General features: G+C 34.3%; 1 protein-coding gene across 2 annotated transcripts; it reads right to left on the bottom strand.

Moving 5' to 3' along the window:
• Nucleotides 1–12,458: 12,458 nt before the first annotated feature.
• On the bottom strand, nt 12,459–53,839 carry LOC106058518 (interleukin-12 receptor subunit beta-2-like). 2 transcript variants are annotated; one of them, XM_056029156.1, is made up of 19 exons: nt 53,558–53,839; nt 48,652–48,792; nt 47,614–47,769; nt 43,079–43,237; nt 41,649–41,778; nt 41,339–41,362; nt 37,626–37,798; nt 36,896–36,946; nt 35,696–35,838; nt 34,695–34,869; nt 32,169–32,507; nt 30,416–30,582; nt 28,634–28,796; nt 28,048–28,212; nt 26,657–26,818; nt 25,726–25,810; nt 25,549–25,609; nt 14,717–14,798; nt 12,459–12,605 (listed from the first exon to the last, which is right to left on the bottom strand). In XM_056029156.1, exons 2-19 carry the CDS (start codon nt 48,749–48,751, stop codon nt 12,589–12,591), a joined length of 2,352 nt encoding a protein of 783 aa, XP_055885131.1. In that variant the 5' UTR covers nt 48,752–48,792; nt 53,558–53,839; the 3' UTR covers nt 12,459–12,588. The 2 variants fall into 2 exon arrangements, with proteins under 2 accessions (XP_055885131.1, XP_055885132.1); XM_056029157.1 differs by lacking the exons at nt 12,459–12,605; nt 14,717–14,798 and adding an exon at nt 18,734–20,812.
• Nucleotides 53,840–69,354: the final 15,515 nt, after the last annotated feature.

Raw genomic sequence — 69,354 nt, 5'->3', positions numbered from 1 at the left:
GTCACGTGATCTTATCGATAAAACAACGAAAAAAAAACGGTCACGTGACAACCATCATGAATTAAACATTAGATCGTAAATTATATAGAAGAGATAGAGAACCACGTGGCTAAATGTTGTATGTTTACGATTGATGAATGAGGTCCATTATCTTTCCCAGATAAAATACACTGATCTTGAATATCACGCTGTTCAGATAGATTTAAGTTGTCATTATTTGGAGCAGCCATTTTTGGCGTCAATTGCAACGTCAATTAAGAAGAAAAAAACAAAATTACAAAGAGAGTTTTTGTTATCACATAGACTCTGAGGCGGCTCCCGTAGAATTTACCAATGGACCAGGAATATTCAAGCCATAGTCTTGTTTTGATCAATTAAAATAATAAAATTTTAAAAATCATTAGGAGTTATTTTTCACATAAAAGAAAACGTCTTTGATATGACTTTTCTAACTCTTTTGGAATAAGTAGAATAGCGTTAACTGATTACCTAAAAACAGTATGGGAGCCTCTCGATACAGTGTCTGTGGCACCTAGTGCGGTATCTCAGGGTGTCACCCTCCCCCATCAAAATATTCTCAAATATATTCCAATAAACACTATTGGTATTTAGTTCTTTTTGTTTAACAAATACAGTGAGCTGATAACCTACTTTTAATGATTTTTACTCAAATGTAAAATCCCACTGTTTATGACATTTATGCAAATGTTATTGAGAATTTTACAATGATATTTTATTAAAATTAGAAATAGACTTAACATCACCTGAACAGGTTTCCTTTCTTATACTTTAAGACAGAAACGTTGTGCTGTGTCATTTACACTTAAACTAACATCTAGATGTGTCTAGGCATATTTGAGCATATATCAAGAGATTTTATTATTATCTTTTCCGATGTGTCTGCGTTTGCCAAGATATAATTTTTTCAACTTGGTTGTCACCCCCAAAATGGTGTCGACTGGTGCGGACCACTGTACAATTGGCAACTCTATACACTGACTGTACAAATGCTTTACCGTAGATAGTCTGTACTGCTGTACCAAACTCTAATTGCCTCTACATCATATCGGGACTCCTACAAGACTCTACTGTTCCAGGCCGACTTCACACTGGAATCACCTAACTGAATTTTGAACCGAAGAGACTCCGACAACTCCGGTCTTTATACAAGGTCCACTACGATCTTCTTGAAACCGATAGAACATCATCAGTCGCTTCTAGATAATTACATGACCATTTCCGACGTGAATGACCTGAGTAGTGTTCGCGGCCCAGATCTTTCCTGAAGTATCGCCGCGTCACCACTCGTCAAGCTTGCCTAACGCTGACCTGTGCAATCTGTCACCTGATTACACAGACACGGTTTTTCCAACCCAATTCGTCACCACAATTATGTTTCCCAGATAAAATAAACTGATCTTGAAAATCAGGCTGTCCAGACAGATGTAAGTGAAGCGATGTCATTTTTTGGAGCAGTCCGATGCAAAGTCAATTCAGAAAATAAAAAAAAAGAATTTATTTTTATCGCCCCCCGACACACACACACACACATATATTATTTACTGTAAATTTCACTTCCCCGTCCTTCACGTGATAATTGAATCGAGCGCTTGAGAGGTCACGTGATGTCTAGCCTCTTTTATTTTGACTACCTTTTAGTTAATATAATCTAATTTTTTGTTTACCCCAACTCACTTTCACACTTTTCGACCCTTTATTAATACAATGACAAGCCCTTATTTTTTTTCTATCCTTCTCCAATGAATCAACCCCTTATAACACTTCTTATGACTAAGACGGTTTTACTTTTTTTATCCTTAAATCTTAAGGAAGTTAATATGAGGTATCTAGCAGACACCGCATACATTTTTTAAACAATCACTTTCAGACCTAAAGAAAAAATGTATTAATCGAAGGCGTCGTTCAAATACACGGTTTCCCCACTCCTTTATTTTAAAAAAATATATTATAATCGCTTATTTGACCCCTTTTGATTGCCCCTTCCCCGCTACATTTTGAACAGTCTGTGAATTTGAGAACACATGAATATATAAAATAACATCAACTACCATCTCCAAAAACACATCCAAATAGTCTGTGAATAATGGACCTCATTCACCAATCGTAAAGAAACAATATTTAGCTACGTGATTCTCTATCTCTTCTATACAAATTACGTAATCTTTAAAGGCTGTCACGTGATACGTTTTTTCCATTGTTTTATCAATATTATCACGTGGCTAAATGTTGTTTACGATTGGTTGGTGAATGAGGTCCATTCCTTACATTCATCAATTCTAATGTCTTGGTGAAAAGACATTGCCAGTATTACCTACACACACACACGCGTGAAATCATAACAGCCTTTGCTGCCCAGAAAATAGAAAAATATGTATCTTTTTGAGGCTTAGTAGTGTGCTATACATTGCTTCGAAGAAGGAAGTGGAAATGTGTTAATATACTATTAAATATGAGTAGAAATAGATGAACGACAATGTCGATTTACAAAACAAACACACAAGCCAACCATTTAAATAACGAACAGCAACACACACCGCCTAATCCGCTAAGGGAACTAACTCTTACATAACATAATAATACAGAAGGAATATTTTTAAAAATATCCTTTAAAAATACGGAAGTCTTGATTTTTGTGGTATTTCTATCTACACTCACAAAGGTCGCGGGATACACATTTGAGACCAAAAGAAAATCCGCTGGACTTCTTATGGTCCGACCGTTACGCTGGGCAGGGCACGTGTCACGTATGGGAGACGAACGTATGCCAAAGGCTGTCTTTTTGGTGAGCAAAAGGTGGTCGACGTAACAGAGGCGCCCCACGGAACTTGCCTTAGCTGACATAGAAGAGAGCACCTAGTTGCATGCGGCCTCAGAACGAGACAGCTGGTGCCTGGTGGTCACTCACAAAAGCCGCTGGATACACATTTGAGACCAAAACAGAAAATCCGCTGCCGAGGACAGACGCAGACGGCGAAAAGAAAATCTAAATCGACCACCGGCGGACAATGGATGTGAAAAAAATATGTAGGTCAAAGCTGGGACTGCGCATCCACGAGAAATACTGCATTCCTCACTGATCTTCGGACTCGAAGATTATTATTATAATTTATTGTTATTTGTATTCTTATTATTAAATACATCTAATTATATAAAACACACAGTAGGGAGTATGTATTGCAATAAACCTGGCGGTGACACAGATGGGGTATTGGCTGAGATTAATTGGACATTAAATTATTACGTTATTTTGGAGCCCTGAGTTGTCAATTTCTTTGAGCTCGTGTCGTGTGGAGTAATTTACCTGGATAGTGAGAAACGTTACAGTATGTGTGTATGTACCGAATAAAAATCAAAACCGCTTCGGAAAAGGGGGGTGGGTGAGAGTAGACCGGGTGGGTGAGAGTAGACCGGGTGGGTGAGCCGGGTGGGTGAGCCGGGTGGGTGAGAGTAGACCGGGTGGGTGAGAGTAGACCGGGTGGGTGAGCCGGGTGGGTGAGAGTAGACCGGGTGGGTGAGCCGGGTGGGTGAGAGTAGACCGGGTGGGTGAGAGTAGTGTCTCATGGTTCAATGTTGCCGTGATCGCTTTTTAAATACATTACAAAGGTTCCCGGTCACTTTATCCCCGGTTGTTTCATCCCCTGATCATTTCATCCCCTGGTCACTTCATCCCCCGGTCACTTTCTTTTTGACATTTTATGACATATTACTAATGCGTTTATGGTGTTTCCTCTTCCACTTTGTATTCTTAATGAGAAATATAATATTATATGGTAAATCTGGATGTGTACTTATCTATAGCGTAATGATCAAAGGCCAAGGTGTGGTGCAAGTAGTGGAAATCTTTTGAGAGATAGAAGTGCGATTACAATAATTATGACCGTGCCGCTGATAACTTATCATCAAAGGCCAAGGTGTGGTGGAAGTAGTGGAAATCCTTTGAGAGATAGAAGTGCGATTACAATAATTATGACCGTGCCGCTGATAACTTATTATCAAAGGCCAAGCTATGGTGAAAGTACGACCATGTTTCACTTTATTTTATTTTTCAATCGCTCTTTCTTGAAAATGGGTGAGTCATTTTTAGCCTTGAAAAAAGGTTTTATTTTTTTCTAATAAAGGAGGACTTCCTATTAAACATTAAAGTTACAAATTGTGTTATAGGACTTTATGTATATGTAAGTATGTATTTTGTTAATTGATATTCATTTTAGATATCGAAACTGGTGGGCCTATAGTTATGTGAACATAAATACCCGTCAGAATGAGGTTCCTATATCATTAAAATTAATTGTTTGAGTGCTTATTGGAAATAATCTTGCATGTATATTTAGGGTGTCACTCTCTCTCTCTCTATCTCTTTCTCTCTCTCTGCCAGTAGGCCTTCGATCTGATTTATTTTTCCCCACTCCACAGCATCGTTTTTTGGGTTTTATAAGTGATCAGCAGTTCTCTATTTCAAATAGCCAACATTGCCTGGCTACCCGAACTGTTAAAGAAATGCCTCTGGAGTTCACATTAAGTTGTAAAGGCAGATCTATCCTAATTTATGAAGGATATGAATTCTGGCTCAAGAAGAAGGCGCTGAACGTAAACATGAACTGGAGATGTAGCAAATATCAAACACACAAATGCCCGGTAACATTAGTTACTGCCCAAGATGATGTAATCAATCAATCATCTACTCACAACCATGAATGTAACAAAGAACGCAGTAGAAAAAAATGAAGGAGAAGACGTCGGAAACCACAACAACACCGGGGCGTTGTCAGGCTAATGTAATCGTCGACTTACCTCCTTCTGTTCTGATGGCTTTGTCCAGAAAAAGTGTTATAAGCAGGACACTCAGACGACATCGTGAACGACTCAGAAACAAAGACATTGGTAGAGCTTTGCCATCTCTTCCGGCTGAGGCTAACTTTGAGGTACCAGCAGTGTACAAAGAGTTTCTATTGTACGACTCCTTGGAGAAAAGCGAAAATAATCGATTTCTAGTTTTCGGTGATCGACAGTTACTAGAATGGCTCGGCGTAGCAAATGTTGGTTTGCCGATGTTTTTTTTTTAAGGTTGTCCCCTGTTTATTTTATCAACTCTACACAATTCACTTTCAATACGCTCAGGGTGTGATTCCACCAGTGTTGTACTTCTTGCTTCAGGACAAAACCAGAGATACGTATGATAGATTGCTGGAAGCAATTAAAGAACTTGTACCAAATGTAACACCAGAAATTATTGTTACAGACTTTGAGAAAGCCGCCATGACAGCTTTACAAGAGAAGTTTCAGACATGCAGAGTAACGGGATGTTATTTTCACCTCTGTCAAGCTGTATTACGTAAAGTAAATGAATTGGGCATGAAAGGTGACTATGACGGTTGTAACGAGTTACGTGGCATGGTAAGATGTCTTTCGGCTTTGGCCTATGTACGTAAAGAACACATTAGTGATTCCTTTGAATTACTCGCTGATTCCATGCCACAACACGATCGGATGCCGGAACTGTTATCCTATATCGAGCATACCTATGTACGTGGTCGCAGACAGCGTGGCAGAGGAGATAACTATGCTTCAGCTTTATTCCCTCCAAGTACATGGAATAAATACCTGGACGTAATCGGTGGTGTTGCGCGAACAAATAACGCTGTGGAGGGTTGGCATCACGCCCTCCAATCTCTATTTTCATGCCACCATCCAACTATGTGGACATTTCTAGATGGTCTACGAAAGGATAGTCAGTTGCACAATGCATCAGTTTAACAGGCTAGCGCCGGCACTGAAGAACGCCCAAGGAAGAAATATGCAACACTGGCTAAGAGAATAACAAACATTGTTCATCAATACGAATCGATGGATCGTCTTCTGTACTTACAATCGATAGCTTATCTATCTTACTGATGTAGATGAACACAAAAACACTTTTCTACATTACCTCTTTATTTTTACAATTTGTTAGATAAAATGATCAGATGATGAAAATATCAGGGGATGAAATGACCGGGGGATGAACTGACCAGGAGATGAAATGACCGGGGGATGAAGTGACCGGGGATGAAGTGACCGGTCACCATTAAAAAAAACTTGTTCACTTAGGGCTTAAAGACCAACTGAAGAGGTTTTTTTCGAAATTGAGATAGCGATTGATTCAAATAGTAGATAGCATCAAAGTTAGTTCCTAAAATTTTGAGATTTTAGAAAAGCGTATTTATATTAGAAAAAGTAATTTGAAAGTGTAAAAAATCATCAAGGGGACTAATTCAACCATATCTGTCAAGTATGACTTTTTTCCCTTGTTCGATACCAAACAAAATAATAAATTACCTATAGTTAATTAACTAATTGAGTACTTTTTTCAAATTGATTATTATTTTGTCAGGTACAAAAAATAATTGTTCGAAATTTCTACTTCATTCGAAATTGGGTGTGGGAGAAATAACGTGTAAAAACTTTTTACGAGACAGAGTTGATAAAAGCTTGGTAAAGTCCTCATGACTTGACAAAAAATAGCATTTATTTTAAAAAAAACATTTTCACAACCAAACAAGAATAAACAAGAATTTTAGTAATTCATCAGCATGTCAAACAGTAAAAAAAAGTTTATGTTAAGCATAATTATTGTATTACATTGTCATTGAATTAGTGAACACTTTGATAAATTGTTAGACACAATGAACTTTGAATCATATTGTCCTCAATCTTAATTATTATTCAAATATTTTAGGGTACATTTAAATAGATTTTAACCATCAAATGAGCACAAAATGGGGAAGGGGCGGGGTAGCTGAGTGGTAAAGCGTTTGGCTTCTGAACCTGGGGTCCTGGGTTTGAATCTCGGTGAAGACTGGTAGTTTGAATTTTTTGGGGCGCCCCTGAGTCCACCCAACTCTAATGGGCATCTGACTTAAGTTGTTGAAAGTAAAGGTGGTTGGTCGTTGTGCTGGTCACATGACACCCTGCTCTTTAACCGTTGGCCAAAGAAACAGATAAACTTTACTAGGAGCATGAAATGAACACGAAATCTAATGCATTTGTTTTAAAATCATGATTTCATAAAAAAATTGAGTGGTCAATAATTTAAAATGACACATTAATTTTCTTGAAAACTTTGGAATGAAAACCACTGCTGAATTGAAGTTTTACCGTACATTCATAATAAGTGAAAAGCATTACATTTAATTAATAAAGTTAGAAACACAATTTTCATTGCCAAACTCTTTGTTGGCAGGGAGACGCCATGTATACAGTTCACAAGTCTAGTCAATATTTCAAAATATGAGAACAGTGAGTACGTGTTGTTTCTGGACAAGCTAAATGTTAGATGACCAAAGTCCTAAGAAGTTCATTTAAAGACCATAATTACTTGAGTTCCGGTCCCAAGCTCGTTCAAAGGAAAAGTGTTGGGCGTGAGGTTAGCGTGAGGTTAGCAACCTCACCTTTTGAAAAACACAGCGCTACACAACAGCACTAAGCCGAAAAGACCTTGGTCACGGCGATTTTTCTCAAGAAGCACATCAGTGAAAGCCCATGGGAAGCTGGCGGGCTGACAAAATCTATTGATGACCAAAGCAAAAACCAGAATAGGGACTTGGAATATTAGAACCCTACTTGAATGTGGTAAAGTCTGAGTCTCAAAGGAGAAGATTGGATATATTAAGTTCCTTGGACCATCAGAGACAAGATGGAATGGTAACTGACATACCAGACTGGCAACAGAAGACACCATCATCTACTCTGGTCATGAGGGACATGATTCTACACAAGGAATTGCTTTCAGGATGAGATCAGAGAGTGGCAACCAGTCTCACAATGCCTCACGCCAGATTTCATGGAAATGTATGAAAAGTACTATCACTCAATGCAAGACATGATTCTACACAAGGAATTGCTTTCAGGATGAGATCAGAGAGTGGCAACCAGTCTCACAATGCCTCACGCCAGATTTCATGGAAATGTATGAAAAGTACTATCACTCAATGCAAGACATGATTCTACACAAGAAATTGCTTTAAGGATGAGATCAGAGAGTGGCAACCAGTCTCACAATGCCTCACGCCAGATTTCATGGAAATGTATGAAAAGTACTATCACTCAATGCAAGACATGATTCTACACAAGGAATTGCTTTCAGGATGAGATCAGAGAGTGGCAACCAGTCTCACAATGCCTCACGCCAGATTTCATGGAAATGTATGAAAAGTACTATCACTCAATGCAAGACATGATTCTACACAAGAAATTGCTTTAAGGATGAGATCAGAGAGTGGCAACCAGTCTCACAATGCCTAACGCCAGATTTCATGGAAATGTATGAAAAGTACTATCACTCAATGCAAGACATGATTCTACACAAGGAATTGCTTTAAGAATGAGATCAGAGAGTGGCAACCAGTCTCACAATGCCTAACGCCAGATTTCATGGAAATGTATGAAAAGTACTATCACTCAATGCAAGACATGATTCTACACAAGGAATTGCTTTAAGAATGAGATCAGAGAGTGGCAACCAGTCTCACAATGCCTCACGCCAGATTTCATGGAAATGTATGAAAAGTACTATCACTCAATGCAAGACATGATTCTACACAAGGAATTGCTTTAAGAATGAGATCAGAGAGTGGCAACCAGTCTCACAATGCCTCACGCCAGATTTCATGGAAATGTATGAAAAGTACTATCACTCAATGCAAGACATTATAGTCTGTTATCTTGTGAAACTGACAAAGATAAAAAAAACTTCTCTCCATTTCTAGCTAAATCCTCACTCGCACTATCGTGGATAGGTAAAAACAAATACTATAGAAAACAAAAACGCAAAGAAGATAGGATTAACAGGATAGCTCATACACAGATCATATAGCATTACTCCGCATCATGACAATACTAGGTCTATTTAACTCTTGAGATCTTCGAAAAAAAGAATTTGTCAGAGAGGTCATTTGCAAAATTATAAGAATCTATAGCATACTAGATAGATTCATCAGTATTATTTAACATCTTTATGAGAACTCACATTGCCCAAATAATCAGCAATGGAAAGCAGACTAACTCTTTTAAATGAAGACAAAAGTGAGGTAAAGCTGCATGTAGATCAAAAGTCGACAACACAGGCATTCAATGGTCTCTGATCAAGCAACTGGAGGATCTGAATTATGAAGTCTCCTTTCACATACAACAACACGCTCAATACAAAATGAAGTAGAAGCAAAGAAAACTGGTTTTAAAATTAAAAAGAAAATGAAATGATGAGAATCAATTACACTGCCTCTAGGAGAAAACCTTGTAGAAACAGGCAACTTTATCTATCTTGGAAGCAAAATAAAGAAAAAAAATGACGCGGATGCTAAAAACAGATCAACAAGGTTAGGCTCGCTTTTGAATACTCTGCGGTCGATTTGGCGGTCAAGAGCATAATACATTAAAACCGTATCTTCAATACAAACGTGAAATGAGTTATTTTATAAATCTCAGAAAAGCTCCAGATATTCACCAACAAATCCTTGCGATATATAAAAGGTGTTAGAAGGCTGGACTCTAACTACAGTTTGTGGGGAAACAAACGGGCAAATATAAAGAAAGCCAGAAATGAAAAGACGCAAATGGGGCTGGTCTGGGCATAGAATGCGAAGAACAAAAAAATAAATTGCAAAACAAGCTCTGGACTGGAACCCAAAGGGGAAGAGAAAGGCTGAGTAAACATAGGGGAGAACAGTAGACCAAGAAGCAAGAAGTATGAACATGTAACTAACTGAAGGGAATGGCATGCGGGCAAAGTCCGATTACGAGTACTGTTGCGTACATATGCTCCACTGAGAGTCAAAATAGAGTCAAAATCAAGTCGATTTGCTTGACGGGTTATTTATACACTTCATAAGGTATTACTTGGCAATGAGCAAGACCCTCAAAAACACATAGCCAGTACAAGAATGTTTTGATGAAAAAGCAATGTAGAACCAATATATTGCCTCAGTGTTCACTGTAACTCAAACAATAGCCCAACTTAAGTAAAAATATTACAATGAAAATTAGTAAAAGAATCTAACAATTACGTAATTTGAATAAATTAGGAAGTTTTATCAGGCTTTTCAAGTTTTTATAAAATTTACACCAAATAAATTATTTAAATAATTCAATTAAAAATATTTTTAATTTAATTTTTACAGATTACTGACAAAAGTAAAGAATCCGATTAAGCATCACACATCAAACAACATTTTAACTAATACACACAAAGTTAAAATAGTTTGAAGCAATTATTTTTAATAACAACTTAACAACTTTACAACTATACGTGTATTGGCCTATAACGTATATAATTTTGTTAGCATTACTGATTACTTTAAAACATAAGTTATTTAAAAAGAGATTTAAAAAATGTCCTTAATAAGCTTTTCGAAAATATACATATTTACAGAGAAGAGTCTATCATTCATTTTTTTTCTTTCGATTTGTACTGGCACAACTTAGCTCAGATTAGAGCAAGCTAAGCTTATTTCTAACTAAAGCATCTATGAAACATGACTAGTAGATTAATAAAATAAAAGAAATAACATATCAAAATGAATGATGATTATGACACTACTTTTACCAACGGCTATGCTAGACGATTTGTTCATAGATTTCGCACGATATAATCTTGTTTGAATATTTCAAAAGGTGTCCCAAAACCCATACGTGATAAGTTAAAATATAGATCAATCTATCATGTCTTAACAAAATATAAACCAAAAAGGTTAGCATAATTTATGTGCATTTTATACACTTAGGCCAACTCTAAGCTCGTGAATTCTAGTATCCTTGCTAAGCGTGCTTTGGAGCGTTAAAATTGTTGATAGGCGATATATTGTTCATTTTGGTCGGAAATTCTTTTTTTTTGGCACTTCCAACCGAATGACCCCAATATAATTCTCCCCCACCCCATAATTTAACCTGCTAATTCTAGTATCCATTACGTCAAAATATTTGATAGGCTTTTTTTGGGAGGAGGGGCTAGATTTAGTTTATTTTTGGCCCAACCCCAACCTTTTATTTTGTACTGTAGTCTGTAGAACTTTTTCTAAAAGGTGAGTCGAAAAAAAGGCTAGCCTAATTAAAGATTGCCTTTTAACAATTTCCGACACACTTTTGGCCTATAAATTCTAGTATCCTTTATTCTCGTGATTTGTTACATTGAAATAATTGATAGGCTACTTTGTTTATTTTTGTTTATTTATTATTTTTTTAAAGAAAATATCTTTTTAAAAAAAACTAAGGACTGTGATCATTCGAGGAAATGGTCAATACAAAAAGCTCGTTTTTTTCGCGACCATTTCTTAGCCGAGGTAAAACAAACCTGTACAAAATTTCATGTCCATCCGTTTGTAAGTTTCAGAGGTCACGTGGTAGATGATGGATTATTAATATTTAGCTTAAATTCTATTATGGCCCAATAGTTGACCAGCTAGACATATTGAGATTTAAAGTTCAGTTAAAAGGTCACTGGATGAATAGGCAGGTGGCATGTAAAACTCTGGTGGTAGTCCAAGGAGATAACCACTTAAAGGTCGAGTTGATGGTTGGCTAGTTTTCGAAGAAATATTTGTATAATTGTGTTCCTGAGAATTGTGTACTATTGCTGAATGATTCTGTCTACTAGAACAGTTTGTTGAATCATTTTGTTGAACTAAGCAATTAGATGAATGATTGTGCATAATTGGACTTGGACATGCTTGAGTATCAGAGACATTTATATAATGATTATTGAAATAACTAGTTCCACATGAATTTGAACCAATTTTCGTGCATACTCTCTTTTTGTCTTTTTCAAAAGTCATTGAACTCATCGGACAGGAGAAACCACTAGATAAAATGATCTGTACACTATTATTTTCTGGCTTGATTTTATCTTGTGCTAGATGACTTATGAGAGAGCAAGTCTTTGTTTCAGAGGATGAAACAGTCCTTGTCATTGGTGGATCTGTAGAAATAATGCTGCTAACTCTAGGAGTCTTTGCCATTGATGATTTTGTAGAATCATGGCTAGTAACTCTAACGGACTCTGTCAATGATGAATCTCCAGAAATAGGACAATGAACTCCAGAAATATGGCTAATTATTTCTGCTCTGCAGTTACTCAAATTTAATGATACGTAATCACAAAGTATATATGTTCTTTTAATGACATCTGACTCTGAAGTACTGGATGAAGTGTTAGTTATTTCATTAGTTTTATTGGTCGACTCTGGAGAAACAGTAACTGGCAAGAGTAGAATGCAATGTGATGAAATATTGCCTGTATAATTAAGCGTTTTGCTTTGCCAATTAGGTTTTTGTAAATAAAGAGTATTATCTTCATAGTCGAGCCGTTCTTTGCTCACATTCTTTTTTGGATCAACAGTGTTACTATCTGTCTTCTCATTTATCTCATTGTCATCAGACGTACAAACTAAAACATAATCCATATTCTTCTTTGAAACATTCTGGAAATTATTATTATTTGCTGAAAAATCGTCTGAACTATCTTCACATTCTTCTGGAGCAGATGTTCTTTCATTGACTGTCTCAATAGTTAAAATGCTAGAATCTGTTGGTAATGATTCACACCCATGGTTGGTCTGTAAAAAAAAAGAAAATATGGTAATTATTATTATTTAAAAAGGAACAGCTGAGGAATACGATGTTTCCCTCTTAAAAATATTTTTCTTTAATCAATTGAAACTTTCATTAATAAAACAACCATTTTATATTTACATACATATAGACCTATAAAGTATTACTACATTTCATTATAAGATAATTTTCATTTTAATTCCATAGAGAGGTGCAATAGGGGTCCTTCTTAAAATCAACCAAAACACATTCCTAGTTTTGAGGTTAGGGTTAGGATGCTAATGGAAAAGATAATTTTATCCAGATAAATAAAGCATCAGTTCAATCCATTTTAATCAGAGATTCCTAGGTATTTGGCTTCATTCATGATGTTCACTTGGATCTTGAAAAAGAGACACAGAATAATAAATAGAATGCACATCAAAATACAAGAACAGAATTACATGAACATTTATTTTCACATGTAAAAGAACTATGCCTAAAAAAGGTAAAAAAAAGATTTATAGTGAATCCTTTATTTCCTCCCTTTATTCCTTCTGTCAGGTGGATCTAATTTACTTTTAGGTTCATGTAAGTTTACCACAGGGTTTAAACAATTGTTATAGACTGGGTTGTGGATGGAGTAAAATTCCTATGCATCTCATGCAGCTTCTGGAAACAAAGATCAGCAGTTGGGCTGGTTGTGTGGCCAAAATAGTAAGCCCAACAAACTGACAGGTGAAGGTAGGTACCTAGGAGACTTCAATTCCTGGAGCTGCTGGCAGATGAAACTTGTCAGCCAAGTAAGAGAGAACCCACAATTTCTTAACCTAAGGTCTAGAAATGTAATTTTAAATCTAGGGACATCAAATGCCACATACGGTCATCTTATTAATTTTGTTATTCTAACGCCCTCAAAACATGAGAAAAATTGTTTCTGATTACTTAATAAACAACAGTTGGGAATTCAAAAGTAAATCTGGTGGATAAATGGTTTTTTTTTTGTTGTGCATGTTTTGAATGTTACATTATAATTGAGGATAATTATGGTGGAGACTAGCTATGAATGGTGTTCAATCCCATTCAACATTTGTAAAAAAAAACGTAGTCAATTTGAAAATACTTTTGACTACAACTCTATACAATGTCTAGTCAAAGTATCCATGAAAACACATTTTCTAGAATACCTGTAGTTGCTATTTGATGGTTGCATGTTTTTTTTTCAATCAACCTAATGAGAAGACAACTTCACATGAACAACAGTTGCAAATATTCAGTTGTTTCCCCATACATATTGAAATAAATAAAAAAGCAAAATACAATATACAACAGTAACATTCGTTAATAAATAGATAGAACATTTAAAGCTGCTTAATGTTTTTTTTTTAAATGAACAATTGAAAAACAACATAATAACAAAAAGGCATGCATTAATAGTGAATTTTATCAACTGAAATTACACAAACACAAAATATATAATAAAAACTTCTAAAATCTAATTTTGGAACACTTAAACTTAACAGGAGAGGGTGGTGTGAAAGTAAATTTAAAAAATTAACTTCATAAATATTACAGTAAAAAAGACACTATTTTATTTTCAATGTCAAGTGCAATGAAATAAATTTCTTGGCATTCGCTTAAAATTATTATTTTGTATAAATATTTTTCAAAGATATTGTCAGAAACAGATGTCCTTTACATCTACTGCCTTATTGATCGCAAGGTCTGAAAAGAGTACTTTACTTTACTATATCAGGATCAAATTATTAAAAAATACAGATATTTTAATTGCTAGAGTGAGACTTGCAGGTCATTTTGTGGGCTCAAAAGTTTTTCATAAGATGCAGGTTACTTTGCACACCAGTGCATAAATGTGCACTCAGAACTCTTTAAAACATGTTATAATTAAGTAACTACAAATTTAATCATGACCTTTTCAAAGCATCTATCAATTAATATATACAAAAAGCTTTTTAAACCAACACCATTAAAAAATATGAAGTGCATACAATGTAAGTGATAAAAACAGTGCGTCTCAGTTAATTAAACAACAAAACTATAACAACAAGTTACCAAATATGCAAAATATAAAGTAATTCAATGACCATCATAACAACAATGAAACAGTTAGACCAACCATATAAGTGTTGTCCTTCAGATGGAGGTTTAGGTAAAGGTCGATTTATATAATCTGCTAGTATTTTGTTGCTTTTTTTCTGCTGTTTCAGTAAAAATTGAATACAAAAATATTTGTAATATGCAAAAGTAAGTAATAGAAGTCTGTCCCATTAATTTTTTCTCAAGAGATAAAAGTGATAAGAGTCTTTGAAGAAAAATAAGGAAATAAGTCTATATGAATTATTAGATGCAAATTGAGAAAAAAGAGAAAGCTGGAGAGAATCAACAGGAAAAAAAAGAGAAAAAAAAAACGAATGAAGTTGGTTTTACTGCTATTTTGAATACAACATTCCTGTACACAATTTAAATATTTAGATCCAGAATCTTCAAAGCTGTTAACACACAAACCTTTTATTCATGATCAGTGGCGTCACTAGGGTCGGTGTCACCCGATACGGGAAGCTCGGGGTGTCACCTCCACCGAGGAAAAAAATAATCTCCCCCTAAGAAAACAAATAACTATTGTTTTTTTTTTCTTTATGTTGAACAATAAACCTGTAAGCTAATTCATTGATTGGTTACACCAGAAAATGGTTTTTGATTCTATTTTACAATGTTTTTTTTAAATAGTTTATCAATAGTTATATAAATTAAAAATCTACAATTATTGAATTGAGAAAAATTGAGTTGAACCTATTTTTAGCGGCCCCCAAAAGGGGAAAAGACGCTATTAGTTTTGTGTGAAATGTCTGTCAGTCTGTCCAGTTTAGATCTCGTAAACTAGAAAAGATATTGAAAATCCGACATCACAATATTTTAGATCAGTGATGCCAAAAATACGGCCCGCGGGCCAGATCCGGCCCGCGACGTGGTTCCGTCCGGCCCGCCGAAATGTTGAACAAAGTGTAGAAAATCCCCCATCCAAAAAGAAAATGTTGACAAATATATCTTTACCTTTCTTAGGGCCCTCAATTTTTCTTTAATTAATTGGTACAATGACCTTTAATATTTTGACGGTAAGTGAATGGAACTCTGAATGTAGAATCTACCAGAAAAAATGAACGGATCTTTACTTTTTGTGGAACATGATAATAAGTCAACAAATTTTATTTGTCAAGAAAATGAGTCTGTTTTAAGAAGAAAATCACTTGAACGGCATTATAAAACAAATATGGCGACTTTCTTGATTTAAGCCGCGAAAAAAAAAATAGTTTAACTACGCCTACTGATTGGAGGATCTATGGGAATATTTACTAAAAAGAAAAAATGAGTCTTTGTAAAGCTAGCTACAAAGTTGCTCATATTTTAAGGACGTTATCATCTTCTTTTTTGAAGTAACGTCTGTATTATATAAGATATGAAAAAAAAAAAAAGAAAAGTTCAAATATCCAATTCATTAATGTAAGGGTTTCAAATCAAATGTGGCCCGCGACACGAATGTCGGAAATTAAAATGGCCCGCAGGTCGAATTAGGTTGAGCATCACTGTTTTAGATCATTCAAAGTTCTGATGCAACGGCTACTTTTTTCCTGAAAGCGAAAAATCTAATTTTTAAAATCAGTTATGCAAGCAGTTTTTTAAAGAGAAAAAGCTAATTCGTATGCATTATAAGATAGATCTAATTTAAAACGAATAGTAATCTTATAAACTTCATTTTCTTGAACTATTTTTATCTGTAGCGGAAATGTTTTTTTTTTTTGAGGATTCGAATAAGAGATTGAGTCTTTTCAAAACAATTACATCAGGCATGTCAAACTCATTAAGGTGTATAGGCCACATAACAAACTTACTATGACCTGAGTGGCTAATTAAAAAATACTTTGATTACGCATTATTTTCTTTATCCTAATGCTTGACATCTTTTCTGGGTTATCATTTTATTAATGTCAGGTTGAAATTTGTTTGCCACTGACGCTTTCATCACAGATGACAAATTTCGATCAGATAATCTCGAACGGTAAGGTATTTTTGTAGCTTTTATTCTGGAAAAGAACTGCTCACAGAGATATGTGCTTGCAAACATAGCTAGAATTCTGGCTGCAAATTTCCGCAATTCAACATACCGTTCAGGGTAAATAACTGTACAATTTTGGCACAGCCATTTCAATGTACTTCGATTTCAACTAAGAATCTGACTGCTATTCTATCAGCTCTAGTTGCACATTTCCAGCAGCATTTTCAGAATCAAATGAGAATGGAGATACAAAACACGAAAATTCTTGCTCTTATGTAACGAAGTCACGAAAACGGTCATTGAAAGCATCTACTAACGATTCTAGGTGTAAGACATTCACCAAATGTCGCAACCGTATTTAATCTTTTTAGTTCCTGACACGTTGAGAAGTGAAAAAGATTTTTACTTCATATTTGGTCTATCCACAGTCCTAATTTTGCTTGAAAGCATTTCACATGATTACACGCAGTTGTGACAATTTTGTCTTTACTTTGAAGTTTCAAATTCAAGTCTTGCAGGTGACCAGTGGGATCAACTGCTAATGCCAAATCCCGAACCCATTAGTCAGTATGGAAATGTTTAACAGGTTCAACTTTCATGTTCAGAAGCAATACGATTTCCACACGCAGTGCAAACAATCTCTTCAATATTATGTCATGAGAGCCAGCGGACTTCTGTGTAGTAGGGAACACAATCAAATTCATGTCCAATGTCATCCAGAAACATTAAAAATTGACGAGCATTAAAACCACGGGCACGAATAAAATTGAGAAGCGACTGAAAACGGTCTTATGACATGTTGAAATTGTAATTGCTGTGCGCAGAATGTTTCTTGGTGAATGATTCACTGAAAATGAACAAATTTAAAATTATCATCAGCCTCTCTTATTTTTGCAAGTAACTTTGCATCAAAACCATTTCATTTCATGGTTAGTGCACCATACCTTGTTAGACTAGATAGCTTTACCAAAGATAAATTGTACTGCATTATCACCTCCTGTTATTTCTCAAAAACATCCTCGTTTGTTGTGGTTTTATGCATAGTACAGAACTCAAGTAATTCCTCGTGTATGTCAAAATTCCTGTCACAGGTCCTTATGAATATAACCAACTGTGCTACACCCTTTACACCAGTTGACTCATAGAGAGCCAATGAAAATAATTCAAAATCAGCTATTTTGTTCTTTAATTGTTCACGCAACCTGACTGACATGTCATTTATTCTATCTGCCACAGTGTCACTAGTTAACGCTATTTCTTTGAATGCTTTCACTTTTTCTGGACAAATTACTTCAGCTCTAACGTCACACCCCTTCATAAAATCACATTTATTAAATGATTAGCAATGGCTTACAATGAAGTTTGACAAAATGTAGCTGGCTTTCACTGCAGACCCTCGTTGTTCAGTTTAACAAATACTATTTTTCAATTCAAGTAGCGTGTCATCTCTTGTTTTCCAGCGTAATAATTTAACATTATTTTTATAATTTTTTAGGTGGCCAAGGGGCCGCATGCAAGGTGATCGATGAACACCCAGTTTGACATGCCTGAATTACATTATTTATAAGACATCAGTTAGGCCAGGAGAGGCGCGGTAGCTGAGAGGTAAAGCGCTTGGCTTCCGAACCGAGGGTCCCGGATTCGAATCCTGGTGAAGACTGGGATTTTCAACTTTGGAATGCTTGGGCGCCTCTGAGTCTACCCAGCTCTAATGGGTACCTGACATTAGTTGGGGAAAAGTAAAGGCGGTTGGTCGTTGTGCTGGCTACATGACACCCTCGTTAACCGTAGGCCACAAAAACAGATGAACTTTACATCATCTGCCCTATAGACCACAAGGTCTGAAAGGGGAACTAGTTAGGTCAGGTTCACATCTAACTTTGCATTCACTTGCACTTATCCTTTGATCTGCTGCACCGTTGGGGCACTACACAAGATCTGTCAACCTTCTTTCTCCATTCTTATCTCTCATTTGTCTTTGATATAATTTCATTTGGATGTTCTTTCTGAAAATATTGAAGCATGCCTGGGTGGACCACTTCGGGGGCCGATTTTGAGTTTGTGTTTCCATACAAACTGTCTTTGTTTTTTTATTAGAGATTATTTAAGAGTTCCTTGCGGAAAAGGTTTTAAAGTATACTAGTGTTTCCCGGCTGCTTCTGAAAAGACAAATCAGTACTGAACAGGTTTAGGACGAGCAAAAGATGTTGATCTGTTTTCTAGATTTAAAAAAAGGTTGATAGCGTCCATCGGAATCACTCTGAAAATGGCAAGAGAATAAGACATCTCACAACAATTAATCAAAAGTCAGCGATATGTCTAAAGCAAATCAAGCTGTTGTGTCACAACAGACGGTGGAATTCTTCAACATCGAGAAGTTTCTGAGATTAAGGTGCATGTTATTCCAATTTCTCTTTATTGAAACCATCGACGATGTTATAGAAATACAGTAAACAGGCTGCATTCGGGTTCCCATTGCGTAAACCAAAACCGAGTTGGATTTTTTCAGAAGACATAGCATTACTTTGAAATACAATTGAATGTATACACGAGATAACGGATAAAGACGGTCTTTGCCATCTAAAGAAAGTGGCGACGGACTTCGATTGACATTTGTGCGACATATCATTAGGACAAGACGAAACACGTTTGACAAAGTCAGCCTAAACATGAAAGCTGAAAAAAGGTATGCAAAAACATGGCCGTCCACGTTTAACATGGCTTCACACATTTTTTAGTAGTTCTGAATTTCGTGGGCACCAGCTGAGAAGTGGCTGTGAAAGTCGCCTTAGACTGATTTCTGTGGAGGAAGCCTGTAGCCATATGCGTCGAATAGCGTGCGAGGGGCTTAATTGTATGTGGTTTTGAATATATTACAATAAAAAATGTTACGTTCGCCACTCAACTGGTCAGAAAAGATGTTTATAAAGCTCACTTAGAGTTGTCCGGGGCGAAGCCCTGGCCGCCAAGCATTTTTCTACATTTCTGATCTTCAGAAACTCTTTCTCCTGGCGTCTACAAGGTATTAATTTTCTAATAATAGGAAGATTACAAGTCAACTGGAATCAAATCAAAAAGGTTTGGGACATGTTGATACTAAACTGTGAAAGACATTCGAGGTAGTAATTTTTTCTTTAAAGTTGCTTTTCTGAAAAGTGCATTTTTCCCACTTAGGTGTCATCCCCTGGTGGGTGTCAACCGGCGCGGACCGCACCCCCCCCCCGCAGCTGTCTAGTGACGCCACTGTTCATGATGATCGGTAATAATCCATAATTATACAAGGTTGGTCAAAATTTGTTCAGACCTAAGATTTAAACATCGTGTAACAGGCCACATATGGTCTGTTGGGAATTGTTTGGGCACCACTGCACTGCTCTATATAATTTCCATTTAGATCTACGAACCTCTCCAGCCCATCTAAATAGTAGCCTTATTTCACATCTTTCTTCAAATTAAATTCAGCTTAGAGGATAGAGTTTTTACTTAGAAGCATGAAGAAAGAAAGAAAAAAGGTTACTATAAAGACTGAAGGCTCCCCGACAAAATAGCGCGAACGAAATGGCGCCGACAAAATAGCGCAGAAAAAGTTTTTTCAATCGTTTTGCAAGAAATACGTTATCTTAAAATATGAAAAGAGCCAATATTTTTAAAAAATTTAATGATATAAATATTTTTCAGTCATTTTGCAAGAAACATTTAAAATATCTTAAAATAGAAATATGCAAACATTATGCAAGAATTATAATAAGCTTAAATGAATAATTTCAAAATATAGCATTTATTTATAATCCAAAATGCACTTGAAAACACCCAAATATACTCCCATACTAGCCAGATTTATACACACACAACTTTCACAAAGTTAAATTGTATGCAATGTCACATAGAAACTCCATCAGTGGCTTGTTTCCGTACATCGGCAATATAGTTGCAAGACGTCTGTTAAATTGGAGGTACTTTGTCTTGCTTGCACTTCGTTCTCCTGCATTGTACCTCAGAATCTTGTTCTCATGTAGTCTTAGGAAGCGAGAGATTAACTTGTAGACATTAGGGTGATGACCGTCAATAGACAGCTGAAACGCATAGTGCCATCCCTCCACTTAATTGCTTGTTCTTGGTACATTGTCTATAATGCTATCGGAAATCTTGCGGCAGGAGACTCTGGTTTAATCAAAGAGAGATGCCGCAGATAAAAAAATAAGATTTCTAATTATACTATATCACACATGTGTAACACACACATCATCATACCGTCACGACTCCTTTCTGACCTCACTTGTCATGACCTTTTTTTTTTTCCTTTATATAAGTATCAGTATAATTTTGTGGGTCATTTCCGTCTAGCGATGATTCTCACTTTCGGTGCGTGTAATTACTTTGCATAATGATTACAGTACTTGAAATGTATATGAAATAGACTGATGACAGCAAGGTCACAACAATTAAAAGTAATATTTAAAATTTGATGGCCACATTAAAATCATACTATAAATGTAATGATTGATTGATGAAAGAATTGATAACTGCAAACATGACTTATTAATAACATAATAACATAAGACAAGTGGCTTCAATACAATCTAATAAGACTATTGTATCTGTTACGGTAATAGAGATAAACAATAAAGACATCAACAATTAGTCACCCTGCCAATTAGACCACCACGGCTACTCTCCATGCACTGAACCCAGCGCCACAGACTGCATTAGAGTTCAGTACCACTGTCTATGTCATCTGATGACAATCACTGTATGTCGTTCATCGTCTTGCTAAATGTCGATAATGTCTATTTTGACTATCATTCTGTGACTCAAGACTGTCACTGTTATCTACCGACTCAGAATGTCACTGACTCGGACTCCACTGACTGTAACACTAAATAAACAAATAACCAAAAAATCGCTAACAACTAACTCAGGCGCAATTCTAGTTATCGTATTTTAGCGGCCCCCGAAAGGGAAAAAGACGCTATTAGTTTTGTGTGAAATGTCTGTCCGTCCCGTTTAGATCGCGTAAACTAGAAAAAATAGTGAAAATCTGACATCATAATATTTTAGTCCATTCAAAGTTCTGACGCAACGGCTACTTTTTTCTTTTCTAAAAGCGAAAAATCTAATTTAAAATCACTTATGCAAGCAGTTTTTTTCATAAAAACACACCACTTTTACAACTATTCACTATTAATAGTAACAAATACGCGAGGCTCTTTAGTAGGGGAGATAGCCATTTACCATATTTTTAACCAGGGGCGTAGCTAGGAATTTTTCATCGTTTGGGGGCCAGGGGGGTTGACCTCTTTGGGGCCCCTGCATTTTTGCGAAGTATTTAATTTTTAATGTAAAAAAACTCTCATTTGGGGGCCCCCTCAAGTGGTGCCCGGGGGGATTTTCGAATTCTCCCCCCTTCCACCTTAGCTACGCCACTGTTTTTAGCATATTTATGCAAATAGTTTTAGACTTTTTGTTAAAACAATTATTTATTTTTACATTTGTATTGCTACGCTATGTAAGTTCTGTCCTACTAACTACTAAGTTTACCCAAAAATAATGTTTACTTTTTTTTAAGAGAAAAAAAGCAATTTAGTGTGCATATAAGTTGGACATAATTTAAAATAACAATTAATAAGTAGGTTTTCATATTATCTCGTGAACTGCAGTGCCATGCAACAACGAAAGGACACTTAACTAAAGGAATTTTTTTATTTTATTTTACGAACATGTTTTTTTTTTCTTTTTGTTTTGAAGATTTGAATAACGGATTGACCCTTTACAAAACAATTAGATCAATTAGATATTTATTATAAGACATCATTTAGGCCAGGTTCGCATTTAATTTCACATTCACTTTCCATATCCTTTGGTCTGCTGGACCGCTGGGGCACCACACAAGATCTGTCAACCTTCCTTCTCCATTCTTCTCTGTCATTTGTCTTTGATAGAATTTAATTCTGATGTTCTTTTTGAAAATATTGATACCGGCCTTTTTACCTGCCTGGGCGGACCACTTCGAGGCCGATTTTGAGTTTGTGTTTCCACACAAACTGTCTTTGTAACCTTGTTTTTTTAAAACTCTAAAGTAGAAAGTAAGGCGTATGTTTGTATGTTTCGAATAAGAATCAAAACCATTTGACCAATCTTGATAAAACTTGGCAGAAATGTTCCTTGGGTACTAACTGGAACCGTGACGTATGTATAGTAGTCCTAAAACATACGTAAGACCCTAAAAAAAAAATTGCCCAACTCCATGAAAGTATTGCTATTTTATGGATCTAGGCCATGTTTATCATGTTTACATAAGAAAAGATCGAAATGATCTAGTTCTAAATCTAATTTTAAGAACTACACTTTGCACAGAAACTTTTTTACTTTGACACATGAACATTACAAAATATAGGCCTAGTCTTTTAATTTCATTATTTAATAAAATTAAGCTTCAAATGTGTCTTTCAAAAGCATTTCTACAATAAATTCGTTCTTTATATCTGCGATGTTAGAAGTCCTGACGTACTTTATAATCCCATTCATTTAACGAAATCGGGTAGGCCTAAACCCGTTTTGATTGTACTTTATATCCCATTCATCTCGCGCTTCTATCATTTTTAATCGATGTGAATGTATCGGCTTAACGGGTAAACCCATTTTCGCAAAACTACTTTTATTTTCGTGGCGAAAGAGAAAAACTTGAAAAGAACATTAGCTAAGTTTAACATACATCTAAATCCAATCCACTACATTAGTAATACACAAACTAAGGCCCGCAGGCCGCGGGTAGCCTAATGTCCGACTAGTTTATAATAAACTAACATCTACTGCTAGATCTATAGCTAATAAAAGCATTTCTTCTTACCCTGGTCCCTTAGAATTAATTCCTACATGTTTTCTCTGGCAAACAACTCACACCTCTTGGTGTGACTTGCTCCCAATGTTTGTATTTGTCGTTCACCAGAAAACGTTACACGACACACACCCCTGCTAACACTAGGCTTACATGGCGCTGTGTCCCAGATGCCCCAAAACACTACTCTATATAGGCTGAGACCTTAACCCACGCCTAAACTAAATCTTCTGTGTCTGCCCCGACCTACGGGTATCGAGTCGCCCTACAAGGTAAATATCTAAGTGTCACACTATTTCTACCCTTTGTCTTTACTCTGTCAAGTCTGTCGGTGAACCGCGAAAACTCGGCTCAAAATAATTAAACTTGCTCTCACACACACACATATCTGTGACAATACCTAAACCTTGAACAGGGTCACTTCATTTCAAAATAATTTTTTTTTAGCAAGTCGTGCATTTAAAATATTGGTGAAAAAGGATAATGAGATAGCCTACAATTTTAAAGTACTCCCTTTCTCTGCAAATATGCATACCTTTAGCCTACATCTATAGAGACCTCAACTAAAAAATGCTGCCCAGGAACTTACTTTTATATACATCATTTATAAGTCCGCGCTATTTTGTCAGCGCTATTTTGTCGGGTCACCAAGATAGATGCATTATACCCTATCAGAGATCCGTGATAAACATGCTGAGAATTACTCTCTTTGAGCGAGTGACAAAAATCGAGCTGTGAGTCTTAGGGTCGCTTTGTTCCCGTACAAGGTTGCCGAACAATCACTTTCATCTCGTTGTCCCCTTCGTCCTTCATACAGAACATGACATTCATCAAGAATGTTATCTACTGTCTTATTGTCCTCTATGCAGTGGTGACACAATGTGTCATAGTGTTTCTTAAACTGACCGAAGTAAGCCGACACGAAACTGGGCTAGGACGGCCTGTTCATCACGCTTAAGTTGCCACCATGCATTCTTTCTCATCCATCTTTAAAACTCGTGCCCCTTGTCCGAAGCATCACAGCCTTCTTACCAAAGTGACAACAATCGGTTGTCGACCTGAGTTGGCATACTTTCGTTCGTATATGGCACACCAGTTAGGCTATCAGGATACAGAAGTGCCTGTTTGAACCGGAGGTAAACAAAGTGACCCAACGGAATAAAACTGAACACTATGTTGACGAACGCGTTCCACGACTAATAGAGACTCTTCAAGCTTACCGAGCCATGCCTTCTGCCCTTTGAGGGCTTCTAGTGCGGAGATTTGCGCAGTTCCATTACAGATTCTTTTTTTGCACACGCTCCAACACTTTACACATCAATTCGAACTCTGCTTCAAGACTGTTCTTACCACAGCAAGGGCCCATGGGCTCGTCACTTACAGGATGTCTGAAAATTGTACCACCACTCAATACCCAGTCCTCATAGTTTCATCAAGTAACTGCACAGAGCCATGTATAGCTGCATTGTATAGCCCTTCTGCATTATTATGAATTTTACCTGCATGCAATCCTACATCACTTATAGGCCTACAGAGTAAAAAAGTATTGAAACTATTGTCTACATCTTTAATTATGAATAACTAAAAAAACCCACAAATCTTTTAGACAAAAATTTAATTGTAGAATATTGTAATGGAATTAAAACTAGGGCTACATTAATATACTTTAAAAAAAAAAAAACTCTCTTTTCTATATATACACTTTTAAAAATCTATGATGTGATTTAAGAATTAGACAATATAGTTGTTAGAAAAGCAAGATTGGATTTTGGGTCTAGTTAAGATGCAATGAATTTCTAAAGTAATTGAGAACATTTTTTATTTAATGCATCAGGCTTGACCACTGAATTCATTTCTATTTACATTTAGCTTGTAGTTGAGCTTGCAGATTAATCAAACACTATGTACCTACATATCATAGCAATATTAAATTGATTATTAAGCCTAACAAAAAAAAATGGATTTAGTGCCACAAACCATGAGGTACATTAACATTTGTTTTCATTGGTAATTTGCTATATACAAAATATTTCTGCAAAATTATTTATGCTAACTATCTTACCTGGTTATTCAGTTCTGGTATAAATGTAAAATTCTTAAATATTTTTCTTCTTTTCCAGCAACTAGAAATAAATAAAAAAAATTTCTCCCTTTTATCAATATTACTAAGACTAAAGAGTATTTTAAAAAATATTGTAAATTTAAGTCAAATAAATGAAGCAAGTAATTTTTAACTCACCTCCAAAAGAAAAAAAGTAGTAATAGAATCAATACAGTTACTAATATAGAACCAATTATGAATGACACAGGAATAGTTTCAAGGTCTGAAAGAAAAAATAATTTCGAAATAACAACTGGATTTAATAACAGAAAACTTGAAGTTGTGGTTATGAAATTCTGAAAATAAATTAAATGCTGGTCTCAATAGGCCTATACATATCTATCTACTTATATATGTATAAAGAATTCAGATATATTCAGTGAGACCAATAGTGATCTTGTTTGTAATCAAGGGTCTAGATAGCTCTAGTTGGGGTGTAGACTGCACTCTGATAAGTAATTCATGCTGTACCTATGTTTTCTCTGGCAGATACATGAGCCTAACTATTAAATGACCTGTATGTCCTTAGGTCATGTAATGTGCATTGTATGTTTCAGAGTCTGCATAAAAAGACTATTTTACCATTTCTCCATATTACCAAATGAACAATTTTGCAATTCCATCAAAATACCCAGCTTACCTATACTTTGAAGATATTAAAATACAATTTATCACTTTTAATGTTCTATAGAACATGTGAGCAGCGATGGAATTGATGTGAATATTTTGAATGAAATGATAAGATTGAATACTATATGAAGAAGAATGTCAATCTCTTGACAATTTTAAGAAAATCAAAACTTAGTTAATGCAAAAAAAAAAAAACAACAACTTTAAAAAGGTTCAACATTACACTAAATAAATGATTGTCTAAGTCATATGATTGTTGAGATTTGACAGTATGAGGCTAACTAAATCTCAGTATAAAAAAGAAAAGTTTTACTTTTGTCCCAATAATAAGATGGATGTGTTCGATAAGCTTAGCATTAGAAGAACTAGATTTATTTCATGTTACATTTGTCCTTACAATAAAAGAAATCACTTATTTTAAATATTGACTACACTTTACCTGGAGGAGCTTCTTTAATGTCCACAATAAATGTTTCACTTGATGGTCCTGGTCCTGTAGCAGATACTGCCAGTATGTTTAACTTGTACTTAGTGTTACCTTTTAAATTCTCTAAGATGACTTCATTTTTGTCATGCCTCACATGTGAGGTGTTTTCTGGTCCTAAACATTGTTATTTTATTAATACAAAAATATTATCTTGATGGAAATTTGTTTTAAAGAACAACTTCACACAAATTTAGTAACTGAAATGACATTTTAAATCTACAAATGCATACAATACAATGTACAATTCTTCAATCACAATTATATCTTTTATTATATTTAATACATTTTTCTTTTATAAAGTTTATATTGAGTGAAAAAGGTTGTATGTGTGTCCAATTGTTTGTTAAAATTGGTGTTTGTATTAACTTTGTGCTGATAAAAAGATATAATTGGTATTTTTGTTTTTGAATGCTTAATTAAAGTTATGTGTTTTTGTTTTTTATTTCTCTTTCTCTGGGAGAAGTTGTCCTGAATTGAAAGGCAGATCGTCATTTTATAATGTTAAAAATTATTTTTAGTTTTCAACACATCCTCTTCAAACAAGAGGAACCAAGTTCTTTAGCTGGATATTTATATAATGACAAATGTCCATATTTCTGACTGTTCATGGTTTCATAGAATTAAACAAAGGTGATATAACAACAAAACACAACTATTAAATAGTAGCTTAAAAATATATCAGTCTGGAACAATATATATATATATATATATATATATATATATATGTATGTATATATGTATGTATATACCTTGGGATTGCTTTAAGAAGTATTAGGAGGCAGAGGTCAGAGAGAGGTCTTCTATGTTTGTCTCAGTCAAAAATTGCCAGGGTAACCATAATTATTGATGTGTACTCACATAGGGGTACAACATATTAATTGATTTTAGTCTAGGAAACTCTGTAACAATCAAGTAGCTTTCTTTGGCCTTTTAAAAAATTTTAAGTAGAATTATATACTTTCAATGTTTTTTTTTGTTTTGTTTTTTATTTATGCTACATTAAGGGGCTCCATTAAAAAGCATATGTTACAAATGAAAATAAAAGTCATTTTGTATAAAAAGTTACTGAGTTGAGCTTCGACTAAAATTGGTACTTCAACTAAAAAGGCTGTAACTTCAGTTGCAATGAATATCTAACTTTGCTTTAGTGAAAATCAGACTGTGTTGTTTGTTTGTTTGTTTTTTTGTGATGGCTGATATTTTAAGAATTTTTTAGAATTTTTGATGATACCTTATATTATATAGATGTTGAAAATGTAGATTTTATGCAAAAAAATGTAGATTAAATGTATGTAATTAAGTAATAAAGTATTCTATTGAAGAAAAAAAAAAGCATAAATTACCATTGCACATTATGCCTTCATTAGTAGGACAATACTGAACTAAATATTCTATTATAAAACTTGGCTCTTCAGCACAGAGAAAAGGTTGCCATATGATATGTAGACTGTTCTTCAGGTAGCTATGTGCCGATGACATTTGTACATTTTTTGGTGGATGCAGAGGAACTTATACAGGAAAAAAAAAATTAATTTGAAATGAACAGAAGGTAAAAAATATTTTTGTATAGAAATATACATAAGAATGTGACATGAAAGCGTGAAATAAAATGGTAAAGCACTAAAACTCAAGTTGGAATCCTGGTGAAACTGCATTGTTCATAAGAAAAAAAGAAATAAGCTAACAAGAAAAGTGAAAATAGCTTTCTATGGATTATAGCAGTCCCTAAATGTGCTTGGCCTCTTTTCTCACTTTGGTGTGGGTAATTGAGTAAGGATTATTTTAAAAGTATACCAAAATTAATGCAATTAAAATTAATGCAAGTTAAATAGTTATATTCCTTTTCACTGACAGAAAAAAATACTTAAACTACTATTTAAATCTAATACAATGCCTTTATACATAAACAAACACATAGACTTCAAATACCTTTATTTCTCTGGTATATGCAATTGGCCCAAGTGATGCCAGAACTAATCATGTGAAGCCCATCAAAAATTTCTGCACTGATACCTATCATTATATTGAAGACTCCCAGTGTTAGCTCATAGGTAACAACATCTGCACCCAGAGTGATCCAGTTGACATTTCCCTAATGTAGTTTATCAAAGACATGATCACTAATAATTTGTAAAATAACCAGCAATGCTAAAAAAATATGTAATGTGGAACAAAATATTATTTGGTGTAAAACAGGTTAGCTACTTTGATTTTTAAAAATTCATTTATTAGTCAAAATTGGGAATAGAACTTTGAAATAAATGGCATTTTAATACTGTTCTAATAAATGATATTATAATAATGCAAAAACTCAGCCCCTGCACTGGCATTTATGGTGCACACCAGTTTACCATTTAGAACCAGGCCAAGAAATTATTTTTTCCAGAGAGAAAGCTTCCTTACACTCAAGTAACAAGAAGGGAAAAAAATAGGTTCTGTTATCCTGGAATAAGAAAATAAGATGCCCTATTTCCTGTTTGATGGGTGGCTTTTGCCAAGGGCTTGGAGCAACATTGGAAGTTGGTGCTGTGTGATGGGGATGTCTGAAACATTGACTGGCAGAAAGAACAGATTAATCCATAAATAGAACTAGACTTTGTGTGTTGGTCTATCAACTGTGTGGTAGATGCAAACCCAAGACCAGAAAATCAGCTGTAAATGAACATCCTTCATCATACCTGATGCCCTTCATTGAGTTGCTTCCCTTGACACACAATTAAATGTTCTACCTAGAGTGATCCCTTGGCTTCACCTCTCTTTTAACTCAATTTCCTTTCCTGTAACCCATCTTGCCCTGATCCTGGCCATCTTACTGCAATCATCTTTGTCAAGCACATTTAAATTCTTTAAAATGCAAACTAAAGAAACTAAAAGTAATTGCTGACTTCCTATCTAGACTAACAGAACACATCAACATGATAATCAATAAACTGAACTGGAATTAAATATTTATTCCCTTCAATTTTATTTGCTTAGTATTTGTTTCCCTTTGTCAGATGAGGATAAGGAATTAACTGCCTATGTAGAAAATGTGGTAGTACTAAGACTACTTTTTTTTTTTTTTTTTTTACAAGTTGATAAATGTACCTATGTAAAATTTAAAATAATCTCTTAACTTTGGAGGAAAAGAGGGGAAGGACAAATTAGGTTGTTCAGTCCAAGGTTATTTTTGTTTTGGTTTGTTTTGCTTTCTGAGAGTGGTTTAAATAGAATGTATCTAATAGTTAGGCAAGGTTAGGGTTTTGTTTGGTTGTGAAATGAAAAGTATTTGTAAAATGTTTGTAAAATGTTTTACATGTTTCGGATGTTCCTTCAGCGTTGAAGATAGTTTACTTCCTAGTCCAAACCTCCCGCAGGATGATGGGGGATGGGAGCGGGCAGGATTTGAACCCTCGACCATTGATAAATCCGAACAACAGTCCAGCGAGCAAACCGCATGACCAGGCAGCCATCCTAAATCCTATTTTGCATAAAAGTAACAGGTTTTTCTTATATTGGATATACATAGTAGATGTAGTATTGCTAATCAGTTGTTAGCATTGTGGGATGTTATCATGGTCCAGATGTCATAGTCATTCCCATTCACTCTTCATCATTATTGTTCACAAATAAATTGTAGATGTCAATAAACAGGAGTTATCAAGTCTTTGTCTGCAAGTGAGAATGATAGTTACATTTATATTACAATAATAAAATAATCTAGAAACTCACCTTACAAACATTGTCAGTTAATCGCTGACACCATACTATTGTCACATTCTGATATTTGAGTCCTGACTTAGGATTAGACTCAAGTGCTGCCCAGCTGATGTAGTAGTGACTCATATTAGATTTGTCATTATCAATTTCAACCAAAAAATGTTTTGGAGGTATTGGCACTATAAATAAAATGTGTGAATAAATTTTAAAAAAAAATGTAATTTAATAATTTTAAAAAAATAAAAATAGTTTTTCATTCCCATTTCGATAATGTTAAAGAAGTAATGGAATACAATTAATCTCTTTTACATCTTGTTGCTAAACATTTTTCTCCATTAGCTCTTATAAGAAAAAAAAAATTTAAACAATGCCAGAGATTTTTGCTATTTTTGTTTCTCAGGCTTAAATTTGAATATGTTAATATAAGTCAGTATAGATCAAGAATATGGAGATAATTAAAGATTCTTATATCAGATGTACTTAGGATTAAATTCAAAATCAATGATTAATTTTATAATTTACAAAAATCAAATGAATGTTTTTTTGAAGTTGAAGTAAAAAAAAGTTATCTTTTTGAAATCCAATAGTCCTTGAAGAGAGAATGTAAAGCTTATCATCTTATTTAGTTTATGAAGTATCATTTTGCAAATGCAATAAACAATATTTTTATCTTCTAAAATTTGACAGAACTTAGTATGTATAACTTGCTTTCTTTTGGGGCATCCATTCCTAATTTTACCCATTGATTAGTTCAATGTATCATCCGATTCAGTTTCTTTGTGTATCTTATCTAATAAATGGTCAGAAATATCCATAACTTTTGTCTGGCAAACATAAAACTTCATTTTAATCTTCTTCATATCAGACCTTATATTCTGAGTGTCCTGTCACATGAAGCTATTTTCATAAAATGTGACAAGGCCTAGACTATGACATGTTTTCTATCTCAATAAACAATGGTTTTCCACAACTGTGAATTTTATTAAATAGTTTTTTTTTTTTGTTTAAATGATTTGTCATTATTAGATTGGCTGTACTTTGAAATTTTAATTTAAACTTATTCCACATTTTCATTATTTGACATGTCTTCTTTATCTCTCTCTATTCAACATATTCCTACATAGGCCTACTATGTTAACATCAGCTCCATTGTCCAGCTGAAATGTTATTGTTTTCTGGAACAATGTTGACATTTTGTCTCTGTTGACACTTTTACTAAATTGAAGAATTCTTCATCCTGATCTTCACTCTCTTCCCATTAATTCTGCATACTTTTTCTTAAATTCTGTATTCAGCTGCTGTATGTCTCCTAAAAATGGGTAGCCAGCCAAGATTAATGAGCCCCGCCTGTCTGAAGCTTACTAGTTTAGACACCAGTTGCTTGTCTTTACACCTTCTTCTCTCAGTGATAACAGTTTCATCAGACCCAATATCTTAACTATAAGTGAAGGCCAAGAGTTGGACTCTTTGTCAGAGGTTATTTGTTAACCATGCCATTCGAAGCAATGCAGGCCCATAGGTAGTGGAATGCTTACATCCTTTACCTATTCTGGCAATAACAACTTAAGTATTAATTAGTTGTGTCTTTTCCAAAATATACTTCTTTGAAGTTTGTTCAATTAGATAGATTTTATATATAATATGATATTTAAATATAGGAACCAACTAACAATTCATATAAATTCGCTTGTAATAAATGGTTATAGTAATACATTTAATATGAAACTAGAAACATTGCATGCAAATAAATGAAATAAAAACTTACTTTTAGATTTAGCTGGTAGAACTAATTGAGAAGACTGCTTGGCATAACCTTTCTTTGTAGCAGGAGTTATTAATATTTCTGTGAGAAAGTTTTCTGATTCTTGTAATGGAATGTCAACAGTGGTCAGGTTTCTATGTTCCACGTTGAAAAGGAAAGACTTGTTTGAGGCTAACTCCTCAGATAAAGCTGTGACCTTGTAGTGAGTAAGTTCTCCACGCTTTTCTTTTGCACTTAAATCTTTCCAGATAATTCTAAGGCAGCGATGATTTCTTGGTGTTTTATTTGAACAGGAGATATTGTAAAAACAACCACTACATATCTCTGGTGATGATGCAGGTACTATTTACACATTCAACCAAAAAAATAAAAATAAAATAATTAATCTAATAGATTTAATAAAAAAGTTTATTTAGAAATAAAGTAATTTGTATTTAAACTAAATGCTTTATTCAAAACAAGATATAGCATGCCATCAATGCTTCTTCACCAAGATTTTAATTTTATAAACCAAAGACATAGCTGAGTCATAATTAATAATTTAAATTCTTTTATATATAAATCTTTTAAAATTAGTTTTAAGTCCATTATTAAATCAATGAAAGTAAAAAAAATTAGTAATTATAAGTCAAGGGACAGATGATGATGTTCCTTTATATAAAAATAATAAGAAGAAGAAGAATTGTATTTATAAAGCGGTGTTAACAAACAAAATGTAGGCTCAAGGCACTGTGATAACATTACAAACACAAACATGAGAGCTAAATTGACAAACTAATCTAAAAAAGGTTTTAAACAGGTAGGTCTTAATGTTCTTCTTGAAAGTAGTGTAGCATGTTGTCTGTCTGAGATCAATGGGGAGTGAGTTCCAAATCATTGGTCCATGCACTGAAAAAGCCAGCAGACCATAGCTTTTGAGGGAGAAATGTGGCACCACTAAGAGCCTTGAGTCCATTGAACGCAGGCTTCTGAGGGACATACTAGTACCTGGTGACCGAGCCTTGCTTGATTTAATATTTTTTCAAGGACTTAGTTAATATTTACCCAAGCTCATATTTGCAACATTTTTGTAATGACAAAAATGAGCTTTCAATCCATTGCAGCTTTTGTGTAAAACAATTGGCCTATTATTGGCTTGGAAGAAAGTCTTAGCAGTGTAACTTCTCAGATGGTTTCATTCAGACATTTAATACTGCAGCAGTGGAGAACTTTTGTTATGCTTCATATTAATTCTGACTTTTTGCAAAACTTTTAGCTTCACTCATGCAAATAAATATGAGAATTGTAGATTGATTCTATCAAATGAGCACCATTATAAAAGCACATATGTGGATTGATTTATTACTGAAGATTGAATAAGAAAAATTTAAATAGAATTTGCTGAGATCTTCTTCTTCTTCTTCTTCATCGTTATCATTGTTATGTTGGAGTGTTCATATGACTAGACCAATACATGAGATGAACTGCGCAGTGGTTTCCAAATCAGGGAGCTCTCCATATAGTTTTCTTTCTATTGAGGTGATTTGGGGCCAATGTCTTATATGGGCCTCTTGGTAGAGAGAGCAGTTTTGGAGGACGTGGTTGGCATTTTCTGGTGATACTCCACATGGGCAGATTTCACTGGTTCCAATTTTGAGCTTCCGGAACATGTGTTGTCGCATTCTGTTGTGTCCGGTCCTGAGTCGAAAGATTAGACGTTGGTCTTGTCAGGATAGCTTATAGTAAGCGTCATCTTTCTTGTGATTTGGATGACAGCTCGTCCATTTCTCATTTATTTTATGTACAATTAATTTCTTCATTTCTTCTGGATAGAGTGCAGAGTTTACTTGTGAGTTTGTTCTCCCACTCTTGGCGAGTGTGTCAGCCTTCTCATTTCCTGCTAGTTGTATGTGAGCTGGTATCCATTGAATAACAGTTTTTTTGCTGTTGTTGTTGAGCTTTATAAGTGCTGTTCTGAGGTTTTTAATATAAGGGGAATCAGAGTTTTGCAAGCTTTGGAGGGTTGTTTTCGCGTTTGTTAGAAAGACAATCTGACTGTGAGGGGAACTTGGATGATTTGCTAGCATGGTAGCAGCTAGTGCTTCCCTTTCTGCTCTGTGACTGTCAGAGAGCTCTCCAGTTGCAGAGATCTGTTTATTTTATGTTTATTACATGTTTTAGACTAGTGCTGTAAGCCTGTGATGTCAGTGAAAAGATGAGGTGTCAATTTTTTTCTTTGACTTCATTCAAAATTTTCATTCATAAAAGATGTGTAGCCAAAATTGATTTTATGATAATTAAACATTTTTAAACCAATCCAACTGTCTACCTCAAGTTTTCTCGATGCACCAATGTGCTGAGAATTTTTTTCTCATAGAAACACATAGACCTTGAATTTTAAAGAAAATTGTTAGAGGCATTTTTGAAAAAAAAAATTATATATAAATTTATATACATACATACATTCATACATACAAGGATTGCTTGTTTATGAATATAGGATTTACATTTTTTTTTTCACCAAAATATTGTACAAAAATTTACAATTACCATCTTCACGGGTTGTTGCTTCCACATATTTCCATTCACTTAAGTAACCCTGAGTTGGAGATTGTGTCTCTATTGGTTTAGGTAACACTGCAATTTTAAACTTGTAAGATGTAAAGGCAGAGAGACTACACACTAAGGCATAGTAGTTGTCAACTTCTTCATCATGGAGCAGTATCTGAAGTTCATTTGAATTGGTATACAAAATAGTTAAACTATCAATTCTCTTCAAAATACAAAGAAATGAACATTTTTAAAAAATCTACAAAAAAAAATATTTTTTGATGGGAAATTGATTTTAGCCTTTTATGTTTTTCAGCATAATCTCCCCCATAGCTTATAGTACAATTTCTTTATAAAACAGAATTAACTAATTAATCACAACTAATTGAACTGTTTTTATTGTTTTAACTTGATCTGAAAATGGAAAGATTTCAACCAGACAAACAGAGTGAGTTGTACAATAACACTTAAATTAAGCTTCTAAATTTATGATAATTTCCAAGTGTTCTTGTATTATTGGTAATCTAATAGCATACATTAGATTCTAACAAAAAAATACATATCTATATAATAATATTTATGTGTCATTTTCATCCTTGAATAAGGTGTTCCAAAAGTAAAGACAGATTTTATAATTAGATAATCCGACTAAGTTAGGTTGAAAACCACTGAAATACTTGAAAATCACTGGAATATCAAACGTTTTCTAAATATAGGCCTACAGATTACATATTTTCTAAGCAAATTTTATAAAGATATAGATCTGAAGACTTCTTCTGCAAAATGTATATACAAATCTTATTAACATTAACAAAACCTGCTGAAATAAAGTTAAAAGTTGAACTAGAAGATATAGCTTTTGTGTTTATTCTCTGTCTTCTTTGTTTGAAGCTGCGATAAAACAAAAAGTCTTGGCTAAAATATTCTTTCTTTTACTTTTTGGTCCAGAAGGATTTTAGCTTTTATTGTACATTCCATGCATATCAACAACATTATTGTACCTCTCTCCATCTGTTATGTAGGACTATTCTATAGTAAGCTTTGTACATTTTCTCTTGACCCAAGGCTGTATGACTCCAGGTTAGATTTACACAGCTGCTATTTATTACAATTGCTTTTAGTCTGTCCACAGCAGCAGGCTGAACTGAAAGCATTACAAAATTAAAGTGTTACTTTGGAGAACAGAATTGAAACTTGATATAGAAAAGACATCCATTAGGATTACAGTTTGGCATAATGAAACTTTTAATAACTAATGCCAATCAACGAAAGATAGCTATTAAAAAAATGTATATTCAGTGATAAGAACTCAGGTTTAATTTTCTATATGATATGTAATCTGCTTTATTCAAGTAGTCTTTATTCTATTAAAAATTGTATGGGTGAAATTATGAACAAAGAATATGGCTGACATATAATAGGTTTCTTAGCGCAATTTAATTTTTGATTTAGAGAAAAAAATAAAAGTAAAAAAATAATGTAATTTCTAAAACAAGTCATCTACAGATTAATAAAAGAACTACTCTACTTATCAAATTTCTAAGGAATACAAAATTTTGACTGAAAAAACAACATCACAGTAAATGACTAAGCTAAAATAATAACATGTCCTCAAATCAAAGTTTAAAACTTTCTTGATATTTTATGTTTATAAAACTAAATGATATCAACTGAGGTCACTTTACTATAATTACTGAAGCTTTTGAAAAGAAAAAAAAAGTATAAAAAAAATTTTTTTTTCTAAAAATAGTTCTAAAAAAATTAAACTATGTAAATGAAGCATTCTTTCTATATATAAAAAAAAAAATAAGACAAAGCAGACTAACTTGTTTTCTATTAGTACTTACCATTTGCATCTTAGACATTAAAAACGTGATTTAGTTTTGATGAAAAGTTTTTAAAAAATACAAAGCATTAAATTTTAAGGACAATATGATTTTTTAAAAATATATCATAGGTAATTACTATTAAGGATAGATTTCTTCTTATGTAAAGGAATGGCTGTAATTTGGATGATAGAACACAAGATGTATTTTTTTCAAATTTTGAAAAGATTTATTAGAAAAGATTTTTGTGTTAGTATAAAACTATTTATTGAATAAAATAAAAATTTATTTTAAATATTTTAAACAGCAGGAAATTATTAGTGAGATAAAAATGAAAAATTCTACAATGTTGTCAATATTGTACACATGACTTACTCAGAGCAACTATTTGATAGGAATTATCTTCTTCAGCTAATGCTGACTCTTCTGGAACACAAAAGACTTTCCAGATCTTTGTGTGTGTGTATTTTTGGATGAGTTTAAACAAAGAACCTTTAACATCTATGCTAATGCTAATCCTCCCTCCCCCTTCCAACACAAAGACAAAATTAGGTCATTATGGGTCTACAGGGTGGGCCAAAAGTAGGTTTTAAGCCATGTTTGGAAGTTATCTGTGACCCAGTAGGCCTACTTACCCTGCATAATAAATGAACTTATTTAAGAATAATAAAGTTTGTATCTTGCTTTCAAATGTATATTAAAATTATAATATCAAGCCCAGTTTAACATTCTTTTTATTTATTAACTTGTATCTAAATCTGAATGCTAATAGATCTTATGAATAATTAAAAATAAGTATCAGAGAGGTAAACATTTAATCCCTATATTTTGATTTAACCAGTTTTATAACTAACAAATGTTAAATATTAAATGATGTAGTTCTACTTAAACCATTGCACAAGATAACATATTCCATTTATTTAAATGGTAGATGAAAATAGAATTACTGAATATAACATTTGTAAGATTGATTTTTAGTTCTACTTTTTGTTATTAAATTATATTTAAAATAATAAAATAAATTAAATTTATCCTAAAATTGTTGGTCTATAATTTCAAAAACTAGTGCCTTTCTTGCAAATGTTTTTCTTAACAAATTACTCACCATATAATCTGGTCTCCACTCTATATTGATCTGATTCATTAGAAGCAAGGATCACATTTTTATTGACTGTTGACACCACTATTTTAACATAATAAATATGCCCATGATGATAGCTTTCAGGTGGCCACATACAAGAGGTGAGACCCAGGTTTGGACAATCTTCTTGAGTTCCACTGAAATCAGAGTGTGCATTAGTTTATATCATACTATATAAATACTATATAAATACATACTATATAAATGTAAAATGTATTCAGCATTCAGAACTTTCAAAATGTCTAGTAATGTATAAAGTGATAGTTTGGAATGTATAAAAGGAGTTGAACGACATTAAGCTCTGGTTTATTTAAAACACCTGTTACTAACAATCAAAATATTATTGACTTCTTAACTAAGAATTGCTCATATTAAAGAGCAATGGTGTTTTTAAGGGTCTTGAGAGAGTGTGTACACTGCACCCAGTAACATACTAAGCCACACATTTTTTATTTACCAAATCAACCTACTTTTTTCGAGAATGGCTGTAGCTAGATTATCTCAGGTATACTCATACATGAAAAAATGACTAAATTTCCAGACCAAGACATCATACTTTAAATAAGGTCCAATATGTTCATTCAAATTAAATTTATAAAAGTATTCAAAACTATTCTTATGAAGGCTCGACCTGATCACCTTGTGAACAATTTTAGGAATACTTATCAAACTTTGAAAAGTGGAAAACATATGTATTTGAACTTCAATGCAATAAGCAATTGACAGTGAAATCTTTGTAATGAGTGACATATAAAAGAAAAAATGATGGGACATCTTGCACAGATTACATAATATCACAATATTTCTAGCAAATAAAAATGTGAAACTAATTGCTGAAAAAAAAAGAATAATGCATATATCCAATAGATAGACCCTTTTCTCAAGATGGTGTAGATGCTATACAAATATCACCCAGAAAACTGAACTTGATAAAATATACACAGCTTTCAACTTCAATGTAGATGTATGTAAAAACACATATTAAATAATGATAATTTTAAAGATATAACTCACTCTAAACAATACACGTTTTACTGTCACTCATGTCTCATGCTTCAACTTTCATGCTCCTATTTATTAACTACAACAGACCACCTCATGGTTTTATCAGAATCTATTCAAGCTGGACAACAAACCATCCACCCACCTTTAATGCAGAAAAAAAAAAAGCTATCTTAAAGGGTCTTGGAAAGGATGAGCCTGACTATTTGATGTGACAAGCTCAGTAATAGGATTATGCAGATACAATGTATGAGAATTCATATGGAAATACAAACAATTTTAAAAGAAAAGTTAAAAAGAGGGTGTAGAGAATTCACTTTAATTATTATCAGTGTTTCTCAACCTGTGGGTCAAGCTAAAAAATCTGGTTTATTTGATCTGTAGTTATACATTTACTTTTTAAAATTGATTGAAAAAAAACAAACAAATGAATTATTCAACATTATTGCATTCTTTCTAACTGTTTTTGTAAAAGGTATCTGCAAGAACAAAAATATAATTAGGCTGCTATAGAGGCTATCTTTCCATCTCATGTCTGAATGGTCAATTGGTACCATTATACAGTTCAATTGATGTCTTGTGCATAAACTAAGCGTGCCTGCAAACACAAGGATAGCTTTAATATTATTAAGCCCATTTGAAAAGTAAATGTCTTTAATACTTCAGTAAGACAAATTTGAAACCTAAACCCTTTCTTTCACAATTAACCTACAAAATATAATTTTAGTGGTTTTTTTTTGTTAGACTTAACAATGAAAAACAAAACAGAATTATTACCCCAACATAACTGTAGCTAATTGTGACAATTGTATGTGTTATGCAATAAACAGAAATCCTTAAAAATGTCTTTCCTCACAAACTTGTGGTATTGAACAGTGAAAATTTGTTTTACCTAGACTTTTTCTATTTTTATGTTGTCTTTTTTTAGCTTCCTAAAGTTTCTGTTTCTGTTTTCTGTAAAGATCTATTATCAATACATATAATCAATATAACCAATTAATTATGTATGACAATGAGTAATGATTGTAAGTACTCATCACTTATCACTCATTAAACAATTAGAAATCATAGCAGACATAACCTAACAGGATAGAATTTTATGGCCCTGATTACCTACATATTGGAATCTTGGAATAGAGATTTATTATCAATGTCAAAGTTATTTAAATATTAAGTATAATGGTATGGTTTAATTGTTTTAAATCTTGATCATTAAAATTCACATTTGAAGACAGAAACATTATAATTATTGTAGATTATCTGGAAGAAAGAGCCTATAAGATTAACAGGTCAGGCTACTTGTGCAGTTGAGTGTGGTCAAATGTTACTTTATGTGCAAAATATAGATGCAATAAGGCCTATAAATGTGCTCAAAGTCGCCTATAATATATATATATATTGTTGATTTAAGTATGGGTTAGGATTAGGGTGGACTGAATGGCATCCTAAAAATCAAGAAGTTCAAGATATCAGTAAGTGAGCAAGATTCACGAAGTTGTATTGTTAATAAAGGTTTTCATGGACAGGGAAAAACCATGTATGCATTTTTTAATTTTTGAAGCAAATGCATATGCCTTAGATATCCTCCTTGCATTCGAAACAATAATGCCACTATGGTTTAAGCCTGTCTGGGAACAAGCCAGAGTTGCCTGATCCCTTCTCTACAACTGCCCCCTGCATCTGACCTTTTTGTTAGCCAGAGATGTCTCCATACTTTCCAGCCTATATTGCACTAGTCCAAGTATTTCTAGATTTATCCTTTTATAGAACATTGCAGCGATTCCTCCAAAGAGTGCATCTCCACCAGTAATTTCTAATTGGCCAGCTTTTATTCTACAATATTACAGTTGGAAGGTGCTCACTGATGGACTGTGCTGAACCAATGCTTTCTTCTTAGGTGCTCCACGCAAGCAATTGTATTTTCCAGTGGAGTTGACCAAAGCTCTGAATCCCTAGAAGGCCATAGGACTGTTCATTTTTTCGTATAGCTAAAGAACCAAGCATTTTGTGATATCATAGGATTTTCATTGTCATCTCACTTCACAAGTGTATTGTATGATGTTTCCTTACATTAAATGATTAGCAAGGAGGCTCACATGAAAAATAAAAGGCCAATCTAGTAGACTCTAACTAATCTTAGTCTTAAAATCATGCATGCTGTTGCATTTTGTTTTGTCAAGTCTTTAGGCTAGAAACTAGCAAGTCAGTGTTATGGTCACGCTTAACTTTACAAGGTTGTCCATTGTTTCTGTGCATGGTATTGAAATCATGCTCACTTGATATCAACAAATAAATTCCCAATGAGAATTACTTTTTATCAAACAGTGCGTAAATGCACCTTTCATGCAGGCCTAACTATATATATAAGAAAACTAAATAATTAATACAATGAAACAATAATGGTTATAAGCAGCAGCTACATGTATATACAATTAAAATATTTTGGTAATATATATTATATTGTAGTGTGTATTTTGTTTATTATAGGCCCCTATTATCATTTTCTGCATATTTTCTAAATAAATTGTTTGTTAATGATTCCAAATACCAAGTGGGTTAGTTGTAGGCCTATAGGCCTATGTATAAAGATGTTAAGTAACTGGATTAGATTCCAACATCCCAAGATAAGCTTACACTTGACTAGTAAGCTAAGGAAAAAAAAGATAAAAACCTACTGGTATCTATGACTTGGTGAAAATCTGATCAAAAAGATTTGCATTTTTGTATAAAAATATAAAAAATATTATATTGGAATTCAATAAAATATCCTTTAATGTTTCCTTCCAGATGGAACATCTTAAGAGAATGTTTCAAATGGCAATTTCCTTCTTTTGAAAGTTGGTCTATTACTCTATTGAGCATTAAAACATATTATTCATTTTATTACTAGATCTTTTATACATTATTTAATAATACATAAGACTTAATATATTTATAAACATTTTTATTTTAAAAAGATTTGATTGTCTATAAATAAATACTTACTCATACGTGTAGACTAAGGAGACATTGATATGTTCCAAATGTTTGTAATTAACACTAAGGTCCCAAGTGCAATTCATAGACTCCCAGTTTATTACTCGGCAATGGAAATCTGTGATCTTGCCTGGTCGTACTAAAAAAAAGTTTAATTTCACTTGATAAAAAACTACACTTAGTAAAGACAACATTTATGTCGTATAAATATGGTTCTGTATAATATATAAAAGTAAAAATATATAGTTGTGTATATAATATTGATAAGATACATGTTTATTTTAGAGGAAGATAATTTTTTTTAAATTCTAATTTTAAGCCTAAGAAATTATTGAAAACCATGTTAATTTCTTTTTATCTCTTTATGATTTGTATTGGGAGCTGGAGTCAACAATCATTCAATACGTAGTAATCATAGATTCTTAAATAGGGACTATAATGCATTTATTTTTTATATCAAAGTTTCATACAAATGTTAGCTAGAATAAGATATTGAATGCAATAAGTTTTGAATAAGACAAAGAGTATTAATTTAGCATATTCCACTTCCACTAATATATATATATATAGCCATTAATAATATTTCTTCCAATAGATACAAATGAAGAGACAAAAATTAAATAAGGCTAGTTAAATTCTAAAATAACAACAAAAGTACTTTTTAAATATTTTTTTGAAGGCCATATGTGCTATTTTAAGCTTTATTTATGCAATGAAACCTACTAAATGTAGATTCAATTTATTAATTATATAATAATGGCAAAGCCTTCAATTCTAAAGATTTAGGATGCATGCAGTGGTTCACATTACTATGCAGACCCAGTTGTAGTTATATGCATTTATGTAGATTTTTCACTTAGGAGTTGGTGGGAAAAGGAATTCTGGGGTCAAAAAAATCTGAGAAACTCTTTGTCATTTAATTTTTATTTAGATCTACGACTTCCTAAAAAATAATGAAATACATGTATATGTATACATGTGTGCATACAGTCTATTTTTCAACATTGCTTCTACATTTCATTATTTGAATGTTGGAACTATATTGAGTCTAAAATCTATAGGAAAATCATCTGTTACAGCAAAGTGTACATAAAAAATTGTTATTATGTATTATGTAAATATGCAGCATTTGATGTTTTTTGTAGCGGTTTTGACAGAGTTATGAGAAAATATTAAATACCAACTGGTTTGAATGTAGGCCCATGCTTATTTAGTTTAGTCTTGCATGTAGAAATATATAGTTTTAGACATGGGCGTATTGTTTTTTGTTAGTTTTTTTGTCCTATTTTCTTTGCAAACACACATCACACATCTATAGGCCTATATATACATACAGATTAAAAAAAAAGGATAATCGAAATAAAGAATCAATGAAAGAAACAGCGGATAACTACCCAAAAAGAATTATTGTAGAAAAAGAAAACGAAACAATTGCTTACAATCTACTTTGACTATCTGGTTGCCAATAAACTGGTCTGTTTGGTAAGTCTTGAGTTTACAAATGTATTTTCCGCCATCACTCAGTTGCACATTGTCTAGTCTCAGACGGATAGTTTTTGTTGTAAGACTTTCAACATATTTAGAAGGAATCACGGTGGCTAAAAGATGGACATAATATAAGCTTAATAGATTATTTGTTAAAACAAAACAAAAACACAAAAAAAGAAGAAATATCTAATTAAAATGATCGTTGGGACTCACGCACTAGCAGGGGATCCAGAACTTTTGAAAAGGGAAGAGGGCGATTTTTTTCAAACCCTTATCCTAACGCCATGTTAAACTCTATCCCGATGTATAAATGCACACAAAGCATATTGTTGTAATTCCGCTACCGCACCGACACTGATGGGGTGCATCAGAGCATCGTTCAACACGAGTAGGAGAAGACATGTTGATTCTACAGGAAGGACTGTTGTAGACCCAGTTGGAGGGATCTGCAGGTTATGGGAGTCTGAACTGTCTGGGGCTAAGTGCCGTCCTGCCGTGATGCCAGTGAACTGTTTGGAGGACCTGACGGAGAGATACTGGAAAGTGTATCGGTAGTCCGTTCTGATGTAAAACAAAACCACCAAACATAACCGTTACGATGGTGGCCTGACAGCTAGGGGGTTCTGCAAGCTCCCCCCTGCATTCTTCAATGCAGAAATGCACTATCCTTATCTAAAGCTCATCATTCATGGGGGCAAGGGTCGATACATAAGTGAGACTGACATTTGAGGTTCAAGTAGCGTAAATATTAGGAGTATTTATCGTTATGCTATTATCATGTTAAGCTAGACCGTTTGCAGTCGGCCTGTTTGTGTCAGCATGTATTATAGGACGTCAACAGAACGATGGTTAAACGCTAGTTAGATATCCAACCGTTTTGACGCGCCCAGAATGTCTCATTTTTAAAAAACCTTTTCAACAATGTTTACTTGAAAAATATTCATAATATTTATAGACCCTAACTACATTGCAAATACAGCCGATTTGGTCTTTGAAAATATAGCCTACCCCAAATTGATCGAAGCGATTTAGACTAAGGCTTTGAGGGTCGCCGCCGAAATAAAAAAATGTCTTCGAAAAATAATAGGCCTATTTGATTTGAAAAAGACGTTCATTTATAAGTGATTAACTTTGTAACTTTGCTTTGTTACAGAACTATATTTCAAAGCTCTGAAAAAAAATCGGAAAAGGTAGGAGACATTAAAGTGTAAATAGTTCCATGGCAGATTGGTTTGCGCGCTGGACTATCGTTTGGACTTAACGATGGTACCGGGTTCAAACACTGCCCGCTTCCATCCCCCGTCGTCCTGCGATAGGTTTGGACTAGGAAAAAAATTATCTTCAACTCTAAAGGAACATCCGAAACATGTAAAACATTTTTTTTATTTATACAATAGAAAAAATTTCTGAGTAAAGGTTGGGAAAAGGTGACTAAGAAAAAATATTTGGGTTCCAAATTCATCTCAGTTGGTACTTAAAAATCATCCTGACTTACACAGACTCTGTTGCAATATTCGACTATTCTGTTAATGATTATGTTTTTGTCGGATGGGGTGGTAGAATGAAAGTGAATAATCATGTAAGAGTCCTTTCTCCATTTTATAATTTTTCTTAATGATTGCATTTTACATTACATAATAGGGGATGGGCTGGCTCGATATAAACATTTAATATATAGCATATTTAACTTATATTAGTGACAGATTTTAAAAATAGTTGAGTTATTTTTTTTTTTTACTAAAATACAAAAATAAAAGTATTGTTCTGTCCGAGGGGGGGGGGGGGTTTGCAATCGCCCCTCCCACAGTTCCATCTGTTATCTACCACCCTCTTTCAATTTTTATTTACTAATGATTTTATTTGAGATTAGAGTGTGGAGTGTCATAATATACTAATGGGTTGAAATATCAATAAGCAGCTTATATCTTATAGACATTCAACTAATTTTGTTCACAAATTGTATTTTCTGCATAATAATTGGGGTGCCCCACTCACACCACTGAAAGGGTTAGGGTGCGGAGGGTAGTAGATGAAATTGCCCCCCGACCCCATTTCACTGAATCGTCCAACATACCAGAAAGGGAGTGACATAATATCAAAAATATATAGATATTCAACTAATTTTGTTTACAAACAATAATTGCAAATCCTTCCCCCCCCCCCAATCAAAGGGTTTGGGTGGGAGGGCAGTAGAAGTAATCGTTCTCCCACCCTACTGAATTAGACAACATACTAGAAGTGGGGGCGACATAATATAAAGATTAGTTGAATATTTATATGCAATATATAACTAATTCTGTTATGAAAACTGTGATTAATAATCTAAAACATTGTTTAAAATATAAATAATTAGTATATATTATCAACAAAAGTAAATAATTCGTATACATATTGTGGGATTTCTCTACTAAAATTCGCCCTTCCCCTAGATCCGCCAGTGGACTCGTGGGGATCACCTTGACCATCTTTGAACAAAATGATAGAAAATATCTGCCTGGTCGTGTGATGTGCGCTTAGGACGGTCGTCACGATGGCCAAAAGTTCAAATCTTGTCAGCTGTTATTCCTTCTCTTCACTTACGAAGGAACGTCCTAAATATGAAGTCATCAAACAGTCTCTATACGTAGCAAGTATTTCGTCTAGCAAATTGACATTGAAACATATATTTACTTATACTAATTATTGACGCGTTTCTTGAGGGCTAAAAAGTTAATGTACTATAACAGTATTTTTTAACCTAGTCTGTATCGACCTGTGTTAAAGAAAATAAAAAATTCGTTTCCTAACTTGAAGAAATTCCCAAGAGCAAATGAACACACATATCAAAGTAATGGTATCTAATAACTTTAGCAACTCTTTTCAAATTTACGTCTCTTATACAAAGGGTATACGTGTTTACCTAATACATACGTATGATTATTTTGATCTAATATGAATTTTAATAATAAAAGCAAATACAGTTAATCCATTTGTTTCTATTATAAATGCAAAAAAAAATCATTCCTTCCTAACAATAATAATAATAATAATAAGGCTTGTCTTCGAGTCCGAAGATTAGTGAGGAATGCAAAATTTCCCGTGACTGCGCAGCCCCAGCTGTGACCGACATATTTTGCCACATCCAGGGCAAGCATAACCATTGTCCGCAAGTGGTCGATTTAGATTTTCTTTTCGCCGTATGCGTTTGCCCTCGGCAGCGGATTTTCTTTTGGTCTAGTCATTTGTGGGCTAATTACTGCATTGCCTCCAGCCTGCGCAGAGTATTTTTAAAGAGATAATTGGATCGCGCAGACCAATACCTCTCTTTACACTGAATGCAGTTCACAGTAGCACAGAATTCCTTCTTAAATGACGCTTCCAATGAATGAAAGACACTATGGTGTCTTAATATTTCTAACATTTCCTCTCAGAGACACAATCTTAGACTACCGAGCTAAACAAGAAAATATCAAGAGAACAATCTATAACGACCTGAAGTTCCCCCAGCATGACGATACAAACAACCAAGTTCAATATACACCAGGGTGTCGGCTTAACATCAAATGTATGGGTTATTGGTGGAATAATCAATGTTGCCTCTTTGTAGGGCTCAAGGGAGAGTGTTGGTTAAACCATTACTCTGTGTATAATTATTTGTGATGTGTCAGACGATACAATGTATATTCTGTTGGTGTCAGGAAACAGTTGATAGAAGATAGGCAAAGAAATTAAGATGATGACACTGGGTGGAACAAGAGAGAGAGAAAGTGTGTAAGAATACAAGTAGGAAATTAGTAACACATCTTTCTTAGCAAAATGTATGTACAATTAAGCCTGTATGCATCATTTGATGCTTTTTTAAAGCAGTTTTGACAAAATGATGTGGATATTGTTATATTATCACAATACAATAACAACACTGATGTTTAACAGTTACACTCCATTTTTATTAAGGTGAACAAGAGAAGAAAAAAAAAAACAACCTTGAGAGACTAATACACTCTAATGACACACTTAAGAGAAAACCGTGAAAACGTGAACATACTGAACAGAAGAACAAGGGAGACTACAAGTAAACAAACAAACACACACACACAACATACATAAACATAAATACATATATAAATGTAACAGACATCACTAGCCGACTTGATATTTTAACAGAGGGCTTCAGTCGACCAAACTATATCATAATGGAAACTTAAGCCGTGAAGGTATTGGAGGCTAGGCGTTGGACTGGCCACTCATCTTCCGGGTAAAATATTAAATGCAGAAAAAAAGATAATACCACCCACTCAACTCTTTGGATTTGTAAAATACCTCATTTTATAAATGAAGTATACTTGGCATAATGGACAGGAAATACCAACAAGTGTATAGAATAATGAAAACATTCAAATCTTAAAACAAAACCTGAATTAAAAGATTATGCCTTTATGTAAATACACAACGGATATGCAGCTGTTTTGACAAAAAAAAAATACAAGTATAAGACATGTCTACTTACTTCTGTTGTAATAATCAACATCATATCTGGCTGGTCCAAACGGTTGTCTCTCAAAGAATAATGAGGAAGCATTCTCTCGTATATTTGGATTGGTGATATTACAGTATAACTCTAGAGTTTCACCCACAAATTTGAAAGGATCAGCAGGGTAGACGACTGGAATATAATGAATTAAAAAATTAAAATGGCCGAGCCTAAACATGAAAAATGGACCATGCATTTTCTTAATTTAAGACGTAAAAACTATAGAACAGAGATTGACAGTGTTTTCGTAGATGTTTTTGTCAGGGTAAGTTTCTCTCTCTTTGTCTGTCTGTCTGGGCTATGCAAGGCATTGTTTTACTATTTTACACTGAACCCATCTCTATGGGCTATGTAAGGCATTGTTTTACTATTTTACACTGACCCATCTCTATGGGCTATGTAAGGCATTGTTTTACCATTTACACTGAACCCATCTCTATGGGCTATGTAAGGCATTGTTTTACTATTTTACACTGAACTCATCTCTATGGGCTATGTAAGGCATTGTTTTACTATTTTACACTGAACTCATCTCTATGGGCTATGTAAGGCATTGTTTTACCATTTAATCTGAACCCATCTCTATGGGCTATGTAAAGCATTGTTTTACAATTTGCACGAACCAATCTCTATGGACTATGTAAGGCATTGTTTTACTATTTTACACTGAACCCATCTCTATGGGCTATGTAATGCATTGTTTTACTATTTTACACTGAACCCATCTCTATGGGCTATGCAAGGCATTGTTTTACCATTTACACTGAACCCATCTCTATGGGCTATGTAATGCATTGTTTTACTATTTAACACTGAACCCATCTCTATGGACTATGTAAGGCATAGTTTTACCCTTTACACTGAACCCATCTCTATGGACTATGTAAGGCATTGTTTTACTATTTACACTCAATCCTTTTCACTATTTAAGTTTAGGCCTTACGACGTTTGAAATAATAATAATCAAACAATATTTCTACTCATTTAGATTAAACTATGATTTAAATATCTTACCTCCGTCAGGAGACAGTATATATGATTGGTAACATCCGCTACACATCAATAGTAAGAGAATCGAACAACATAGGTCTACATTTCCCAAGGCCAAGGCCATCTCTTAATACAGAAATAATGTGAATTGCATTTCTTGGAGAGCTAAAAAGAAATAAATCATTTTATTATTTTCTTAACAATCTGCCCAAGCACTTCAAACAATAAGATGGTAAAAATATTACATCAAAAAGAGGAATAAACAAATTCAAGGAGAGAGAAAGATAGAGACAGGGAGGGAGGGTGGGAGGCGAAAGAGAAAGAGAGGGAGGGGGAGGGAGAGAAAAATTGGACAAGGGTTGTGTGTTATCAGCTACGGTAATTCGAAAACAAACGTTTACAAATATGTTTTTAGACCAAGCCTAGATCTATATCAAGACATACATTTTCTATACTTTCCACTTGATCTTCGTGTCTACATCTCATTCTAGACTCTTTTAACAATGCAAAACTTAGTCTGAAATTATTGTCGCCACGCAAAAAAGAACGTGATAGCACACTATGATAAGCTTCCTACGGCACTACGACTATAACCATTGATAAAACAATTAGACTGTTGAGATATTAACCCGGAAATGATCAATACAAATAGAATACATGTAAGAAATTGATAGCGCCTTCTGTGGATGTTTGTTTGTAACATGTTTTTGTATGGAAAATGTTTTCCATGTTTCGGATGTCGTTTGTTTGGAAAATGTTTTCCATGTTTCGGATGTCGTTTGTTTGGAAAATGTTTTCTGTTTCGGATGTTGTTTGTTTGGAAAATGTTTTCCATGTTTCGGATGTTGTTTGTTTGGAAAATGTTTTCTATGTTTCGGATGTTGTTTGTTTGGAAAATGTTTTCCATGTTTTGGATGTCGTTTGTTTGGAAAATGTTTTCTATGTTTCGGATGTTGTTTGTTTGGAAAATGTTTTCCATGTTTCGGATGTCGTTTGTTTGGAAAATGTTTTCTATGTTTCGGATGTTGTTTGTTTGGAAAATGTTTTCCATGTTTTAGATGTTTGTTTGTAACATGTTCGGATATTGCTTCAGAGTTGAAGATAATTTACTTCCTAGTCCAAACCTCCCGCAGGACGTCGGGGATGAGAGCGGGCAGGGTTTGAACCCGGGACTATCGATAAGTCCGAACGACAGAAAAAAAAAAAAGAAAAGAAATATCAATTTGATTTCATTAACTGTAAACGTTTATTTCATTCCTCTTGAAAATGACAATAGATCTCGGATTTATCTTTTTATACTGATATTAGGATTTAATTGTTCTTCTTTTGGCCGATGAATTCTAGTATGTTATACTAATTGGCAATACCGCTTAAAAACGCCCTCCCTAATGCACTCTGACCTATTGACTTCTTGTATCCTTCCCCTCCCCTCCCAGCGTTAGCCTCGTCCCGCTGCCCCGCCCCTTAAAAATCATCAATTTTGGTAACTTTACACCGAATTGGAACGGTCCGCTTTACAACGCCCGACTCGAAACATCTACTTTTTACCCTACATACAATCTCTTACTATTCTTCGGCTTTTTAGTTCTGTGTCGGAATATTTGAAAGGCTCTAAGATGGTTTTTGTCCGGAACCCTTTTTTCTTCTTGCATCATACCCTCGCATAATATTTTGGTCAATCTTTAACCCCTTCTCCTTTCATTTTAACGCTATCTTGACATAACTTTGGCCCATGACACGTTACGTTGAATGAGAATGTTCAACTTACATCAACGTCTCACACACACAATCTCTGAGTTGTCTTTGGCTTCTTACTTTAATATTAAAGTATATCATAATCTCTATGTTGCTTGGTCCAGACACACTCTGGCGTCGTAATGCTCACTCCAATATCTTTTTTTTTGTACCTCCACCATCAACAGAGAAACGAATTAAGTTATGCTTACATTTCATTTCGTTTTGTTTTTTGAGTAATTATAAAAATACGTATTCAGTCTATATCAGTTTCTAAAATCATGAACGCTCTCCCAGTTTTGGATGACAAAAAAAGAATGTTTTTATTGGAGATTTTCACAATTAAAGCAACAATGTTAAGGACACTAAATTGAACGTCACTGTTGCCAAGTAAATAAAAAAGAAGAGCCAAAATGTTAACAGTATCTCAATGCTTGGCAGTTTGATCTAAGTTACAAATCTCTTTTCTTATCTCTAGTTGGTTGCTCATATTTTAAGAGAATAAGTTATGTTATAGTGTAAAATTCGCGAAAGAATTTCAATAGTGATTACAAACGGAAGAAAGTGTAACCTTTCACTTTTTTATATGTTGGCTTAAAAATTGATTGGGTAGAAATTGCGAATGAAAAATAGATTTTTCTATCTTGAAAATGACTTTGTCGTTCTAGTCGTAAGGTTAAATTGTCGTATTTTGTTTGTTAAAATTAGTAACATGTGAGTGGTGAATGAATTATTAAGGGCCCTTAGATGTATAGATAACGATTATAGAGATGTCTAGTAGTTAAAAAAAAAAGGGATAGAGAACTTTTGAGTGGGAGGGGGACGATTTTTTTGTTCCAAACCCTTACCCTAAGGCCCAGTTACCCTAACCCTAACCATATGTATACATAGCACATATTATATATATATATACATACATATATATAACAATAACAGTTCTATTGGTAGCCCTTCTCTAGACAGCTAGGGAGTCTGGGAGAGCGCTGCAAGCCAAGCGCTGCAAACGCATTCTCTTCACATCAAAAGCTAATTATTCCTCCAATTGAAAACGGCAGGTCAAGTAAGTAAACTAAAATAACTTGTAGGGCCGATACTGAATGTGACTGACGAAATGGAGGCACGAGTAGCGTAAGTATATCTTTATTTGGCGAATTTATCTTAATATTATCCTCATATTAAGCAAGACTTCTTGTAGGATGTCTGTATTTCTTGTAAAATGTCTGTATTTGTCAGAATGCTAACAGAACGATGGTTGAACGCTTTATGGACACTCGGCCGTTTGCACCGGTAAATGTCTAATTTTTAAGAACCTTTTGAATCATGTTTTTTGTTTTTACTCTACAACAAAACTTTATATGATGTGGGGGGGGGGTGGCTTGGATAGCCAGGATTTTTTTTTCGGGGGGGGGGGGGGAATTTCGGAAGACGTTTATTGTGGCCAAAAATAGGTTCTTCCTGGAGTTAGTGAAAAAATTGTAGACTCCTTGCCCTTTCCAGCAAGGGGTCTGGCGCTCCCCCAGAGCGGGGCGGAGCCACGCCGCCAAGCACTATTTCTGGTATTGAAAGCCAACTAAATGCATATTCTGAAGTACCTACAGTGCATTATTTTGCTATTAAAAAGTTTTATTTAAAAAACCTAATGTGCTATTCTTACTGACTTAGACCCTCCCGCGCCATTCGGCGCATTTGCTGGCAAGCTGTTTCCACAAAAATCTGTCACTGGCAATGTCCGAAGCCTCTTCTCACCTGCTCTGAGGACCTCCATTAAAGTGTGGCGCCAAGTTGTAATAGGATGTCATCGCAACTCTTATTATGCGTCGGAGAACATGTCCCGCAAACCTCATGCGACGCCACATTCAGTGCTTTTCAATTTCATTGCACTTTATTAATGGATCCCAGCCACTGGTAGACGTGTAACTTTTCTTGACTACGATTTTGGAATTTGGTGACTATTTTGATTTAGATGTTATATTGAAAAGGGAAGTTTTATCGTCAAAATTCTCTGTTGGGGGTTTTTAAACTAAAATAAATCTGGAGTTGCTGTTTTTTTTAAACTCAAAACCACATTTAGCTACGGTCATAGAATTTGGTGACTGTAGTCTGCTTTAGAAATAACATTGAAGAGAGAGGCTTTCAACCTTAAAACGCTCTGTAGGGGGATTTTAAACTCAAAACTATCATTAGGGGTTTTAAACTTAAAAAAAAGCCATCTGGAGGAGAGGGGGTGAAATTCACCCCCCCCCCCCCCCCATTGGCTTGGCTACGCTCAAAGAATTTTAGTGTGTAATTTGCTTTTTTTTATAGTGAAGAGGTATTTTTTAGCATCAAACCCTCTGAAGGGAAATTTAAACTCAAACACCCAATAAGCTTGGCTACGCTCATGGCATTTTGATTGCAAAATTTGTTTGTTTTTTTATTTTGAAGATTTATTTTTTAGCTTCAAACCCCGCTGGCGAGGGTTTAAACTAAAAACCCCTTTGGCTATGCTCATAGCATTTTGAGTGCGTAATTTGTTTTTTTTTTATATTGATGAGGGGTTTAAACTCAAAACCCCTCTAGCTACGCTCATACAATTTTGAGTTTGTAATTTGCTTTTGTATGTTGAATAGGGGTTTATCGTAAATTTTGGAGAGGGGTTTAAAATCAAAATCTTTCTTAGGTGTGCTCTTGGAATTTTGGGATTGTCGTTTGCATTTTTTTTTATAGAAGAGGGGGATTTCAATGCAAAACCCCCTTGTAGGAGGTTTCAAACTTAAAACCCCTCTAAACCCCCTGGTAGGGGGTTTCCAACTCAAAATCCCCTTGGCTGTGCTAGGGCAAGAGATGGTTTAGTATTAAAATTTCACCTAAAATAAACAAAATTAAAGCAAAAGATCAGTCACTAAACTCCGACCCCCCCCCCCTGAGGGGGGGATTTCATTTCGGGGGGTGGGGGTTGAACCCCAAACCTCCCCTCGCTACGCCCATGCGCCAGAGAATGTGTATATAAAATTTTTATTTGTACTAGTTGGTTTTGTCCACCACGATATGTGATATGTGACACTCTTATGGTATGCTATTCTTATAGTTTTGTACATTTTAAAATGTATATATTTTTTTCAATACAAATTGATGGTGTCTAAAATTGTACTGACAGAATCTACGTCTTGATTGGATATCATCCTCATTTTCTTATTAGAGACTATATTGGTCTTACCTTGTACGTTTTGTTTCTATTTCCTCGGGTGAAAAGATTGAACGCTAGCACAAGTCAGAACAAAATGAAATCTCACTACATGCTGTAACAAGACACGTTTTAAGTTTAATACTTCTCGTTTCATTTTCAAGTCGAAGTCCAACTAAACTGTTCATATTAAATAAATTCACTTCAATTTAACATTGACTCTATAACAGTCAAGAAATAGGAATGCATTTCCCTTTTCAAATTACCAATGAAAGCTGAAGCCCGAAACGGTGAATTTTGTAAAGGTCTTATGTAGTTTTAATTTTCTATGGCCGACACGCTTGCTTGAACTCTGGCTGACTGGTTGGGATTTAAATAATTGTCATTCGTGTGTGTATATGGTATTGTGTATGTGTGTATGTGATATTACGCTTTCTTAAGTCTGACAGTCAATGTTCAAATATTTAGAAATCTATTCAGGTCTAGAGTTACTGTTAAAATAAATTGGATGCGTCAAAATTAGTCTAAGGCCCTACTGTAAATACACTAGTATTTCTTTATTCTAACGTATGCAGTTCGAGTCACTAGAGGTTCATATCGCTCCCCTCCCCCATCGATGTGAAGCAATTTTACTATTTGTGCAAATAATTAGTAATTTATTTCAATAATTTAATTGATATTTATAAGTACCGATAGAGCATTTCCACTCGACCGCCCCATCCCTCTTTCTAATACTAAATAGTAACTGTCTCAGTAAGTCTCAGTGAGTCTCACAACGTTTTCTCCTAAAATAATAAGAGGAAGAGTTGGAAATGCCGTAAAAACGCGTACAAACAGCACCTCAAGCCACAAAATAGTTATACAATTTGATTTTCAATATATCTTGTAGTTTTCGAGATCTAAACGTGACAGGCAGACACACCAACTGCACAAAACTAATAGCGGTTTTCGCCTTACGGTGCCGCTAAATAAAACAGTTTGGGGTTTTCTATAAACATTTTCTAAAGCTTTTTTTTTTTCAAAAGTAGGTCAATATTTTTTTTTCGTTCCGGGCCAATGATTTAGCAACCAAAGATCGTGAAGTTGAAGTCGATGTATCTAACTAATGCCAACTAGGAAGTTGGTTGACCAAATGGGAAGAGGATGTAAAACAGATTGTGTATTAGCATGGACAAGAAAGTCTAATAGTAACCCTAGACCCCTATGGTTACAAGAGTAGCAATAACTATCCGTATGTTTTAGTAGAGGAAAACTAAGCTCCTACAAACGGCTAACTGTACTGATACAGTTCAACTCGACAACTATCTCATGTTAAAATAGCTGGTACAATTCAACCTAACAACTATCTCTACGTTAAGATAGCTGGGATCAGTTCAACTCGACAACTATCTCATGTTAAAATAGTTAAATTACAAATTCAACCCTACAACTATCTCATGTTCAAATAGTTGGGTACAAAGAAAAAACTACCCGGTATCTAAAAGAAGAAAATAATATTGGTTAAGGGGAGACCAATATTGAATACAATACATTTGATAAACAACAGTTGTTTTTTACATGACAATATGCACTATGACATATTTAATTCATAACCCTGACATATGATAAAACTAGTGTAGAATATTAGCCTATATGTCATGCCACTACCGATTAGCACTGCATGATATATATAATGATATATACAAAAAAATACAATAATACTGATATTTAGTGTAGATTTAACGCAAACAATACATTTTTAATTCAAGATAAAACATGTATATATATACATACATATGTAGAAAAAAGACTCAAGAGTATCAGAGTCAGAATGTCAAACATGATATTTAACACACTGACACGAAAAAAATTTTTTAGGTCTTGAGTTAGATCTACTCAATATAAACGTATGAAAAACAAGTCATGATTAGTTATAAGCTACCTCTCTAGAAAATACTAATAAACTCAGTTATTGATGCACATATTTAATTTTCTGAAATTTCTTTAAAAGAGATATTATAAAACTCTTCGTTATATAGGCCTAGTAGTAAAAGTATACTTTGGGTTGACTTCGATTTTATTAATCATAACTGTCAAAATTTACATTGCAATTAATAAACTCGCGGTCCTGTAGGTATCCCCCTCTTTCTGTCCCACTCTATATACATAGATGTATGATCCTATTTAAGTCTAACGGAACTAATGATCAATGCTACAATGTGAACCTGACACCACAAAGATAGAAAAGAACTAACCAGTCTTGACTGAGCAGCACCGGAGAGGAAGACAGGCCAGTCAATAAAGTGGAAAGATTTCGCCTGTTGTCCTGTCATTATTGATTACTACTTCAAGAAAGGCAGGATGCTGGTGTGTGTGGGGGAGGGTGTCGAAGCAGAGCGGGGGTGATGTGCCATCTTTCATGACGTCATTTAAACAAGGAGTGACTTTAGAATGAATGCTGGCTTTGTCTTCCATTTTTTTTTCTTCCGTTACGTCTTTGGAAAACACAAACGACAGAAACTTCGCAGTGCACGATTGTCAAGTGTCGTGGAGACCATACATTAGGATACTTAAATGGATAGATAGAAAGTCTTGATAAAATAATTTTGGTATCGAGATAGGAGAACAAAAAAAACAACAACAACAACAAACAATTTAACTTCAATAACCAGGTTTACAATGTCAATAAATCATGGCAGCCAATCCAAGGCTATTTAAAGTAGGCATGTCATTGTTCTCAGACCAAGTGACAGTAGATCATCATTCAAGCACTAATCTTCGTACATGTTCTCAATAAGATTATCAAATACAATTCATCTTTTCAACTATTTCTTGAGTTAATGTGTGTGTGTATGTATTTGTGTTTAAATATAAAGATATGAAGGATTGAATGCGATTTTGCAATTGAAAAAAAAAACACTAATAAAAGACGGTCATATTTTTACCCTTTGAGCCAATGTCTGCCGGACGCAGGACACGATCCCTAAAAGGAACCAGAGTTCAAAAAGTTCTTTCATTTTTGTTCTATCTTTATTTTTTTTTCTTAATCTGTCTTGTACCGTTGACAATTACTCTCTTCAAGTACATGCTTGATAATTAGAAACACTCTAGAATTCTATTCTCTGCATTAAACTAGGTCTATATTTGTTTACAGCAGAATAATAGGCGAATGTCTCTACAATAGTCAATTTTGTTATGTCTAAATAGTTGACAATTTCCTCTTAATAGACTCTAGGCCACGTTAAAAAAATACTTCATCTCTTCTTTCACCACTTCAGTAATGTCATTCCTGTTCATACAATAAGTAGCGCTGGTGTCATTAAGTGAAACGTGTATTACTTATGGACAGATCAAATTTAAAACAACAGATCATTAGGGAAGAATACATCTCTATAATGAGATTTATTTAGAAATATATCACTGTATGTTTTTGTAGATGTTTATTAAATACTAAGCATTAAGGGATCCCATTTTTAGCGTTGTTATTTCATGTTTTCATCCATTATTCCGCCCATCATCACTCTCTCTCTCAGTATACCATAATGATAGAGGTGAAATTGTTTCTTCCGCACTTGACTAGAGCTTTGTGTCTGCCTAGGGCACTGTATTGTATAAAACCGGCTCTGCCGAGGGTATATAGCAAAATGTTTGCCAATACACTTGCCCATAATTCATGTCCCAGACATTGTCAATACTACTCCGTCACACAGTGATGGGAGACCTGGCTCTTCGACTCCATTTATTTGGGGCATTCAGAATGAGAAGAGCGAGACAAATGTCAACGGGGGGGGGGGGGGGGGGGGGTTGTGAACAATTTGCTAAACAGAGACAGTGACAGTTATCTCATTAAATTTGGTATTTTCATGGGAACCAGGGATAAACCCATAATGTCCTTATGCTAGGACTATTAAGGACTTCAGAAGAACTACAAAGTGCATGTAATTTCCTATGATGCTAACTGTCATGATACATAAGTAAATAAATATATTCAAACCGGTAACTTAATAATGTCCTTTGAATCACGCCTCTACACCATTTTAAAAAAATCTCGGATCCTATTGTTATAGACATCTAGTTTTGATCACCAATAAAGCAAACAGATTAACAAAACATGAATTTAAACTATCGAGTTAAAACCAGAACTATTACTAACTATTTTAAACATAATATGTAACAAGACGGACAGGCCCTCTAGGGACGATGCTATAAAATTAGTTTGATGCAAGACAAAATGCTTAAGAACATGTCCTGATGCCAGCTCTTTAACCAATCATTGTTTTCCCAACGTTAGGTACATGGTAGATCTGGATAGACTCAAGGATGTAGTACAATCCAAAATAAAAATACCTGACCTCATCACTCCCTCACCATAGCTTACTACTGAGGCTACTAAGACTAAACTTTAATATAAAACAAAAATAGGAATAATAGGATGTGGCTGTAAAATGCTTGACTGAAAAGGTCAAACCGAGAATTTACACAATTTTCTTGGCAATAGTCACTTCTGTTTGTAATTGATATGGCAACACAGCACACTTAAAAAACATTGACTTTTTCTTTTTTAGCGGCCCCCGAAAGGGGAAAAGACGCTATTAGTTTTGTGTGGCCTTTCTGTACGTCCGGTTTAGATCTCAGAAACTAGAAGAGAAAATGAAAATCCTACATCGTGATATTTTAGATCATTCAAAGCTCTGATGCAACGGCTACTTTTTTCGTTTCCGAAAGTGAACCATCTAATTTTTTAAATTATAGGCTATATGCAACCAGATTTTTTCAAAAGAAAACACCACTTTTAAATGAAAAAAACTTCAGGGGAGGTATAAAAGTCTTTTAAAAAGGTCACAGATTTCTTCAATAATAAATCAAACTTCATTCATAGGTTCGCGCATTGGTAAAAAAAAAATTGCATCTAATGTCACAATGGAGAAAGTATCAACGGTTCATTATAAAATAGATTTCAATTTAATAACTAACTTATGGAATAGAATACTGATTCAAATGTTATTTTTAAAAAGAATTTCAATACGAACTTCGTTTCAATTGTATTAAGTTTAAAAAAAACTATTTTTATAACGCGCAGTTTTCACATATCCTCATTAGGCTAAGCACTTGACATAATTAGAGGCCAGACATAGATCTAGATTTAGATTCAATTGTAATAAACTATTGGAACAAAATATACATTTCTAATCCATTAAGAAAATTAGTGAATCTGATACGAACAGCATAGGCCTAAGTGACTATAATCCAGCAGTAGTAGGCCTACTAATCCTGATCATAATATTGTTCTAGTCTAGAATTAAGCTATATATTTAGTTCTGGATCTTTATCTAGAGTCTATTTTGTCTAGACTCTAGACCTAAACCTAGTCTAGATCTAGCTAATCTAGCTTCTAGACCTAGTCTAGATTCGAGATCTAGATTCTAGATCGAGATCTAGATATTATAAATCTAAATCTAGATTTAGATCTAGTTTAGATCAAGAGTCTAGATCCAGATCTAAACTAGATATATAACTAGTCTTGAAATCTAGTTCTAGTAGATCTAGACTATATCTGATATAGTATATCATATCTAGAACTAGTCAAGAAATCTAGATCTTGTCTAGATCTAGATTCTAGATCTAGACTATTCTAGACTATATTCTGGATCTAGTCTAGACCTATTAAGTAAATAAAGCGATTGTGATCATGATTAGTGGGTAATAATGTATTAGCCTATGCTGTTTGCATGGGAAACCTGTTAAGTTGTGCAGGATCATTTTTTTAAATTTCTTACTACGTCTACTCCAATATATCATGGAGCAGTGGCGTCATGGGGGGGGGGGGCGAGGGTGCGGTCCGCACAGGTCGACACCATTTTAGGGGTGACAACCAAGTTGGAAAAAATATTATAACTTGGTAAAAGCAGACAGTTGGGAAAAGATAATAATAAAATCTCTAGATTTATGCCCTAATATGCCTTGACACATCTAAGTGTAAATGATCAGCACAACGTAATACCAATTAAAGTATAATGATGTTAAGTCTGTTTATAATTTTAATTAAATATTGTTGTAAAATTTGCAATAACATTTGAATAAATGTAATAAACATTGGGATTTTACATTTGAGCAAAAATCAATAAAAGTAGGTAATCAGCTTACTGTGATGGTTCAACAAAAAAAAAAAAAAAACTTGCAATAGTGTTGATTGGAACATATTTCAAGAAAGTTGATGGGGAGGGGTGACACCCTGAGCTACCGCACTAGGTGCCACTGACACTGTATCGGAAGGTTTCCATGCTGATCTTAGGTGATCAATTAACGCTACTCTACTTATTCCAGAAGAGTCTAATCAAAGACGACGTGTTGCACTGTTTGCTTTTCACAAAAATAACGCCAAATTTTTAAAATTTCTTTAAACGATCAAAACAAGAATATGGTTTGAATATATTTCTCGTTCATTGGTGAATTTGATGGGGGCCGCCTCCGAGTTTGTGTAATAACATAAACTCTCTTTGTAATCGTGTTTTTTTTTTTTTGCTTTTGTTTTTAAGAACCGTTCACAACATTCTAGGTTTAAACCTGTCCTCCATACACAGATTAATAGCAGGTCTAACTTTCAATTTTTTCGAGTTTCATCATACTATTTGTTTATGTGCAATATAATTACTTCCTTTGTGATGTAACGTGCAGAGTTAGTGGTAAATAAATAAATCAAATCAATAATTTTTTTAAAAGTTTGTTAAATTTTCTGCCTGGTCAGATGAACTAAAAACATCGCTTGGAAGGACGAATAAACAATAGTATTTAAATTATTCATAAACTACTAGTGCTTCCTAGTAGCATTGCATATATTTCCTAATCTTGTGTACATTTATATCTATATTTTGTAAAAAAATAATAAAAATACGAGACATTCAAAATTTATGACAATAGATATTGAATATTCACCCTGACCTTATAAACATCTATGTGAATGTGTTGCCAAGTAGAGAGATATCTAGTCATTATTATCTAACAGGCTCTCCACCAGGAAATTACTCAAAATGTTTGCCAGAATAAAAGCTGGCTGGACAACACGAAGGGGAGTACCAGCTTGTCTGACGATTCCCTATTCTGAGACCTCTGACCTGGAATATTTGTTTGTACGCATGGTCACACCTCTTACCCGTGCTCATTTCGCGCTCCTGCGCACAGGACGTAAGTCATGGCTTGAAAACAGAACACACAGAACCTAAAGACGAGCAGTATTTCACAAGTAGACCTAGTTGTGATCTACTTTTTTTGGCACACTTGATACATCTGTACTGGATGTCTGTAGGATTATCAAAACGCATTCGTCGTTTCCTCTGAGTGTCAATTTTATGGATACAATGAGCAAATGCAAAGCCGAATATGGGGGAAGGCAGGCTGTCCTACTGCCCTGGGGACCTACACAAAAGAGGGGCCCCCACAATAGAGTTTTAAAAGTATCCCGTTTTCGACGGGTCAGCTACTTTAAATATTTTTTTAAAAACTTTTTTAAAACTTTTTACTGCCAATTATTTAAATTTTGCGGTTGGCAACACAGTTAAGAAATGTTCGCTTGTGGCGTGGTCGTAATATATAAATGCTGTTCGAATTTACGTCATCCTAGGGTCCTACCCTCCACAAAGTCCGAAATGTATTTTTTTTACTAAAATATGCATATTAAATATTTTTTTAAAGAAGTATATTCAATTTTCAAGTACACTATTTCGTTCTTCTACAATATGCTAAAATTTTAGATATAAGTATTATTATGTGGATTTTTATTTATGTTTACGAAAGGATGTAGGGAATTTTGTCCAGAGCCTCTTCTTACTTTAATCCGACCCTTAGGTAGATGTAAGTTTGGTAAGCAAACTGATGGGAATACAAGCATGATACATTTCAGACGAATTACAACAATATACATATATCGTTCGCATTTTTAAAAGTATGTCTATAGTACTCTATTCTCCTACACTCCTATCAGTATGCCAGAATCAAAAAAGTTGTCTACCATGTGAAATTGATAAAATGCTGTTAAGACTGGTCAAGAGTTACTAGCCCTTGCTTAAGTCGCACAGAACGTCTCTAGCGCCAGACTATTTTATTCATGAGATTCTGTTGGAACAAAATAGGGGAGTCCCTAAGGGAGATTACTACTTAACAGAATATGCAAATTATTTGTTTACCGGGAGAATAATATATCATCATTGTCGAGCCTCTTGCTTAATGTTGCGCCATTATGTGCATGAATTAAAGCGGATAAAAGAGGATGCTGTAAAAGCCAGTGGAAAATTCTTCTCTCGCAGATTCATCTGTTGCGTGACAGCCATTGTAAGGATAAAAGCATCTTTTATCTCAATTATAGAACAATTTATAATTCAAGAAAGTTTTTCTTTTACCAACCATTTGTTGTCAAATTGCTCTGTCCGATACACCGACCAAATGTTGTTTTCTAATCCTTCAACAATAAAGGCTAACAAGTTAACTGCTACCTTTTGGTTTTATTTTGTTACTATATTTGGTGCTAATACTAAAATTTCGTGCTAGGTTGTATTGTTCTGAAAATAAGGTAACAAAATGAGCTGACAATATGTGTTATCAGCCCACGGGTTCTAAATGAAAGTAGATTGCCAGCTTTCAACATTTCAGCAAGAATATCAGAAGCTATGTACCACAGGCTATCAAGAAATAAAAATTAAGGAGAGAAAATCTTCGGACTGTCGTCAAGATAGTTCATAGTTTAAGCCTCGCTGGCATTTGCCGTCCTTCGTGATGTTTTGGCAAGAATGTAATAATTGTCATTTCCAAGGGACATCTGAATGTTACAAGTCAAGTAACATTTCATACAACTGTCTACGTAACTGAGGCAAGAGTAGATGATGTCATTCACTGGTCAATTGACTACATCCCACTATTTAGAGGAGAACAAGGAGATCATGAATATGACGGTTACAAAGAATATAGCTGAGTCAACGAAGATTTCATGCGGTCAAAGGTGAACGAGTATGTATTATGGCCAAGTTTGAACAAAGATGTGTAGATAGCGGTCAACAATGTTGTCACGTGACCAACTGTTAACGAGGATGTGATATTGCGTTTAACGAATAAAGAATATGATGTCATGTTTATGAGAAGGTCATGTGGTTAAAGAGAAAAAGATATTCACGAAGATATTCACCAAGATATTCACCAAGATATTCACGAAGATGTATGGCCGACGCTTATCGAGAATGCCATGCAATGAAAGCGCCATAACAATATAATGTTGTTAAGTGTCGATGAGGCTGTTGTGTGGTTAATAAAAATATCTCAATTATAGAACAATTTATAATTCAAGAAAGTTTTTCTTTTACCAACCATTTGTTGTCAAATTGCTCTGTCCGATACACCGACCAAATGTTGGTTACGGAAACTATTGTAGCCTGTTAATAAAAATATCATTTAGTCAATGTGTGGTCAGCGAACCCATTCATTTTCAACAATTACAAATCATCATTACGCCACATATGTCTATGAAATGTGACTATTTTTTTATGTTTTAAAATTGACTAACAACAGTAACGTTGATAAATCAAATAAAATGTCTTATACGAATGATAAAAAATACACGTGAATTCTAAATAACTCTGATCCAATGAACTGGACTATTGACCCCTAGTATCCTGGGTCCTGTGCATCTCGTCTACAGACAAGTAAAATGTTATCAGAGAAATGTCATGTTGGTATCCTGACCTTTCAGTGATGTATCATGAATACGGTCTATATCAACGCTGAAATTGTTAGTTGGCATTCTAGCGTTTATGAAAAGCGGTAGTTAATCTCCACCTCTGTGTGTGTGTGTGTGTGTGTGCGCGTGCGTGTGTGTATGTGTGTGTAGCTAAGCAGTTCTCTTGATCGGCAGTTTTTTCTTTCTAAAGCGTTTTATTAATTTTTGTTAGGAAGGTAATTGAGACAGTGACAGTTTTCTGTATTTTAAGTTGTGTAAATGGAAAACAAAACTAGAAGCAAGAGGTGGTAGTTTAAAAAAAAAAAAATTCACTGAGTTGAAATATCGTTAGTTTGTTTTGTTTTGACAGCCTATCCAAATGAATAAAAAAATAATGGAAACAAGGGATGTAAACAAGTATTAGCCAAAAAGCAATTCATAACTTTATGCTGAAACCTTTGTTTATCGATGAAAAAAAAAATTCATGACAATATGTCGATACATGTATATAGATGCCCCCCCTTTTTTTTTTCTTTTCACACATCGCAATCTAAAAAAGTTGATAATGAAAAGCTTATCTGCTTTTATTGCCAACGGTTGAAAAGTGTGTCATGTAGCCAGCACAACGACCAACCATTCTTACTTCTCAATAGTAAGGTAACGTACTCGTTATAGTTAAGTGGACTCAGGGGTAGCCTGAAAATTCTAGAGTTAAAATCCCAGTCTTCACCGAGATTCGAACTCAAAACCCCTCGGTGTGGAGACTAAGTGCTCTGCCACTCGACAGCATGCCTTTAGATATATATATATGAGTAAGTAAAGTTCCCCTTGTTGGATGTAAAAGTCATCTGTTTCTGTGGCCTACGGTTTACGAAGGTGTCATGTGGCCAGCACAACGACCAACCGCCTTTATTTTTCCCCAACGAATGTCAGGTACCCTTTACAGATGGGTGGGCTCAGAAGACTCAAAGACTCCGAAATTAAAAATCCAAGTCTTCACCAGGATTCGAACCCGGGACTCCCGGTTTGGAAGTCAAGCGCTTTACCGCTCAGCCACCGCGCATCCTACATATATATATATATATATATTATTGCAAAAAAAAGTTTATTAAAACAGGTTTATTAAATTATTAGATTTTAAAAGTTGTTTGTATTTTTATTGCTTAAACTATTGCGTAGTTTGAACGCAGAGCAGGCTATCTTATTGCTCACGTCTGTCCAGACACTGTGACCTCGAACAAACTATTGTTTCAAAAAACTACCTAACTAAATTGCGCTGCGCCACTGTGGGACGTTGTTGAAATGGTTGTCGGTTGGTTCTGTGCCAACTATTGAAAATAATATTTACAACGGTAAAAAATTGATTTTTCTAAGAAGAAGAAAGATGATAAAACCTAAAATATACTAGAAATGGAAACAAGATAAAACTATAAACATAAACAACTAAAACAAGATTACAGACACTCAGAGGCGGCCCCAACCAGATCTCATCTAGACTAATCTTGGCATGAGTGTTCCTTGAATCACTTTTGGGGTCTTAAAAAGATTAAAATAGCGATTAACTTAAAACATTTTTTGCTAATAAAACTTAGAGAATAAATGTTTAAAAAAAATATCTCCCTTTCATGTTAGTGCTCCTGTATTATTACCATTAATACATACTTTATGAGTCGTTTAAACATAAAATAAAACGACTTGCAAATTTAATTTAAAAATTAGCGCAAGCTTCAGAAAAACATGACACCGTATTTTCAAAAGCTTTAATAGTTTTAGAGATCTAAATTTTACTGATAGACATAAAGATCTAACAAAGTAAAAGTCGTTTTCCACTTAAAAAGAAGCGGTGGGTCTATGTCTTGCAGAACTGTCTCAAAGTCAAGAAGAATAAATGTATTGAAGTTTTTCACACAAATTTTCGCAACAACGTAAGGCTGCATAGTGTTTACATTATAAGAAGCGGATAAAGATATGTGTTATATAACTTAATTGTATATACATAATACAAATACCGTCTGGCTACACTGGTATCTTGCTGGTACCAAGCCCGGAAAAAAGGAGGAGGGATAATCCTAAGGCTAGCAACCTCAGATCACTAACATACATAAACCGCAAATACATCAAATCTAGAACTTGGCCACGTAAGTTCCTCTCTAGATGAGTCTATGGAGTGTGCTGGTGAAAGCTAACACACCGACAACATTCTGAGGCCCAAGACTTCATTTAGAATATGGACCTGGAATATTAAAACACGACAGCGGGAGAGTTAACAAAGTATCAAGCAAAATGAGAAAATAAAAAATCAAGATTCTAAGTCTTAGTGAAACTCGATGGAATGGAAGGAGTTTAAGTAAATTGACATCTAGTGAAACTATTACATAATCTGGACACGAAGATCTAGCCCACGATCAAAAACAGGTGGCGGGGTAGTACTTAGTACTGTCATCAGAGGCATCAAAAGCTTTTATAGGATGGTTTCTCGCGGATAAAGACTAATACAAAGGTACGAATAATAACAATCATCCAATCTTCATTTTCACCTACCCCTTAGTGAAGCCTTAGTCTGAAGAACCGTTGGTGAGACAGTCTTAGAAAACAAGAACTGTATACAATGGACCCTAACGCCGGAAGATTTGGATTTCGCCGACGACATCTGCCTCCTCTGTCTTGACTACTCTTCAAACAATCTGGCGTCATCTCTTAAAGATCAAGATCCGAATCTCGAGCACAAACGTTTTAGTTCGAGGTTAGGAGACATGGAGAGTAACGAAAACAACTATGGAAACACTTCAGATACCAACAGTTGCCTACATCAGATATTGAAAATTAGGTGTGAGAGAACCAAGAAAAAAAACATGGCCCAGGAAATTAGAAAGCGAAAGGGGATCTGGATAGGGCACACCCTGTGAAAATCAACTACCAATGTTGCAAAGCAGGCACTTGATTGACTTCCGGAAGGAAACAGGAAAGTGGGCGAGCCTGGAAGAGGTCAGGCATCAGTGAAACTGAGGATACTGGAGTAACATGAGAGCAGCTGAAGAAAGCTGCTCAGAACAGAGTTCGGTGGAGAGGTATGGTTGCCGCCCAGTGCATCCCTGGGAATTCACAGGAATAAGTCAATAGAATCTATAACTGGAAATACTTTTGTAAAGGCACAATTCATTTCGATATAGTCATTTCATAATGTGATAATCACACTAACTATGAGAGAGAGAGAGAGAGAGAGAGAGAGAGGGTATATAATTTCTAATGGTGTAATTTATATAGTGTCTAATATTGAATAGTGTGCCATTTAATGCGAAAAAAAAATATTTCCCTAAGATCTAGTTAGATGTAAATATCTCGTATATCTTTTAAGAAGCCATCAATTGTGTTACTGTGACCATACATCAATCACTTAAACTTTGACTCTCTGAAGCCTGCTAGTCTATCATTTAGTGTTTATTTATAATAAGACTTTCAGACAAAGCTTTTAACTAAATCTCGCTTAATTATAAACATTGAATGGTTTTATGATGGTTGCTCCACCCAATCCGCCCATGAAGTGAATATTCAAGCTATAATATCTAAAGCAGTAAAATTTCGAAAAGTCATTTGGCGCTGTTTTTCAACCTATTAGCAATAATGATAGAAAACTAAATGTAAAGCAAGTCAGAAGAGCAATTACCAGTGGCTTTGTCTTCACTAGAGCGATTTCAAAGAAACTTTTGGCTTGTTTTTCACTTGAAAACAAACTGAACAATTATAATTCTAAACCTTTTTGAAAAAAAAAAAACAACTAAAGGTAAAACAAGTCAAAAGAATCAGAAAACAGATTCATTTTGGAGTTGTTTTCTCTTGGACATAAACTTATCAACATATCGGAAGAGCGATTTCAAAGAATCATTTAGCGTTGTTTTTCACTTAAGAAAACTAAATGCAATACAAGTCACAAGAGGGATTATTATTTTAACGTTTTCAATTGAAAACAAACTGGACAACCTATTATCGATATGAGACTTCTGGACCACTGGGCGAAATATACTAACAATATTTCTGCTCAAGTCAGGATTCGAACCTTTGATAAGTAAAGACTTACCTCCCCTAAAGTCTTTTATTAAAAAGTGGTATATTTTTATGAAAAAAAATTACATATTTACTTTTTAAAAATTAAACGGTTCGATTTCTGAAAAAGAAAAAATAACCGTCGCACAAGAACTAATATACCGTATTTTCAAAATCTTTTCTAGTTTTTGTGATGTAATCGGTACGGACGGACAGAAAGACCACAAAAAAAAAGTAACAGCTGCTTTTCTTTTTTCGGGGGCCGCTTATTAAAAAAAAACAACTTTTTTAAATTCAAAATGTTCACTGAATGTTGGTAAATGCATATTTTGATGTTTTCGTAACCAATAAAAAGAATAATATATTCTTTGATGTGAAGTTGTTCCGGTTATTGTGCTTCACGTCATTTTATCTTACAACAAAATTTAAAAACACAAATGTCTCTTAATGTTTGGGAAGACAATGGTTGGTTGTTCTGAAGGAAGGGAAATGAAAACCAGCAGCACACAAAGTCAAGGTTTTAATGTGTTGGTATCACTTGGTAATCATAACATTCAATCTATGGAGATGGTGTATTCAACATTTCAAGTGAGATTTGTTTCCAGACTTCTGTTAGGAGATAACTTTTTTCATGGTTCAACGACTCCCCGCATGTCGCAGATAACGTCAGCAAGACTGAATTACGTGTTTTCAATGTCACCAAGATTAAAAATGTAATGTCCTTTGTTAATGGAATGTTACGCCCCTTTCAGTAACTCATATAATATTGTACATAACCCCCCAGACACACTTTTAGGTATACTGTATGTAGTAGGAGGAGTTATTCCCATTCATATGGGACACTATTCTGTGAGCCAAGATGGTTGATTAAAGAAGTAACTTATTTGTTTACATTATGAAAGTGTTGTCATTTCATTTCAAGTATCTATTTCAACATCCTTAATCCTTATGGTTACAGGTGTACTCCCAATATTCAAAAGGAAATTTATAGCTATTGCAAAGACATTTTTAAAACTACGCTATAGTGTTCTCTTGTATCAATCACTACACTGCTAAAAGTAATTTTGTCCAGTTAATAATCTCCCACATCGGACAGGTTACATTACAGATGTAGTAAAAACATTTATCTTCTTATAGAAGTATTATTTATATTTAAAAAATGTAAATGTACACTTTCATTTTCTTATATTATGTAACAAGACTTTTGTTTTATTTCGACAACACTTGATAGGAAGACTAAAGGCTTCTGAGTGGTTCCAGTTAACAAACTTACTTTCTAATTGTATTGACACATTTCTAGAGGGCATCTAGTGTCTAATAATTGACAGTCACACCATAGACTTATTTAGACTTAGATCCTCCCGTGCTGGCTAGATAAACACTTAACATTTCATACAGTGGTAATAATCAGGGCCGTCGCTACGTATTGTGCACGCAGGCGGCCGAATGTAAGGGGCGCCAAATCATTGTTCCAAGATTACCTTTATTTTTTAAATTTTTAGCTTTGTAAAAAAATATTCAAATATTTTGATATTTTACATAAATTCTATCTTATCCTTATCATTTGAAAACTATTTTAAAAAAAAAAAGATTTTTGTACATAAGAAGCTATTTTGGAAACTTTTAATAAGAAAAATGGAGCGGAGCGCGAGGGATTCTCATGGGTTTTTCCATAGGCGCCTATGAATTTTCACGGGTTGTCTGTAGTATTTGTTTCGAATGACGCTTACAGAAGCAGATCAGTCAAAACATTTTCTTCTTACTTACTACATATAAGTATTGTTGTTTAGTCGAATACCCCGCCCTGAAAGTAGATCTAGTAATTAGAAACACAATGTTAAAAGCATTTTCACTTTTATGTTAAATGGCTGTTAGTTAAGCGTAGAATAGTTTTTGGGTCATTATCGATGTAGATGTAGCCTACATTAAGTTGTAGGCTACAAGGCAACGATCGACCAACAACGGGGGGGGGGGGGACGAAAAAAAAAAGTTTTATTTTCATTGTAGTTATTAATCCGTGTTTGAATAATACCAATGTTTACACATTTCTAACAATCAAATGTAGAACGTTTGCGCGAGAGGTGTATGCATTATATTGGCCTTTTGTGTT

The sequence above is a fragment of the Biomphalaria glabrata genome, chromosome 5 (assembly GCF_947242115.1).
Source record: "Biomphalaria glabrata chromosome 5, xgBioGlab47.1, whole genome shotgun sequence".
Taxonomy (NCBI): domain Eukaryota; kingdom Metazoa; phylum Mollusca; class Gastropoda; family Planorbidae; genus Biomphalaria; species Biomphalaria glabrata.
The sequence above is the reverse complement of the archived record's forward strand: the minus strand, read 5'-3'. Positions and strand labels throughout refer to the sequence as shown.

Excerpts from the sequence above, each read along its gene's own strand:
- LOC106058518 (XM_056029156.1), bottom strand. The coding sequence starts at position 48,751 with ATGGCCTTGGCCTTGGGAAATGTAGACCTATGTTGTTCGATTCTCTTA. Across the intron at positions 47,770-48,651 it reads TATACTGTCTCCTGACGGAG|TCGTCTACCCTGCTGATCCT; the intron begins GTAAGATATTTA and ends ATTATATTCCAG. Across the intron at positions 43,238-47,613 it reads TGTTGATTATTACAACAGAA|CCACCGTGATTCCTTCTAAA; the intron begins GTAAGTAGACAT and ends TCCATCTTTTAG.